The sequence below is a fragment of the Pyrgilauda ruficollis genome, unplaced genomic scaffold (assembly GCF_017590135.1).
Source record: "Pyrgilauda ruficollis isolate IOZ18807 unplaced genomic scaffold, ASM1759013v1 scaffold84, whole genome shotgun sequence".
Taxonomy (NCBI): domain Eukaryota; kingdom Metazoa; phylum Chordata; class Aves; order Passeriformes; family Passeridae; genus Pyrgilauda; species Pyrgilauda ruficollis.
Window position 1 is genome coordinate 2,221,808 of NW_024530377.1, and position 71,226 is coordinate 2,293,033.

General features: G+C 43.2%; 2 protein-coding genes across 2 annotated transcripts; one reads left to right on the forward strand and one right to left on the reverse strand.

Annotated features, from left to right (window-relative positions):
* The first annotated feature begins 4,081 nt into the window (after positions 1-4,081).
* Positions 4,082-24,222, forward strand: LOC121364488 (interferon-induced GTP-binding protein Mx-like). Its single transcript, XM_041487792.1, has 14 exons — positions 4,082-4,107; positions 6,880-7,201; positions 9,455-9,647; positions 10,918-11,055; positions 13,012-13,166; positions 14,327-14,465; positions 14,954-15,152; positions 16,299-16,377; positions 17,318-17,440; positions 18,175-18,316; positions 19,603-19,761; positions 20,270-20,346; positions 21,632-21,871; positions 23,685-24,222. The coding sequence occupies exons 2-14, from the start codon at positions 6,938-6,940 to the stop codon at positions 23,916-23,918; spliced, it is 2,142 nt and encodes a 713-aa protein (XP_041343726.1). The 5' UTR covers positions 4,082-4,107; positions 6,880-6,937; the 3' UTR covers positions 23,919-24,222.
* Positions 24,223-26,546: 2,324 nt separating this feature from the next.
* TMPRSS2 (transmembrane serine protease 2) lies at positions 26,547-38,185 on the reverse strand. The gene is made up of 12 exons (XM_041487776.1): positions 38,171-38,185; positions 37,142-37,343; positions 36,746-36,829; positions 35,451-35,570; positions 34,010-34,139; positions 33,479-33,589; positions 32,635-32,678; positions 31,887-32,061; positions 29,780-29,955; positions 28,727-28,822; positions 27,976-28,118; positions 26,547-26,582 (listed from the first exon to the last, which is right to left on the reverse strand). The coding sequence occupies exons 1-12, from the start codon at positions 38,183-38,185 to the stop codon at positions 26,547-26,549; spliced, it is 1,332 nt and encodes a 443-aa protein (XP_041343710.1).
* Positions 38,186-71,226: the final 33,041 nt, after the last annotated feature.

A 71,226-nucleotide genomic window follows, 5' to 3' on the forward strand; every position in this document is an offset into this window, starting at 1 on the left:
TGTATATCTCCCAAATAGGTCAGTTGTGGTTTAACATGTCTCAGTAATTGCAGCAGCTATAAAAAACAAAGAAAAAAAGACAGAAATTTAAGATAATACATCAACTGAAACCAGGCATTTCTAGTGGATACTGGAGCCGGACATTCAGTAATAACTCACTGCAAGGTCTGCTAAGTTACAATTCTTATTGTTGGGGTAATGGGAAAATGAGCTTCACAGCCATTCTTACAACCCACAGAATGCACAGCCGGAGACACCAAATTAACTCATGAGTTTCTGTATGCCAGGATGTCTTGGGCTGGAAAAGCAGGATGTGGCTGGGGGTGTGTGTTCTATCCCCATCTGTCAGAGCTGGGGCAGTTCTCTGCTGTTCTTTGGGCAGTTTTTTCTTTATCTCGTGTTTTCTATTACTGCTTTTTTTTCTTTTTTTTTTTTTTTTTCTTTCCTAGTAAAGAACTGTTATTCCTATTCCCATACTTTTGCCTGTCAGCCCCTTAATTTCAAAATCACAATAATTTGGAGGGAGGGGGTTTACATTTTCCATTTCAGGGGAGGCTGCTGCCTTCCTTAGCAGACACCTGTCTTCCCAAACCAAGACACAGGATGTGTACTCTGAAAGTTAAATGCTTAAAATCCTTTTTCAGAAACCTCTATGTCTCTCACAAGAAAAGGCATAGAAGGCTTGGATCTGTTTAATAATGAACCTGAGAATGACATCCTGAATGCTGCTTGGAGAGGGTCATTCTGAATCAGACACCAGCAAAGAAGCCTTGTTCTCAGCAGTATAGGCTGGTACAGGATTTAAGAGCAATAAAACAAATGATCATGGACAAATAATGATTTGACTGCTTTGGATTCAAAAGATGCTTTCTTTTGCATTCTGGGGGATAAGCAGAGCCAGACCATCTTAACATTCAGGTGGAGAAATCCAACAACAGGAAGAAAGGTGCTGCTATTCCTGTAGAACATTGATGGTGGGACACTCTTTTCAGGTCATCACAACAGCTCACAGGGATTTTCACTAAGTTACTTCACCCTTTTTTCTTTCTCTTAATGCTAACCCTATTATACTTTGTCTTAATTGCAGCACTGAATATTTTCATTTTAAAAATTGTGAAGCAATTGACTTGCCAGTCATCCCTGTGATTAATTTCGGGAAAATGTGTGATGTTCATAAAAAGTGAGGCTTTTGAGTGCTGTTGTGGCTTCATAGCCTCAGCTGGAGGAAATGATGAACAAGTCCCTAAAAGATAAATTATGTTTAATGCGTCTCAGTAATTGCAGGAACTGTAGAAAAAAAAAAGAATAGAAGAAACTTGAGATAATGTATCAACTGCAGGCAGGCATAAATTACTGCTGAACCAACAAACCAAGGACACTTGGTGAATAAACTAAGACAACACCAGATAGCAAGGAACAAAGAAAGGCCAGCTCATCAAATCAGGAATGGGTAATTTTGGCAAGGGGAGATCACAACCACTGACTCACTGCCCACCAACCCAAAAAACTCACTGACTCAAAAGAAGAGAAAGAAGAGAAAGACTAAGCATGAGGACTAATTAGCAAAAGAAGTGAGAGAATAATTTAATCAATAGAAGATAGAATACTAGTTAATAAGAGAACTCTGTGACTTGTAGCCAGTGAACATTAATGCCTTTGTTGGTGTATAAATAGTGACAAGTTATGATAATCACTGGGCTGGCTTTGTGGATTTGCCACCCAGCACCTCTCTCTGTGCACAACTCTAAATAAACCAAATACCTCAGCTCTGTGTGAGGATCAGCCTCTTTCACACAGGGTGAAAAAAGCCATTTTGGGACAAGAGTATGACTTAGAATCTCCTTCAGATTCATCTCCTGTATGGTTAAGTGCAAGGATGGGGATGGTGAAAGAGGCCAGGAGAGCTTAGAGCTGTAGCATCCTGTTGCAGCCTGTGCCCAGCATCCTGCCACACTCAGCCAGAGCTTGGGAGCAAATCCTCTGAGTCACTGCCAGGTGAGGAGTGAGGAGAAAGGGCTGGGTCCAGAGAAGTGTGAGTGCTGTGCAGTCAGACCCATGGACCTGAGTAAGGCACTTGGAAACCCACCAGAACAGCCAGGAATTGAGAACAGATGATCAGTTGAGGCAATGGGCAAAACCAGAGGGAGGGAGAAGCAAGGGGGGTTCCTGCATCCAGCCTGCAAAGCCCCTGATTGAACAAAGAATAGTGATGTTGCTTAACAGTTTACAGCCTATTAACAACAGAAAAAAAAAACCAAAACAAAACAAAAAAAAAAAAAAAAAAAACCCCCAAAAAAAACCCAAAAACAAAAAAAAAAAAAAAAAAAAACAAAAAAAAAAAACAACCAAAAACTCAACCAAAAACTTGTGATTATCTGTAGTCTTGGTTTTAAAGTGAAATTTTGCCCCAGGGAATTACTGAAAGCACACAGTTGGTCTGGAGATTAGGGTGAAAACCTAATGATTAGTTTCAAAACCAAGTTTTTCAAAAAACAAAACAAAAGAAAAAATAACCCACACAAAACAAACCTAAAACACAAAATAATGAAGGCAGGGGGCAAAGACAGCAGAAGAGGAAGCATCCTGACCTAATGATGTTGAGAAACCACAAGGTCATGAGAAACAACTTGGACTGTCCTGAAGCAGTGCATAACAGAGACAAATCACACTGTGTGTCACTTTGTTGTCTTGTCTCCCACATCCAACACCCTCAGCCTCTAGCAGCCAAGGCACAGCCCCAGGTGCGTGGTGGTGTGGTTTGCCACCCTGGTTAGGATAGGAAGTCTCACTGGGAGGTGGAAAAAAAGACTCTTTCTTCTGCGGAGGGAGCCCTCACCCACTTGCTTTTTGCTTTTTGAGGAGGAAGGAAAGGTCCCCTGGATGGCACAGGACCAGCATCCCCAGCAGGCAACATCTGTGGGAGTGGGGCACAGCAGCTTGAACCAGCAGCTTCTGCCCCAGGTGTGAGTGAACTGACTCACTGAGAGGCCTTTTTGTGGGGGAGGAAAGGCAAGTTGTTGCTCAAACATTCCCAAGTACCTCTGCCATTTGTCTGTGACATTGTATTAAACAGTACAGCCAAGGAAGGAGGAGCTCAGCTGTGTTGTGAGGAGTTTCGTTTCTGCTTTTCACTAAACATGCAGGGAAATGAAAGTTAAAAACCCAACACATCGCATTGTTATTTCCAGGGCTATCACAAAGCTGTCCCCTTAACAGTAGGGATTTCACATTTGCCTGACAGAGCCCCTCCAAGGCCTTTCATGGAGACAGTTTTGTCAAGTCAAGAATTGTATTTTGAGGTCACAGCTGTAACCGATTCAGAATTGCCTTTGATAAATGCATTTGCTGCGTTAGTGCTAAATATCCTAAGGCTACTCAGTGATTAATTAACAATTCACAATTCACTAAAAGTTCAGCAATAATTAAGCTTAGCTTCACCTGGATATCATCTGCTGAATGCTGAACTGCTGTACAGAGGTGTGGCTGATCTTCTGAGAGAAGAAGGCTGAGAGATTTTTACAAGGACAGGTAGCAACAGGAAAAGGAGGAATGGCTTTAAATTGAAAGAAAGTAGCTTTAGATTGGATATTAAGAAGAAATTGTTCCCTGTGAGGGTGGGCAGGCCCTGGCACAGGTTGCCCAAAGAAGCTGCCCCTGGATCCCTGGCAGTGCCCAAGCCAGGTTGGACATTGGGGCTTGGAGCAGCCTGGAACAGTGGAAGGTGTCCCTGCCCATGGCAGAGGGGTAGAACAAGATGATCTTTATGTTCTTCCAACCCAAACCATTCTAGGATTCTCCGGCTCTCTGAACTTCTGGCTGTGAGGTGCCCCCTTTTCTGTGGACACAACTCATGTGTTAGGATGTATTAGGATATCCATTTCCTTAACTGAGCCAGGTGCAAAGTAAGCAAGTGGTGCCCACTTGTGGCAACTCTGTCTTTTGAAACAGCCTGGTCATTTCCACAAAGGCCAAATGTTTCTCCTGTGAGAATTAGTTTCGTTTTCTCTCCTTCTTGTCATAATGGGAAGGTGGAGCCTGTAAAGAAAAAAGCATCTGAAGAAGTTTTAGGAAGTCACTGCTTCTCCTTTCTACAGGAAGCTTGCAAGGGTAAGTTTCTCCCTTCCTTCTTCTAAAAATAATAATGCAATTTTTTACTGCTATCTTCATTCCTTTTAATGTGACAAGGCTGCATAAAGCATCTAAAGTACGTGTGATTAAACAGGGTTGCCAGGAGCAGGATTTTTTCTTTCTGAGATGAAAAAAAAAAAATAAATTAATAAATAAAATTATTAGTATTATTTGATCTTTACAAGGAGACAACTGAGAGATGGCATTTAATTTTTTTTAAAGCCATTACTCAGCAAGATGATCTAGCCAGCATTTTGCATTGCTTTATTTTCTTTATGAGAAGACAGCTGGAGTTAATAACCATACAACATGGAAACTGTGAGGTTTACCCAAATATCCTGATGCATCAGCCAGAAATCCATGTGCTCCTCTGGCTGGACAGAGAGTGAGCAAACCCAGGAGCTGTGTGGGTTCAGCACGGCAGCTCTGCACCTTGGGTTTGAGAGGGGATTTTTAGAAGGGGCTTTTCATCTTCTACAATGCAAAGCCAAAGGGTTGTTACAGAAAAACAAAGGAACTTCTCTTCTGAACCATAGGGCAGATTTTGTGCAGATGTGGGTGTGCAGAGAGTGCTTTGTGTGTGCTGGGAGAGGTTTCCCTCACACAGGCAGGCAAATTCTAAAGGTAAAGCTCAAGGAAATCAGTATTGTCCCAACAAAGGAGGCAGGGGCAGCTCTGGGGAGAGGAAATTTTTGGCAGACTTTCAGTATCATGGCGTCATCCAGTGTCGTGTTTCACATGTGGCTTCTGGCCCATTCTGGAAGGGCTCTTTGCAGTCGCAGCTTTTTTTGTTTTCCTCTCCTCCTCTCTTCCATCCAATGTTGTCACAGCTCAGTACACAGAGAAATCGCCATGCCCGTGTGGCACAGGGAAAGGTTACAGAACCCACCCGTCCTTTCCTGGTCCAGGGGTGCTGGTAGCCTCAGAAATCCACATGAGTGTTTATTCTGGTATCTTTGTGCAGGGGTGTTGAGTGAGTGAGTGAGTGAGTGTGTGTGCACCCTGTGGTCTGCACCCCACCTCGATGTTTGTAAAGGTTAATTAAAGATGTTTGGGTCTCCCCATGCAGCCTCAGCCCTCCCCACATCCCTTTTGTGATGGCCATGGGGTTTGTCCCAGGTAAACTCACCAGGTGGGTATTGCAGGATATCTGGATGTTTGCATAATTATTCATTCCAGAGATCGGGAACTGAGATGTTGGCCCCGGGAGGCTGGGCCAACAGGGCAAACTGGTGTCACAAAGCTGCAGGAAGTTTTTGGGTTGATTTTCCCCCTCCTCATCCCCTTCTCTCGCCACTCCCACCAGGGATGCCCAAAAGGTACCTCCAGCCACCCTTCAACGCTTTTGGACAGGTGTTAAAATACCCAAGGTCCACCTAAATACAGACATAAAATCTGAAAGTAGCTCCAGAGGTGCTTTGTTGCTTTGCAGTGATGAATTCTGCAAGGCCAAGGACTGGAAATCTGTACATTTCCACCTGAAGCTGCTCATATTGTAACCCTTTAGACACGGACTGCTGACCAAATCTGGGACTAAAGTGGAGCAGGTTGCACCTAGACTGCTCTGAAAAGTTTTGGAAGCAAGGGGGTCTCACTTGTGACTCAGCAGCAGGGCCATTACCTGATTGTAATCCATTGTAATAGATGATAGAGTTATTATTTTGATATTGCACTGGCAATATTTATATACTGTACTAGCAATAAATCTAATTATAAATGCCCACACAGTCACTGTGTCCAGTTTCTCATGCCTGGCCCACAACCTTCTCTCAACTGCTCTGCTACAATGTGTGGGTTTTTTCTAAACTTGTTTTACACATTGAAAGTATAACCTACATTGTGTCTGATCATCCTATTTTGGCATCTGTTTAAATTAGAAAACCTGTAAACTTAATTCAACAACAACAACAAAAAAAATTAACAGAACAGGAAGTTATTTCAAGCAAAGATATGGTTCTCCTAATTTGTTTTCTGAAGTGTTTCAGTTAAACAGATCTTGGTTTGGCAGAGGGAAGCTAAAAAATCTAGGTTTGAAAAACAACTCTTGGGGTTTTTTTTTTTCCCTTAAGTCACTTTCTCTGGAAATTGCCTTCCCTGGATGTCATACCAAAAGCCACTAATTTCCTCAGTCACCCATAGAAAACAAAACTTTTCCATAAGGAAACGCTGAACAGGGAAATAAATTTTAAAAAGCCTCCTAGTCCTCCCTTCTCTAACATCATGTGAAGCAAAGTCTGCTTTTGGCAGAGGGTTTTAAGCTATAGAGGAGGGGACCAAGGTACAAAAACAGGTGTCAGACTTGCCCCTGACAAGTATTTCTTCCACAAAAGAAGTGAGATGGGCACTCCTGACCCCAGGAAGTTAGGGATTCACATTCCCTCCAATCCTGCCCTGATAATGACTGAGCTTAGCTTCTCCAAACACCTTTCAGCAAATTTTTTCATCAAGGAGAATTGGCTTTTTGCAAAAACTAGGGTAACTTTTTTTTTTCCAAAAAACCCAAATACTCTTTTTTCCCTTGGCATTTTTTTAAATTAAAAAAAACAAACAAAAAAAAAAAAAAAAAACATAAAAGAAATAGGAAGTTTTTCAAGTCTGTCACCTGGAGACCAATTTTAGTGATTTAAAAAGAGCTGTGGCGCTTGGTACCTACCAAGGGTTTGGATCAGGAAATAAAAGCGGTGTTTGATTTTGTCTGCTCTGATAATTGTTGCCAGGTGGAGTCACTCACTTCCCCATGTTTGGTTTCAGGAGCTGCACTGCTCAGAGTGGTTGGACCAGGCACTGATCAGTGTTTAGTGAAACACTTATGGACAACATACCTTCAAGACCAGTAAATCACCAGGCCATGGATAAAAAGAAAGCAGCATTCAAACAACCTTCTGAAAGAACCAAAAATTCCCCAAAGAAAGAGGTGCTTGCGTATCTTTTTGGAAAAGCACTTCCAGAAGCTGCTACAGTGCCTCTCCCACCAGAACCAGATGATGATCCTGAGCTGTCAGAGAAGCTGTCTGAGAGCGAACCTAACTACGACCAGGACTTGGAGAAAGAGTTTTTCAAAGAAGAGGACGAGGTAAGGCAAGGAGAGGGCACAGATCCTCCCCACTCTTACTCTGCTGTTTCGCTTTGTGCCCCAAAATTAATTCCTTTGTCTCTTTGGGCAAACTGCACTTGTTAGGTCTAAGGAGAACTTTTGGGATGAGGCCTAGCAATTATTCATGTAAGTGGCAAGAGAGGTGCCGCTTCTCTTTCCCCGGCTAGCTGATGTTGAGAGTGAGGGGCAGCAGTTTTCCCCCTGGAGCTCCTTGAATCCCAGTTGTCAGTTGTTTCGGCGCAGTATAAAACACAGGCAGCACACACGGGTCCCAGGGAAACTTTATTTGATGACAAATTTCCCCTTTCTCTTCCTGGACCCCGATTAAAGACTTATGTCTCAGGGGAAAGTCAGGGGCAGACCCAACTTCCAACAAATCAGGAGAGTTGGGAGTAAAAACCTAGGCGGGGAATAACAATAGTGAACCAATAAACTTCCAAGGAAAAAAAAACAGTTTTAGGAAATGGATAAAGTTTGGAGAAATAGAAACTGGAAACTAGCTGATGACATCTCTGGGAAAAGAGTGGAGACAAAAGAAAAAACAGCACCAAGGAAAACTACTAAATCACAAATCAAACCATAGACCTACTGATAAAACAAAAAGCACGATACAATAGAGAGGTACCTGCAATTAATCTGCAGACATTAATAATGCAGGTCTAAGAAAAGAGATGGCTGCAGCCTAGGAGCCAACTTAATGTGTGACATGTGTCTGTTTCAATCCTAGCAACAAATGTTGAACAGAAATCATAAAAGCTGAGGGTTTTTTTTTTCCTTGAGGCTCTTCAACCCTCAACAGAAATGCACAGAAAGGTTAATAATAACCTGCTTGGATATTTAACACTGAACACAGGTTGCTTTTAAGTCTATGACACAGTTACTGAAGTTTTTTGAGAATTTACTAGCTATTAAATATTGTAGTGAGGAGAGTGAGGAGGGGTTTCCAAAAAAAGCCAACTTAATGTGTCTGTTTCAATCCTAGCGACAAATGTTGAACAGAAATCATAAAAGCTGAGGGTTTTTTTTTTCCTTGAGGCTCTTCAACCCTCAACAGAAATGCACAGAAAGGTTAATAATAACCTGCTTGGATATTTAACACTGAACACAGGTTGCTTTTAAGTCTATGACACAGTTACTGAAGTTTTTTGAGAATTTACTAGCTATTAAATATTGTAGTGAGGAGAGTGAGGAGGGGTTTCCAAAAAGGGTTTTAAAAGCCTGCCTCCAGTAATGTGTGCTGCCTTCCTCATCTTGAACCTAAAAATCTGCTTTGTTTGAGTGCATCTCATCCATAGACATACTTCTGGACGTATTTTTCTTGGATAAAAGTGATGGAGAGAAACTTCAGTTTTTCCTTTTGAAAAACCAGGTTTGAATGTGCCTGGCCCAATATGTCTGAAACATATTGGTGTTCCCAAAATTGCATCTCTAACTGCAGCAGTCAGACTGGAACATGGAGAAAGGAACAGGGAGAAGGGACCAAGCTGATCTTTATATACTTTAGCTGAGCATATTTAACAACAGATGGACCGGTTTTGCCAAAGACTGGAAATTGTTTCTTTTGTTTTCACATAAATGAAGAGCCTGTGTTAATATCTGGACCTGTATCAAACCCAGAAAATGACAAAAATCAGTCATTTAAAACAACCCACTCATATTCATGCCTTATGTGAGCCTAAAATGAGGCAAAGAAGGAAGAGCCATGATAATCTAAAAGATTTCAGCCACCTGTTAAGAATGATACAGCATTCTTATGTTACAGAACTCTTTTGGTGCCTGTGCACAAACTAATCTTCAAACTCCAAAACACAGATCTAATAAGCTATTTTTTATGAAATTCAGTGATTTCTGGGATCAGTCCTCATTTGCATACACATGCTTCAGTACATCTGTGGATGAGTGAAAGAAAATGGCAGATATTAAAAAAACTGTTATTAAAAGAAATTAACAAAGCACACTTAGTAATGTGTTCTTTATCTTTTCAGGATGGCTTCCAAAATATGTTATTTTTACTATTTGTTATTTAAGGATGGTCTGTGAGCCACCCTCAACAGTTTATTTCATATTTACAGACACCCATTTATTACATGGAGATGCAAGGATGCACAGTGATATGAAGCAGAGCTTGATGCCAGCAAATAACTTTTACTAAAGAAGGATGAACATAAAATGTGTCTCTTATTTTTTTTTTTTTTAATTATGGAAAATTCATTGTAAGTTTAACTCTAACAGGCTACAGAACACACCTTGTACAACCAATATGAGGAGAAGATCCGACCCTGCATTGATCTTGTTGACAGCCTGAGAGCTCTTGGAATAGAAAAGGACCTGTCCTTGCCAGCAATTGCTGTGGTTGGAGACCAGAGCTCTGGGAAAAGTTCTGTCCTCGAGGCCCTCTCTGGTGTTGCTCTCCCCAGGGGCAATGGTAAGAATTCACATTTTCTCTTTGATGAGGTGGAAGGGATTTTTTTTTTTCTTTTTTTTCCTTTTTTTTTTTTTTTTTGGTCTAGAATTGGATAGCTCCATGACTGAGAAATGGAGGTGCAAGTGAGGCACCACAAGGTAAATCCAAGGCACATGTTCCAGGTGGTCAAGAGACCAGGAGTAAGAACTGTTGTGGTGAGTGTTCTATGTGTGGAGACACAAGGTTTGATTTCATTTTTCTCAGAAGGTTGATTTATTATGTTATATAATATATTAAAATATTATATTAAAATTATACTAAAAGAACAGAGTGAAAAGATAGATTAGAAGGTTATAAAGAACAGGAATAGAATAGAATGTATAAGAAAAATCTTGTGACTGCTCACAGCCTCGGCACAGGTGGCTGTGATTGGTCATGAATTGAAAACAATCTACATGGATCAATTGAAGATGCACCTGTTGCATCCCACAGCAGCAGATATTGTTTACATTTCTTTCCTGAGGTTCTTAGCCCCTCAGGAGGGGAAAAATCCTAAGAAAGGATTTTTAATAAAATATCATAGCTACAAGAAGTGTAGTGTGAATGCCCCAGCTGACTCTGTGCATTTCCCAGAAAGCAGCAGTGCAGCAGAGTATTAATTTCACATGGAAAACCAGGCTTTAAATTTGCTTTTGGGGTTGGTTTGGGTTTTTTGAACTACATTTTCTTACAGATAACTATTATTATTATTATTATTATGTGTAAAAAGTGTACAAAGATCTTTACTTAAAGATTATTATTATTATTATTATTATGTGTGAAAGTGTGCAAAGATCTTTACTTAAAGCATTGCTTAAGTCAAAGATTATGAAAGACTTTACAGCTGAAGAAGATCCACTTTCTAGCTCTGTGTGTGCATTTTTGCACACATAAATTTTGCAAGTTCCATGTGAGTTTACAGTATAATGTAGTCTTTCAGGCTGAAGTTGTGGAAAGGTTTTTCATAGAATTTAGTTGCAGCACTGAAACAGATCATCCAGAGAGGAGCAAAACTCCATCTGTGGAGGTTTGCAGGGCCAGGCATGTCTGGGAAGAGCCATGGTTGACCTCATGTCACTGGTGACAATCCTGCTCTGAGCAGGAAGCTGGACAAGTCCCCTCTGGCAGCGTCTGTTGGAGCATTTCCATGTTTTTGTGTGAAACATTTTTGTGTGAAACAAGCAACCCTGCGTACACCACACACCTCAAGGCCGTGTTTCACGCGCAACCTCTGCCTTTGGAACTGCTGTAGGTATTGTCACTCGGTGTCCCTTGGAGCTTAAACTGAAGAGGTTGCCTGAAGGGCAGGCATGGCAAGGGAAGATCTCCTACAGAAACGTGACCCTGGAGCTCCAGAACGCCTCTGAGGTGGACAGAGCAGTAAGGCAAGGTGAGTGGACTTGGCTGGCTCCATCTCCTCTGCATCCTCCTCTTAGACTGAGCAGCATCCACAGTGATTGTGGAGTTACACCAAGAGCTGGATTCAGAGCAGATGGAACTGGGTCAGCAAAACTCATTTCTCTCAAGGGAGCTCTACCAGTGCTTCAGTGGTGAAGATGATTTATGATGATGATGATCCCAGATTTAGGATGATGATCTCTGAATCTCTGGATTCAGAGCAGATGGAACTGGGTCAGCAAAACTCATTTCTCTCAAGGGAGCTCTACCAGTGCTTCAGTGGTGAAGATGATTTATGATGATGATGATCCCAGAATGGCCTGGATTAGAAGGGACCTTAAAGGTCTCCTAGTTCCAGCACCTCGGGCAGGGATGCCACCCATTAGATCCATGATCCTTTTATCCTGATCCATGATAAAGGCTCAGGCAGTGTCCTTTCCTGGGTGATGGCTTCCTGATTTCCTGGTTTGGGGAGGTTGTCTGTCAAATTGTAAACATGGAACCTAAATGGTTCCTACCATCAGTTCAAATGCCCAGAGAGTGCTTGAAGTGTCTCTGTCTGGAAATCTGTTTATTTTGGAGGAAATTGCAAGAAGGCAGAGTGGAGGACAGAGAGCTTCTGCCAGGTGCTGTGACCACAGGCTCGGTCACTGCCCTTCACATGTCTCAGCTCTACTGTTATGACATTTCATGCTGGGTAAGAAATCAGGTTCTTACCCAAAGGGCAATAAGCACTTGCCCTAAGTGTGAAAGTTGGATTGTCCTTACTTCCTTGACTAGCATGATTTCTAGAAAGGCTACCTGGAATCTGGAAAAAACCTGGAACAGAGGCTGGACAGAGTTAAAGAATAAAGTAGGGATTTATTAGAAGTCCTTCAAAGGATACACCTTGGGCAGTACAAGAGCCTGGTTGAGGCGACACCCAAGATGGTCACAAGTTTTCACACTTTTATAAGTTTTGGTCCATTCCATATTGGGGTTAATTGTCCAATTACAGCTTCAGGTTATGCAGCCCCATCCTCCCAGATTGCTCTCCTCAATTCCCTGTTGTTTGCACTTTTTGGGGCTGAAGCTGCAGCGGTGTCCTTGGTTCTGGGGCTGGAAAAGGATTGTTTTGTGTGACTGAGCTGTGAGGAGAACTTGCTAACACTTTATATGAAGTTCAAAGTCATACACTAAGGCAGTACAGAATCTAAAAAATATGAAAGCTAAAACTTAAGGCATCAAGCACAGCTCTGCAAATTGTTATTATTTCTATTTTTTAATCAGCTTTTCAGTACATTATTTCAATATTCTCAAAACTGGCCAGGCAATTGGTATGAATTAAGGTAATTAAAGAGCTGAAGATCTCTTATGAGAATGACTGGGACTTTCTTGCTTCTCTGTGCTCACAGTTCAAGCATTATTGCCTTGTAGTATCTGGAAAAATAACTCTCAATCTCCCTATCAAAATGTGAAGAATATAGAACACCTATATTCCTTTCACAGCATCCAAGGATTAATTAATGCTTACAAAGTCTCTTGTTGAGGAAGCATTTCTACAACTGACCAGTGTTTCACCTGATCCCTTTCGTTGTGGTTTATTTACACGTATTTTGTCTGCATACATAAGAGTCCATAGATATATGCTCTGTAAAATATTACAGCTCATATTCCAACAGGACTTCACATCAACTTGTTCTGCATGATAATTTCCTTAGGTTTTTGCATAAATATTCTTTCTATTTTTTTTTTTAATTAGCTTTTTAGTACACTATTTGGATATTCTCAAAACTGGCCAGGCAATTGGTATGAATTAAGGTAATTAAAGTGTGTGGCTGGATCTGAAAGAAAACGCCAAGCCTGAAAGAACCTTTGGTGGTAGTTGGTGCATTTCAAAGTCGTTGTGTTCAGCTTTGGTTCGATGAGTCATTTGAAGCTTGTATTCATTGCCTTGCTCTTTTCACAGCCCAGGATGTTGTGGCCGGTCCTAGAGGTGTCATCAGCGACCAGTTAATTTCCCTGGAAGTTCGGTCCCCTGATGTCCCCGATCTGACACTAATTGATCTGCCTGGAATTGCCAGGGTGGCCGTGGGGGACCAGCCAAAAGACATCGGGGAGCAGGTAAAACTCAGCCTCATGTGCCAGTCTGTGCCAGGGTCCCATCCCTTCGGGGCTCCCAGCAGACCTTTAGTGAAGTAAACAGAATAAGTGGAGGGGATCTCTGCTCTTCCTCTGGCTGCTTTTAGAAGAGATGCTGGGAAATGCAAATAAAACTCTGGTAGGATAAGGCCTGCTGGGAGGGTGATGTGCAGGAGCTGGGTTGCTTCTCCAAAAATACCTTTAAATGGGAACTTGCGATAAGAGGAGCCCAAACTAAACTAGATATACCAAATAGAAATGAGACAAGATTGGATTGTCTGGGCTTTACTTTCTGGGAGGAGAGTAATTTAATTCCACAGTTAGATAGCAATCTTTCTGTTGTGTTGAGAAGAAAGCAGAAGATGTGATAAAATCCAAACATTTCCCTTGTTCCCAGCTGTCTGCATGCTCCAGAGAGCTCTGTAGCATTGCAGAGTGTGTAGCATTTGCAGCCTGTCAGAAGCTGGGATGGGTGGGAAGCAGAAAAGAGAGGCATTTTTACCAAAATCCAGGAGAAAAAAATATTTGATTTACTGTGGAATAAGCACCATAGTGCTCTGTGAAGCTTCTACAGAACAACACAAATTATGAGGAACTCGTTTAGTTTGGCATTGAAACATAGAAAAATGCCAACTAGATGTCATGTGCATCTTCAGTCTTGATTTTTAAAATTTTCCTACAAATATTCCACTGAAGAATAAGCCACACACATTTGTGCTCCTTTCAGAGATACATATTTGAGATTTATCAGCACAATGGAGCTTGCTTTCTTTCCACAAGTGTATACCTACACATCAGAACCTGATTTCTTACATGTGTTAGATATCAAATACCTTTAATATTTCTATAATGAAAGATTGTGTATGCACAAGAAGTTAAACTCCACGTAGCTGTCAGGACAGGCTTAACAAAATTAGTCTGGTCTCATTCGTGCCAGATGTTTGGATTAATCCTAACATAAGGAAAGAGGCTGCATTCTTCTGCTGACCCCTTTCCATGCCATCCTCTAGCATGTAACACTATCTTCAGCATATGTGGCATTTAATGTCATCAGGCAGTGGCTCATATTGCTAGAAATTGTCACATCCTACAAGCAAGTGTCTGATTTCACTGAACCTCCTCACTGCTGTATTGAATTGCAGATCAAAAAGCTACTTAAAAGAATTATTGGCTGCAAAGAGACAGTCAATTTGGTAGTGGTGCCATGTAATGTGGATATTGCAACAACAGAAGCATTGAAAATGGCTCAAGAGGTGGACCCCACTGGAGAAAGGACAATAGGTGAGATCATTTTTTAAGCTATGAGCTGAAAAAGAGGCCAAATCTTTTTTTTCCTTCCCATGAAGTCTGATGTTCTGTGAAATTAGCTACTAGAAGAAGAGGAAAAAAAAAAAAAAAAACCCAACAAAACAGAAAACAGCCTAAAGCATATATTTGCACGTATTTCTTGTCACAATTCTTGAGTAGCTCCAAGAATCCCTTGGTTTGGTGTCATGCTGGCACTCCTGTTACGAATAACTGGAAGCTGAAAATCTCAGTCAATAGTAGTTGATCTGAAGTTAATGGTAAAAGAGCTTTGCTTTGAGAAAGAAACCTTTAAAGAAAGATTTGCAAAGCAAAAGGCATGGTGGGAGACCAACTGCAGAGTGAGTTTTACAGCCTGGGAGCTGAGAACTTTCTAGGAGAGAGAATACAAAAAAAAATTGCTTTATAAAACATGGTACAGAGTGTTCCTGCTTGGTGGTTAACTTTCTCTTTTAACTTCACAGGAATCCTCACAAAACCTGACCTGGTGGACAGGGGAACTGAAGAAGCTATCGTTAAAATCCTGCAAAACAGGGTAATCCCCCTCAAAAAGGGCTACATGATTGTCAAGTGCCGTGGGCAGCAGGACATCCACAACAAACTGACCCTGGCTGCTGCAATCCGGCAGGAGAGAAACTTCTTTGAGAATCACAAGCATTTCAGGTACTCCTCACAGAAAAATTCTCATCAAAAACATGTTAAAGTCACCTCAAAGCTCCCTGTTGATTTGCTGAGATTTAACTACTTAGAGGTTACAGACAGGTATTAGTTATACTCCATATTTCTCAGTGCCCATGTAGGGCTGTGTTTCAGCAACCCAGAAGATCTTTACATAATGAATAAACTTTTTAAAATGTTTTTTTGGGTTTTTTTTGGATGCAAAATACATGGGGGAAGTGCTGTGAACTCTTGCATTTGCAGGATTCCCAGACAAATAAAGGAATGATGAATCTGACTTCATGTTCTCAGAAGGCTAATTTATTATTTTATTATCTATATTATATTAAAGAATACTATACTAAAACTGTACTAAAGAATACTTACAGAAGGCTAAAAGATAATAATGAAAACTCATGACTCTCTCCAGAGTCCAACACAGCTTGGCACTGGTTGGCCAAAGAGTCAAAACAATTCACATGAAACCAATGAAACAATCTCCAAACACATTCCAAAGGAGCAAAACACAGGAGAAGCAAGTCAGATAATTATTGTTTTCCTTTTTCTCTGTGGCTTCTCAGCTTCCCAGGAGAGAAATCCTGGCAAAGGAATTTTTCCAGAAAATATGACGGTGGCAATGAACTTCAGAAGTTCCAAATAGTCCCAAAGAATTTGAGTTAAAGCATCTGAGCACTTCAATCAGGCACTGAAGTATTTCTGTTCACTGGAAAACATGGAGGAACAGCATGAGAAAGAAAGGTTGTGCTGAGGACACAGGCTGCCCAGATGACTCAGCAGTAAATAAATTGTAATACAGGGAAATAAATCATAATACAGAGAATGGCAGCTGACAAGGGTTGTGAACTTCACACATGAAGAAGTAATAGAACAGCACATTCATCTGCTGTTAGAATTTGCTTTTTTCAGATTTTTCTCTGTTTCCCTTTGCTGAGTCAGTAGCTGTCAAAAAACTTTTGAATAAACCCAGAGAGTCCTGGGCAGCTGCCACCTCTGCACCAGCATGGCCCAGAGACCCTTTCTTTACTCAAATTGTGTAATAGAATTAGTGGAAACAGAGCAGAGCATCAGTGCTGCCTCCTTGCCCTGCAGAGCCTGGCTAACCAAACCCACCTTTTCCTCTTTTTTTCACAGGGCTTTTATGGAAGAAGGAAAGGCTACTATCCCCCATCTGGCAGAGAAGCTCACAGATGAACTTGTGAAACACATTATTGTAAGTAACAGAAGTCCCACACTGAGCTGTTTGTATCAGTTACTACCTAAAAACCAGTTCAACCCTTCAGCCTTGGACTGCACTTGGATTTCATCTTTATGTCCTTAATTATCCTTCAGCTCAGTGATCAAAGAACAAACTGAACTGAGAGGCAGAGGTAAAAAACCCCATGGTCTATCCTCAGATTTGCCTTTTAACTACAGATCAACAATGAACAAATTAGGGTTCATCTATTTGTGACTCATAATCCCTGCCTTTTCTATGACAGACATGATATTTCTTTTTGTTGATGAGTGTTGATCACCTGGGTGACGAGTTACTGCTGTCAGCTTAGTGAAACAGTGATTTCTATTCCACTGAAAATGTCTTCAAAACATCAAGAAGTTCTATTATATTAATATACTAGTGTAAGGCTCTTGGAGGTTTTTATTTGGTATAAATATAGCTGCATGTAATATATCTGATTCCATTAAGAGAAGATTCTAAAATATAGGGAACATCTAAATTCAGTCTCAAAGGAGAAAAAATTATTTGTGTAAATTTACAGAAAACAAGCAACTAAACAGCCATGCTTCATCAGGTATTTCTCAGGAATTGAGCAGTCACCACTTTCCTGGCACAACCTGTGAGGACATTGTTTTTGGCTCACTGTGGGTGAAATTTTGCCCTAGACTGCAGCTGTTCTGCCCAGCTCTCAGTGAGGTCCAGCCTGATCCCTCAGGGAGATCCTGGCTCCCAAGTTCCCACAATAAAGGCCATATTTGCTTTTTTTGTGTTATCCCACTATCAAGCATGAGACACTGGCCTCAAGCTCTTGAATTTGTAAAAACAGCAAAGATCCCATGCAGCTGTAGATCACTCTTAGAGGGATTTTGTTTTCCTTCCAAAATCAGGCAAGTTCAGCCTATCTCAGTGTCCTTCTTCACTGTCTCCTCCCCAGAAAACTTTGCCAGCGCTGGAGAGCCAAATTCGTGACACCCTCCATAAAACATTGCAGGATCTGCAAAGGTACAATAGAGGCACACCCCAAACAGAGTCTGAGAAGCTGTTTTTCCTCACAGATGTAAGTATCAGTATTGGTCACAGAGAAGAGCAAGGAGGTAACTATGGGAGAAAAAGAAAGCACCTGAAATTATCAAAACATCAGCATGGACCACTGGGAAGTTTGTGGTATCCATCATTTCAGTGAGGGTAACACAGACAATCCACACCTGCAAAAACAATGGACCACAGGAGCTCATGGCCTCTTCTCAAAATTTTTTTCCTGTGATTATGGGACATGAAAACTAAACAACTTGGTTGATTGGGTCAAAATCATGCATCTCAGCAAGGGAAAACAAACTCCTACATGCTCAACACTTTGAAGGGTTCCCATTGTTTACACTCATAAGATCAAATGTATTCCTGATATCAAAATGTGGTTTGCAGGTCCATTCTAAGTGCCTCATCTCACAGATGAGTAAGCCTTCAGTAGGCTTTAGAGGTGTTTATGGAAGCTCGTCAGATTTCATACAAGTCTGGCCTATTAGAATTTAGTAAATGGCTCTAAAAGTCTACAGGGGTAAAAACAAAAGAATATAAAGTTTCTTCTCCTCTAGCTGTTACATTTTGGGGTGGAAAAAAATAACAAACCAAACAAACCCGGAGCTAAGAGCATAAAAGATGTAAGAAAGGGATGTTTTTTATGAACTGTGTCCCTGCTTTAACATCAAACAACTGCAGATTTACTTAACATCCACAAATTAGTCTGAAGAAAGAAAATTTCACTAAATTGCCTGCTTGTTGTTCAATTCACAGTTGATCAAACAGTTCAACCAAGACATCTCTCAGAGCACACGGGGAGAGGAGCAGCTGATTGGGGATGAGGTCAGACTGTTCACCAAGATCCGCAAGGAATTCCGCACGTGGGGCGTGATTCTCCTGGAGTGCTCTGAGAGGGGTAAGCACTGAACAGTCTCAAGCTGCACCAAGGGAAATACAGGTTGGATATTAGGAAAAAGCTTTTTACAGAAAGGGGGATGATAATAATGAAAACTTGTGACTCTCTCCAGAGTCCTGACACAGCTTTGCCCCAACTGGCCAAAGAGTGAAAACAACTCACAGCAGAATCCAATGAAACAATCTCCAAACACATTCCACATGGGCACAACACAGGAGAAGCAAATGAGATAAGAATTGTTTCTCTTTTCCCTGAGGCCTCTCTCGCTGCCTTTCAGCTTCCCAGGAGAAAAACCCTGGGCGAAGGAGTTCAGAGAATGTGAATTCCACAGGATGTGGCACTGGGGGCCAGGGTTTGGTTGAGCTGTTGGGGCTGGGTTGGACTTGATGATCTTGAAGTTCTCTTCCAACCCAGTGATCCTGTGAATTTTCTGAACCCATCCTGGCAGCTGACCTGAGAGCCCATCCCCTTGCTTTTAAACCCAGACACAGCATCTTCAGTAAATGTTTTCCAATAATATTAAGAGCAAGAAGCCAGGAGTATCCATCTGCTTTGGTGTCCTGGGGACACAGACAGTTTTTGTTAAATGCTGTCATTACAGAGAGGTCAGTGCTTGTCTCTCTTCTCCCAGCACAGCAATAAAATCAAGACACTGGCACAGAATTTGCTGGTGATATTCTGAACTGGTCTTCTAAGTAACAGCAACACCAATGAATAATATAAATAATAACAATCTAGATAATAATTTTTATTTTTGCTCTTAATGTTTTTATTTTATTATTGCTATTAATATTTTTAAATCTGGGTGGGTTTTTTTCCACTTTAGCTCTGGGCCAAGGTGATACCTCAAAAAAAAATAGCAAATTTGTGTAGTATCAACAAAGAAATACTGACTGTGATATCTTAAATAAAAATAACTAGTCAGCAGTAATTCCCCAGAAGAAGTCTTTAGTGAGCTTGGAGGTTTGTTTCATTCAGGGTTTTTTTTAAAACTTTGAAGTGACTGACAATGGCCAGCTACTTCTGTGGGGGTAAAAATACCAAAAAAACCCCAAATTTTTGTGGCACATCATAATTTCTGTCAGTCAGATGCTTGATGCAGTGTGTGAGATGGCTCATTCAGAGAGCAGCAACGTGTTAGCTCTGTTCTGTGGCAACAAAAAAATCATCTCAGTGCTTTTTCCTCTCAAGAACAACTCAAAGAGGAGAAATAGACTTCCTTCTTAAACCTGAAACGTATGCATTGAGTGATTTAGTCGCAAAGCAATGTCATTTTGCCATTACAGCTAAAAAAACCGTCCCTGGTAAAGTGTGGAAATACGAAGACCAGTACCGTGGGCGGGAGTTCCCAGGCTTCAGCAACTACAGGACTTTTGAGGACATTGTAAAAGAGCAGATCAGAGAACTGGAGGAGCCAGCAATTGAGATCCTGAACAACGTGATGAGTATGGCCCAGCCCATGGGAGGCTCACGTGTGGGGGACACTGCTGGGCCTGACAAGTTTATTTTCCAGGAGAAGCTGATGCTCTTCAGAGTGTGGAAATAAATCCGATTCAGCTTGTGGATTGCTCCTTCTCTAGAGCTTTCAATCTCTACACATGGTCTCCAGCACTTGTTAATACTTTTCCCAGTGGCTCTTGGAAGGGAATTAGAAAATAAGTATAATAAATAGAGCATAACTATAAAAAAATTAGAAAATAACTATAATAAATAACACAGCAAGGAAACAGTACAGTAGAAGTACCTAGTGTTAAGTGGTCACATTCTTGGACCTGGAAATCTAAATTTCTGCTTGTTTGTATGCGTCATAAAGGCAGGGTGCACCAGTACAGCAGCTCAGCTGTTTCTGAGTGAATTGAGAAAATGAGTAGTCTCCCAAGTCTCATATTAACAGTAGCTTAAAACCCTCACTTGCTTACCTGACTTTATTTTGTCTCTCTGTTCTTCCCTTAGGACTGGTTGAAGAGAAATTTATGGAACTTGCTAATAGGCATTTTGCTAATTTTCACAATCTAAGCAGAGTTGCCAAGGTGAGACGCTACTACAGCCTGAGATTCTCCAGAGGCAGAATGGCATTTGTAAATGCATCCATGCTTGTGGTACCTGTCTCACTGCATTACCCTTATGCAAGTGTGGAATTTATTGCAGGAAAATAAGAAAGAGCCTGAAAACGATAGCATGATTATAATGGCACTAATGAAAGTGCATTTTGCACAACTTTGACAAAATCTAATACATACATTCTTTATTCATTCTGCTCACATTCTTGACATTTGCAATACAGTGCAAAGAAAACCTGGTGTGGCTACCTTGAAGAGTTTATCATTAATTTCAGATTTAAGCCCTCAACTTATTTGAGAGCTGAACTGTGTTTCCCTCTCTGAAAGCAAGCCAGGGTTTGAGCCAGTGCAGGAATTTCAGTGCTGAAAGGGAGCAGGAGCAGACAAACCAAAAATCGCCCAGCTATTAAAAAATTAGAAGATGGCTGTTCACAGTTTGGGCATTAGCATGTTTTGGGGTGGAGTTCAGTGGTGGGGATGTCCTTGAAGGCCTTTCTCATTTTTTTGAGGAAAAGATGAGAAACATTGAGGAAAAGACCAGAAGCAATGCTGGCAGCCAGGAAACAGAGTCCACTCACAGGGTACTGCTGAAAAAGCAAACTCAGAGGCAAATGGGAGTGAAATAGGTGTTTTGCTATTTCACTTGCATGGTCAAACCTTACTGGGCTGCCAGGCCAAGCAGACAGTGAACAAAGAAATTATTTCATCCAAACACAGAGGTGTTCAGGCTGGTGTAACACAGTGAGAGGAATGAAGAGGGGAGAAATTCTGGCAAACACTGGACATGAGAAAAGAGATGGGCTGTTTTCTTAGGGATGCTAGGAAAGCATCTTAAGGGAATTTGAGCATGACTGAGGGAACTTTGCCACCCCCACAGACTTTTAGGTGGAAGTATCAAAAAGGCCAGAAAGAATCAGGTGGCTGCAATAAAAGCACCAGACAGAGAGGGGTTAGACAGGGTTGGTTTGCTGACTACAGGAATTTTCATTTGGGTTTCAAGCACCAGGTTTGGACTGATCCCAAGGATCAGTCCCCAAGGAGGGGACAAAACTGCCACATTTTCCTGCTCTTTCACAAGAGAGAGACAACAATCCAAAGCATTTCTCCATGTTCCCATGTTCTGGGCTTAGACAGTGCTGCACAAGGGCAGTTGAACACTGTGCCCACTTTGCCATCCCCTGGGGACACTGCTAAGCACTGGCACCTTCCCAAAGGAAGCAAATGTCTCAGAACTCCTTGTTCCTTTCTTTTCTAGGTGAAAATTGAAGACATTAGAGAGAAACAAGCAGCAGAGGCTGAAAGACATGTCCATGCACAGTTTAAAATGGAGAAAATCGTGTACTGCCAGGATGACCTTTACATTGATGATTTAAATACTGTTAAGGCAGAAAACGCCCTCAACGTGTCCTCAGGGAAAAACCTGCAGTTTCAGATTGCTCCAAAGGATCCCTCTGTTGTCGTGGAGATGGTTTCTCACACCAGTGCCTATTTCTCTGTGAGTTCACAGGCAGGTTTGCTGCCCCCTGAATGCCACAGCAGATCCCCCTCGGCCAGGTCTTGCTGGAGTCAATGCAGCCACCCTAGCACTGTGCAGGGAACAGCCAGGGGCTGTCTCAGTGCCTCATTCAGGGACATGCTCAGCTTCTCTGCAAACTCCTTGCAGCATCTGACCAGGGATGAGAGCGTCAGGGCAAAGCTGGGCTGTGTCAGCAGGATGCAGGATGTGGTGATTAGAAAAGCCTGAAGGTGCCAAAGTGACAGCTGGCTCCTAAAGCACTTGTCAGCTACCTGCCAGCCTGGCTCAGGTCAGCCTCAAGGCACTCTGCACATTCCTGCAGCCAGCAGAAAGTGGAGTCAGTGGCTTGCAGTCAGATCCTAAACTACTACAGCAGGAGGAGCAATAATAAAACATTACATTAAAATATATCAGGTGTCTGTAGAGATCAGAGTGCATCTGCTGTACTGCAGATAGCACCCTCTAAGTGAAGTGTCTGAAGACAAATGGGGTGTTTTAACAAAGGAGCACGTTAAAGAAAGAGGAGAGAACATGCAGGATCAAGATTGCTTTGTTGTAAAACTCCCTCAGAAAGCAACAAGTTCAATATCAATAATTCAGAAAGGTAGGTAGCAGCTCACTTTGAATTCCAAGAGCAGGCTTTGTGCAAATTCCTGCAATTAAATGGTCAGGCTGCTCAGGCTGATGAACACAAAACCCTTGGTTTTCATAGAACAAGGCCAGAAATGCATAAGCGCGTCCATCTCACCTTGCTACACACTCTACTATATGTTTTATCTGCAGTTAAATATTTTTATAAATGCCCTGAGAGCCATTTTCAACAATCCCCCAAATGCCAGGGCACCACAGCTCCTTGGGACTGACTTATGCAAGGCCAAGTAGAGTTTGAATGAGATGGAAGTTAAGTGCCCATGGCTGCCTACACCTTACAGGACCTACAAATGCCATTTTCCAAGTTGTGCTACAAAAAGAAAGACAGCACCTCTAATTGCAGCCAGGCACTTAGGTCTAAGTGCTCACCCAGCACCAGGAGGGCTGGAGGCAGAGCTGGGAGAGGCTTAGAACCTCGTGTTGTCCTAAATCACCAGGTGGGCCCCCAAACCCTGTGGCTGTCCATGGGGAGAGGGCTCCACAAGCTCTTCTTGTTCCAGTTTGCATCCATAAATGAACCAGGCAGCTGGTCAGGGCAGACAGGAGATTATCTCGTGGGATGTCAACAGATGTAACGTAGGCACAGTCTGCTCTCTCTGCTGCTGAGGACATTTCCCCTTAAGGCTAAAGCTTCCTCCAAAGCCCTCTTAAGCTTAAAAGGACAACAACATCAGAAATACCATCTAAATAATAGTCTAACAGAGGAATTTACCAGCTCTAGGAAAAATCACTCTGTGATTTCCTCCAGATTTCGGTGGAGACAGGTTGGACACCAGAAACTGGGCACAAGTTCTGTTTGCCAGGAATGTCCTCCTATAAATTGTCCCAGTGGCAGCTGACAGAGCTGAGCAGAGGACAGTCTGCCTTGGCTTTAGTTTGTTGAGGGAAGAAAAGCAACAGCTGACACCCCCATTACTCTTAATTTTTGGATTTCAGGCACAAAAGACACTGGTTGCAAACATTTTTCAGTTCATAGCAGCACTCCCTTCTTGAACAGTAACTTAGTCCAATATTTTAAGACCTTGGAACCACTTTTTTTTTTTTTTTTTTTTTTTTTGCCAGATTACCTGTAAACCCTTCATTTTTCAGTTCTTTTTGCCAATTTAGTATTTTGCCATTTTTTTTTTCCTCCATCTCACAGGAAGCAAGCAAACGCCTGGCTAATCAGATACCTCTGATCATCCTGTCTTCTGTCCTTCATGACTTTGGAGAAAACTTGCAGACCTCAATGCTGCAACTTTTACAAGATAAAGAGAAGTTAAACTTTCTCCTTGATGAGGACTCTGAAGCTGCTAAAATCAGGAATTACCTCAGCCAAAGAGTTGATCGTCTCACCAAAGCCTGCCAGTACCTGAGAGAATTCAGCTTGTTGTAATTTCTTTGTTTTTCATAAGGTTTTTTTTCTCCTCATCTTCTAGCATTACTGAAGAGATTTGTATAATCCCATAATAAAGTAGCATCAGCCCAGACCTTTAATACTAATTTCTAGTTTTCAGGTTTTCTTTATTTTCCATAATCACATGCAAACAGCTGCCTTTGCATAAAGAGCTCCGCTGGGGGAGTTGTGATTAAATAAACATTATCCCATTTTTAAACATTTTCTTTGTGAACTCTGTGCAACCACTGGGATAATCATTAAAAAGCTAACACTCTGAGGATTGCATGTTTTGTTGGGGGGTTTTTTCTCTTTTTAGTGATGGAAGCTGTATAATTCACAAACTGTAGAAACCAAATTATCTATCTTTCCTCCATGAAGCTTAGTGCATGACACTCCCACTTCCCTTCATGATTTTGGCTTGCTGGGGTTGTTCTCTTTCCTGCTAACACCTAAAACACACTTCTGCAAAGTGGCACCACTAAATCTCAGCCCAGGAGGGAGAGAGGAGCACACAGCAGGCATGAAACCCTTCCAGCCTAGAAGGAAAATAAAGTTTTTTTTTCCTTTGTGTGACTGGTGCCATTGGCTCTGTTCAGTCTCCTTTCCCAGCTCTCTGATTTGCAGAAGCCCAAGAGGTTCTTCCTCTCAGATGTCTGCAGCATCACCTGAAATTTTGGGATTGATGGGCAGGATTTGGATGTCCAAAAGGAAAGAAACCTCCCAGGATGTTAAACATTACAAGGGTGTCTCAGCATGTGTTTTGCTGCTTTTCTCCTTTCCCTCCCCAAGGCAAGGAGAACCTTTCCAAAAAGTTCATTTATTTCATGGAGGCCAATGCAAAACATATCACACACTGTGTTAATGACATTTTTTGGAAGATTTGGTTTGATAACTAAAAGTAATGTCTGCATACCGCTGGAAAAAAATGTGTTTATACCAGTGTGTGATGTAGTAATTTCCTAGTTTCTTACAAGAGAAGCCTTTTCCTCAGGCTAGGTATGGCAGAAAGGGTTTGTCCCTGTGGCATGGAACTGCCAGCCTAGAAGGAAATTGAAGTTTTTTTTTCTTTATGTGGCACGGAACTGCAGCTGGTGCCTGACTTTTGGTCAAAAAATGACCAAAAAGTAACTTTTGGTACAGCATTCAACCCAACATCCAGGAAACTGCAGCCAGTTCACCCTTTCTCCCAGTACATTATTTTGCTATTAGTGACCTGCAGTGCTGCAAGAAGCCACAGCAAAAGTGTCTCATACCTGTAACAACTTATTTTTTTTAATTTCTGTTTTGACAGTACTTTAAACTCGTTGGTTATTTCACGGTATCCCCCCATCCCCAGGGGTACACTTGGTGCACAAGGGCTATTGCAAACGCACATCTCACACCTGGAGAGGACTGGCAAGGACACATTGCTCCAGGCACCAGGAGGGGGAATGACAGAACAGGGTGTGACTCCCTCAAGCCACTGCCTGCAGGCTAAACTTTCTTATTTAATTCAATTAAGTCAGAGTGATTTCATCAGACCCAGCCACCAAAAACCCTCAGCATTCCTGGACATCCTGCTCTATTTCTCTGGGTTTGTTCAAGAACCTGAAATATTGGAATTAAAATAATCTCTTGGCTCACCCTTTTGAGTTGGTTTTTTTGGGGTTTTTTTTGTTGGTTTTTTTTTTGTTTGTTTGTTTGTTTTGTTGTTGGTTTTGGTTTTTTTTAATCAGACTCTCAAAGCATTTCATACACTGAATCCAGCAACTGCTTTCAAAAACAAAATCCAAGTAAACAGATATAAAGCACAACTAAGGAAAACTATTTGTAAAAAAAAAAAAAAAAAAAAAAAAAAAAAAAAAACCCCCCAAGCAGCTGGTGCCTGACTTTTGGTCAAAAAATGACCAAAAAGTAACTTTTGGTACAGCATTCAACCCAACATCCAGGAAACTGCAGCCAGTTCACCCTTTCTCCCAGTACATTATTTTGCTATTAGTGACCTGCAGTGCTGCAAGAAGCCACAGCAAAAGTGTCTCATACCTGTAACAACTTATTTTTTTTAATTTCTGTTTTGACAGTACTTTAAACTCGTTGGTTATTTCACGGTATCCCCCCATCCCCAGGGGTACACTTGGTGCACAAGGGCTATTGCAAACGCACATCTCACACCTGGAGAGGACTGGCAAGGACACATTGCTCCAGGCACCAGGAGGGGGAATGACAGAACAGGGTGTGACTCCCTCAAGCCACTGCCTGCAGGCTAAACTTTCTTATTTAATTCAATTAAGTCAGAGTGATTTCATCAGACCCAGCCACCAAAAACCCTCAGCATTCCTGGACATCCTGCTCTATTTCTCTGGGTTTGTTCAAGAACCTGAAATATTGGAATTAAAATAATCTCTTGGCTCACCCTTTTGAGTTGGTTTTTTTGGGGTTTTTTTTGTTGGTAAAAAAAAAAAAAGAAAAAAAACCCCCAATTTATTTGGTGCAGTATTTACATGTAAGATAATTGCATTTCAGTACCAAAAGAGAAAACAAGACTAGTAGAGTCATTTAATTCAATAAAGATTTATCCTTCTTAACAAAGTGACTTGTTATGGCTTTTTGATCCTCTACCACGATTATAAATTATTTTCAAAATCCTCAGTCGGGTGGCACTCGGATACAAATTACATTTTGCTGAAAACATACAGGTGGATACATAAAGGAGAGCTCTAAGGAATCAGAAGCCAAATTTAACAAATGAGGTAGTTCATCTCGTCCTGCAGAAAGGCAGCTTTGTGTTTCCTTGCACAAAACACCCAGTCCCTGTGTGTGTGTGTGTGTGTGTGCAGCTCGAGGGGCAGCACAGCCTGCCTGGGCACCTTTGCCCTTCCACAGCAGGGAGAGGTCCAGAATCACTTTTAATGTGCTCAGCCAGGGATCTCAGCACTGAGACTGCTCCTGCTGCAGCTCTGGGGCATCCCTGCCCTGGGCATCCCTGCCTGGAGCATCCCTGCCCAGGGCATCCCTGCCCGGGGCATCCCTCCCTGGAGCATCCCTGCCTGGAGCATCCCTGCCCGGGGCATCCCTGCCTAGAGCATCCCTGCCCGGAGCATCCCTGCCCAGGGCATCCCTCTCCAAATCCCACATCGTCTGTTTTGGGTTCAGAGCAGCTTAAGGCACATTTTGGTAAGGTCTGAGGCAGCCAGACTGCACCAGTCTGACTTTGACTGACGGCTGTGTTGAGATCCTGAGGATTTTTAACTACCTGAATAGACAGTGTGGTTTTTTTTTAATATATTTTCTGTGCCTGTACTGTAGTGCATGAAAAATTCCCTTCATATATATATATATATATATATATATATATATCCCTCACCCTCTATTCTCCTGAGGCCCCACCTGGAATACTGCATCCAGCTCTGGGATCCCCAGCATGGAGCTGCTGGAGCGAGTCCAGAGGAGGCTCTCTGAGGAGGAGGAACAAAGGTGTTCCAGGGGCTGGAGCACCTCTGCTGTGGAGACAGGCTGAGAGAGCTGGGGCTGTTCAGCCTCTAGAAGGCTCTGGGGGGACCTCACCACCTTTTCCAGACCCTAATGAGCCTACAAGAGAGCTGGAGAGGGACTTTGGACAAAGACATGGAGCGAGAACACAAGGGCTAATGACATCAGACTGAAAGAGGGCACACTTACATTAGATTTTAGGAATAAATTCTTCCCTGTGAGGGTGGTGAGGCACTGGAACAGGTTGCCTGGGGAAGCTGAGGATGGTCCAGCCCTGGAAGTGTTTAATGCCAGTTTGGAGGGGGCTCTGAGCAACCTGGGATAGTGGAAGGTGTCCCTGCCCTTGGCTCAGGGTTGGAAGTGCTCGATCCTTAAGGTCCCTTCCAACCCAAACCATTTTGTAATTCTATACTAAAAAAAAAAAACCAAAAATTTTTAATTTTTGGGGGATTTATTTGTAATAGAGAAATAGAAATATAGAAAGAAAGAAAGAAAGAAAGAAAAAAAACCTACTAGCACAGCCACAAAAATAATGAGATAATTTCATCTTTTATACAATTATTAGCTATTAATGAGGAATAATTACCTGACAGGAATCAATTCCCCCTGCTAGGTCTCCAGCACAGATCATTGTAGGCAGAATCATGCCATTGTAGATATAAACAGCATTACACCTCGAACGTTCTATTAGGGGCACCGCAACGTAATTCAAGTTATTTGATGTTTTACCTAGAATTGGGACGTGCACAAACATGCCAGGACAAAACCAGAATCAGCATCACATTACTTTGCTGTTACAAAAAAATCCCAACAGCTAAGATGAAATAAACTTCCTAGAAGCAGCAGGATGGAAATTTAAGATGTAAGAAGTCTACAAGAGGTCCTCCCCCAGCACCTTGCTTATACCAAAAAAACTCCTTCCCTTCCTTTCCTCTTTCCAGTCTTGCAAATTTACTTGGATCATTCTCTTTCAGCCTGAGGTGGTGGAAAGGATCAGCTCCTGCCCTTTCCCACATCCACAGGACACGCTTGGCACACAGCAACCCTTGCTGCAGGAGAGGTGGCCCTGCCAGCAGGGACACAGAATTGTCTCCTGGGTGGGCATTTCTGGCCCCCAGAACTGATTTGAGGGTCCCTTTGCAATGTGCTGAATGCCAAACCTCACACCTTGCTTTGAGACAGAATGCCCTGGGTAAATATTGGGGTAAAATGGGTGAAAAAATAGTGTATGAACAGATCTAATTCAAACTGCCTCATCAGCCCATGCAACAATATTCTTAGGATGAAGAAGACTAGTTTATGTGAAAAGTCCAAAATATTCCAGGAGCACTTTTTACCTCCTTGGTGCTCTGCTCCCCACCCTGATATCCAGCACTGCTGGTTAGGCTGGAACATCATTCCTGGATTGGGCAGACAAACCGGCCTCACAGATTCTGTAAAACACACAGAAAATAGATTTTCAGACAGAACTCAAAATAAATTTAAATGGCCACCACTTACACACCATGCATTCCCTCTGTACTTTACATTCCTTGCAGGCAGACAATGCAGGAAGCAGCAGAAAGTTTACCAGCTGCCCTTTCCCTGAGGGGTACCTGATCTTCACCTCAAATCTCCCTCATCTTCCCCTCAAAGTGAGGGACAAGCAGTTAATGGTTCTACCTTGATTCATCAGGTTAAATAGAACAATTAACACCAGCTCTTCTGAGCAGTAGAAGATAAAGAAAAAATCCTGAAAGCTACAGCTCTGCATTTTCTTTGCAAAAATCTGCTGAAAATAATCACAAGACAAGCAGGATTCAGTACTGATAGACACAAGAAGTGTGCAACACAAAAACCTGGAAAACAGACAATTTCCCTGCTCTCAGCAGCAGAAAATCCCTTTCAGATTATTCCTGGTAGCTTCAAAGTGATGCACTGAAACACAAAGGGCCTGTACACAAAAAGCACTCCAAGTTTAAATAATGGCTTGTCCTCTATTTTGTACTGGTTGTTTACAAACAACCTACATCTGCTTTTATGAAAGGAACTTCTTGTAATCTTGAGTTCTGAGGGGATTTTTGACCATCATTTGACCTGACTTGAGTTGGGATTTAATCAGCTGCTCCAGCACTGCACTTGTAGCTGTCTGCACATACAGCAGTGGTGTAATAATATATTTTTACCTCAGAATGCTCTGTGATGCTAAACTGAAGCATATCTATTACATATCCATGTAATAGATTTAAATAAATCCTGCTTAGGAAATCAGAGGCTGTGCCTTCTGCCTCTAGGGTCAGTTTGTGCTCTTCCAATAAGTGTCTACAAGGATTGCTTGATGAAATTCAGAAGTTTTAAAAGGTGTGCTCACTGCCACTGGATTTTTCCCTTAGGAGGAGCAGAACACCTACCAGTAAAACTCAGTGGTGTCTCCAGCTTCATAAGGGCAACATCATTGTCTTTAGAGTCCGTGTCATAATCTGGGTGGGAAATTATCAGCTGCACTTTGTGTCCACTCCTGAAGAGCATCTCATCCTGATTCAGAATCCCAGCATAAACCCTCCAGCTGTGTGGGTCAGACAGTCGCCTGCAGAACAAAGAAAAGGTCTGAAGGTTTTCTTCTGTGGTGACAAGACAGGGATTAGGACCTTCAAAAAACCGTCTTCAGGAGCTGTAGTCAAATGTTTGTGTGACCAAAAATGCACTCACATTTAACTACCACTTCTGAAGAATAAGACAAACAAATTGCCAGACATGCAACTTGAGAAAAGCTTGGCTCTAGTTTCAAAAATATATTAAAAGAAAATCTTTGCAGTAGGTTAAGTATCACTGTCCTTCCCCTTAATCACTCAGCACAAGAAATTAAGTCTGGGACTGCAACACTGAAGCCTTTTGATTTCCATGACTGAGGGATCAGGCAGGTATTTCTGAAGTCTCACATGTCAGTAGTATCAGCAGAAGCCAGAATTAGTAAAAACATGATCTAGTGAAAGAATTTCACTATCTTGAAAACACCAGGGTTTTTTTTTTAGGCTGGTTTTGGGTTTTGGTGGGGCTTTTTTAATGTTAAGCATGCTTACTAGATGTTATTTGAGCAGCCTCTTGTGCTCCAGCACAGTTTACAAAAGCTTAACAGAAAACTTGCCACAAGTGTTAAAACTCCCTCCATGAGAAGTGCCAAGGCAGTTGTGCCTGCAGGTCACCCCAGCTCCAAAAAAACCCAGATCAGGCAGAAAACCAGGTTTGTGCCAGCTGCAGCTTGGTCGCCATTCCCAAAGCTTTTTGCACACTACAGAGCTCAAATCCAGACAACAAAGGAGGGATAAGATCTGCAGGTAGAAATCAACACTTGCATTCTTTTCTCAAGGTTAAGGACAAATATTCTTCCTTGCCTCAGCCTCAAACTGTGATCCAGCCAACCAACCATTAAAAGTGTTTTTGCTCTGTGGGTTTTCCCTCCTACAGAAGCCTTTTAAACAAATTCTTGCCCCTTCTGAGGGTAACAGAACCCTCAACTCTCTTTTATAGGTTAAAAATGTACAAGCACCAGCTATTTTTCTTCTTGATGGCTACATAAAGTGCTCCTTGGATAGATATAAATCTGTATTTAATACTGACTTGGACTTTACTACCCTGTGGCAAAAAGATATGAAGAAATAAATGGCACAGGCATCTTTAAATTAATCATATCTACAGCAGTGTGATATTTGAGAATTTGGAGGGGGGGAGTTTCCTTTGGGTTTTCTCACAGTGTAATTCAACAGGTTCATGGAAACATTGTGCTGGCTGGCTTTAAATTTGGTGCCTTGAGTTTACATCTTAAATTGGTTGGGTATCTGTGCTCAACATCATCCATGTCATTTTGTAAATAAGACAAAATATAAAATAAGGCTTCCTGTAGAAAGCAGAGAGATGAACTGCAGCCAGCCTCCTCCAGAACCAATCTTCCCTTAATACTTCAAATTTACAATACAGACAAAACACTGCACCGAGCACCTGCATGCCAGGTGGGGAAGAAATTCAGTTTTAAGGGAGAAAGTGGGGAGAATTGAATAAATTCTTGCATTCCAGCTTGAAGGCAAACAGGATGAGGTTTAATAAATCCAAGTGCCGAGTCCTGCATTTTGGCCACAACAACCCCCTGCCGTGCTCTGGGCTGGGGACGCTGTGGCTGGAGAGAGCCCAGCAGAAAGGGACCTGGGGGTGCTGGACAGCTGAATGACCATGAGACAGCAGAGTGTCCTGGTGGCCAAGGAGGTCAATGGCTCCTGGCCTGGCTCAGGAATGGAGTGGCAGCAGGAGCAGGGAAGTCACTCTGCCCCTGCCCTGGCACTGCTGGGGTCACAGCTGGAGTGCTGTGCCCAGCGCTGTCCCCTCAGTCTGGGAAGGACCTTGGGACACTGAGCACATCCAGAGGGGACAGCCAGGCTGGAGAGGGGCTGGAACACAAACCCTGAGAGGAAGCCCTGAGGGAGCTGGGGGTGCTCCCCTGGAGCAGCCACGGAGAGAGGGACTCACCCTTCCACACAGTGTGCTGCTGTCACCAGCCAGTGCGGGGTGATGATGGAGCCCCCGCAGACGTGGGTGCCCTGCACGTGCAGGCTGACCTGCCACGGCCACTGCCCCAGCACGGCCCCGCTGCCCCCCACGATCCTGTTCATGATGCTCGCGCTCTTGCTGGACAGGCCACACGCTGAAAGGTCAGTCACACACAGAGGGTCATCAAAGAGTGAGCTGGGAGGTGGATTGATCCCCTGGCATGGGGTGCACACACCGTGTTGGGCACAGCTCACACCCCTGCCCTGACACCAAACCCCAAGTCTGCCATTGCCCAGACCCCATTAAATGGCAAACCCCACCTGGCAGCTGCTGCCCTTGGTTCACCATAAACTCTTGCTCTGTGCTGTGCAACAAAGCAGCCAACAGCCAGGAGACTCCCCGGGACAGGAATCACCACCAAGAAGGCACTGCCCACCCAATTGCTGAATCTTGGAGAGTAAATGTGCCAGAAACATCCCAACATAGCTGCTGGGGGACAGATATGGAGCTTCACCACAAGTCATTTAAAGGAACCAGTGGCAGCAAAGACAAAAGCAACTGGGAATCCACTGTGTACTTTATCTCCTCTCCCACCCTGCTCCTAAAACTGCATTATTTGGGAACCAGAGTTAAATCATTTGCCCACAAAAACAGCAATTAATGCATCAGGCAGTCAGAGCATTTCAAAGCATGAAGAAGCAGAAGTTTGCAAAAGCCAGTGAGTTACCTATGCAGCGCAGAGAAACCACATTTCCTGAGGCACAGGAACCACTGCAGGAGAAATAAAAACACCAAACAGGATCTTAGGCACTCAGTGAAGGAAATGGTGAGCAAAGTCCACCCTCCAGTTGCTTTCTACCCTTTCCCTGCATGCCCTGCCTCCAGCCTCATCTTCCTGCAGAGGGTTCCCTCCTTTCTTCACCATCTGCCTCCACCATGCCTTACATTCACCAAAACTGTCCTGTGGGAGACTGCAGGCATGAGCACAAAAGGTTTGAAAGCCTATTGAGAAGCAAGATGAAGAGAGAAAGCGGAGACGATTTAGGAAGTCATTGCAGAAGAACTGAACAAGGGAGCTGCAGGAAGTTTGCAGGCACAGCAGTCTACAGGTTTTGACACTGGACACTTTGGAGCTGTTTAATGATAATAAAAATGATGCATTCCACAGTGAAGACCCATTTTTTTGCATGCTGTGAGTTCATGTGACTGAAAAAAAGGCTGTGCCAGCTGCTGTGAATGTGTTGCAGCTTGTAGCTCTTGTGACCACACACAAACTCCTGCTGATGGTCAGAGAGCCTTAGGAAAACACCTTTGACAACCTTCTAGACAGCACAGAGGAGGGGATGTTTTTCCTTTTAGAAGAGGACAGGGAGGATGGAAAAATGACAGCTGTGCTTTTAAAAAGAGGGAAGAAGAGTTGCTGCAATCAGACTAAAAGCAAAGTCTCTTTCCCTCCAACAATCCCCACTGAAAGATGTGCTTGCACTGTGCTGCAGGCAGAAGCTGAACCTCTTCCAGCATCTGGAGAGAGCCTGGATGAAAGGAGAGAGGCTTTTATTAAACAAAGATACCTGCTGTACAGCTTTTTGTACAAGTCTATATTCCCAGCACTTGTGTTCAGCTTCATGTAGCTCTTAAAGCTGACTTCAGGTTCCACCCCACGACTGTAGAAATATGTATCCCTGCAAAACAGAAAGTCCACCATAAAACCATAAAACCCAACAGTGGTTTCAGTTTTCAAGCAAGTGATAACAATGTGCCAAGCCAGAGCTTCTGACATGACAGCACTAGAAGTCTTTATTTTTGTTTATTGTATTTATTTTTATTGTTGTGAACCTGGAACCCTGGTGGTGCAGCCCAGCCAGAGTCTGAGATTCTTCAAACATCTGTCAAGTTCCACTTCAGTCAGTGGGTCAAAATAATATTTTTATCTGATGTGCATGCCTCTCGTGTAACAGGGCAAAATGAAGAGATGCCTTTGCCAGTACATTTTCACAGCCAAGTCATTAAAAATGACACAATTAAATGACACATTAAAAACGGCAAGAGGGAAATTTCAACCTTTCTTTTTCTGAGCAGAGGCTGACAGAGGTTGCACTTACACACTGTAGCCCATGTCTTTGCATGCAATCTTCCCATAATCATCACTCCAGTCATCTTGGCAAACAGGATACCAGGATTTGCTGACAGGTGAGTAAACTTCCAGAATAAAATTTGGTCCAAAAAGTCTAACTGCCAGAAAAGGAAGAAAGGGAAAAAGGAAAAAAAAAGGAAACTAAGAACACCACATGCTATTATTACTGCTCTCTCTGCTTGGAAGTAGTTACAAATAATATCCATTTCATGTAGGAACTGATGTTAATTTAATGCTCCCTTCTCCAATTCTGAGTAAATAGCCAGTAGACAGAAATATGGCAATGACATAACTTCTTTACATGTAAGGCAATTTATAAGAACTACCAGTTTTAAAATGAAAATGCACAAGATAGGGTTCATCCTTTCATTTCAGCTTTTATGCTAAAATTTCTGTTATATTCTATCACTGAGAAAGATTGCAATAATGAAAATTTCCTGATCCTTTCTTTATGCAACCATATTTTTCTTAATATATTATATATTGTGTATAAATAAAATGATCTATTGAAAAAGAAATCATATTATCTTACTAATATCTCTTATTATTAAGAGATTATCTCTTAATATACCAAATTTCTTCAGAGAAGTGCTTTGCAAAGCAAGAATGTAACAAGGAGCAATTAGCTCTGAGATTCCACGTCCCATTATGTATTTGCTTGCACAAGAATTTAATAAAAAATAGTTCAAGCAAAAGAACAGATTGAAACAGGCTTCTCCAAGAAGCCATTATTCAACCAAATGGAGTGGAACAGCTGCCAGCAAATGCTAACCCTGCATGAGAATGTGCTGAATAAAAGTTTGTAGAGGGAATCTAAAGCACAGCTGGAGTTTCCAGTGTGGCCCTGGCACGACACAAGATGCCAAACCTCTGGAATGGACAAATCAGTGTTTTCACCTTCTACCTTCAGCTCTAAAGCTTCCCTTGGCATCTTTTCAGTTCAAAGCAATAATTAGGCCAGGCTTTCTTGCACAAATGAGTGATGGGGTAGTTGAAGAACTAAGGGGAGAACAAGGAATACAAAATACGTGGATAAACACAAGCCTGACTGAACGCCGCCAGGTTTGTTATCACCTGAAGCTTGCTGAGAAGTCACCACTGACTGTTCCATCCAGAGACAATTCTAGATCCAGTTCTGCACAAACACCACTCAAATTAAAAGGTGAGATTTAAAAAACCGACTCAAAGTCAAGGCAGCTCAACCCCCTGTGCATTTTATTTCAGCTTCTCAATCGGGCTGGAAACAAACCGAATATGTGTACATAACACACATCCTAAACCACTTTAAAGACAGACCACAGGCTAAAACAGCCTTGCTGCAGCTTAGGCAAGCTCTGTACAGGGCAGTCTGCTCCCAGGCTCCTGCAGTTGATGCAGTTTGCCCCCAGCCCTTGGCTGCTGTCACTCACCACAGCGGGTCTCGTCCTCCCCGTTGGGGCAGTCGCTCACTCCGTCACACCACTGCGAGGGGGACATGCACACCCCTGAGGATCCACACTCAATCAGGGAGCTGAGACAGTGATTCTCTACTGCAGGGAGACAGAAGCACAGCCACGAGGCTGCACATCAGCCCAGCTCTCAGAGAGTTTCCCACTTTGATGGAGCAAAACGCTGGAAGCGGCTCTTAATCCCGGAGGAGGGAGGGACCCAGCCTGCCACAGCAGAGATGGATTGCTCTGTCCTTTGCACAGATCAAGTCTCTGATGCTGCTGATTGGGTTTTGGCCACTGGCTTCCCCTGAATAATCAGGCACCATTAAGTTGCCAGAAAGGAGTCAGCTTTGCACTGGCAAAGCATTAGCACGTGGAAAAGGAGGAAAAGAGCGAGTGCCTCAGTTATGTACTTTTGCTCTCATTTAAATCAAGATTACACTCAACCTGCTGAAATCAAAATGAGTCAAAAAAAATGCCCCTAAGGACACAAAGTGCCATCCTAATAGTTCTAAATGAATGCCCTTAAAATGACAGAATAGTTTGGAAGGGGTCTTTCAACGTCATTTTAGTCCAACCCAATGCAATGAGCAGGGACACCTTCCACTAGCTCTCTCCTTGTCTTCTCCTGAGCAGAATGGAAAGGAGAGGCTCCTAAAACCACCAGATTTTTAGATTCCTGCTTTTTTAGCAAAGCAGCTTTCATTGAAAGGGAAAATAAGACTGCACAAGGCAAACTTCACTTGAGCTGAACAGAATTGGTCCAGCCCTGCTTCAGAGCTCAGTCACCCCAGCTGGGGATGATTTCTAAAGCAAACATCCATGGTACAACTTAGAGTGCTGAGACAGGCTGGGCTCAAGCAATGTTTATACAGAAGCCCCACAGAAACAAATAAATGGATGAAGATGACTTCTGCTCCAAGTGAGATCCCATTTTAGCAAAACAAAACACAACTTGACCATTTACACTCCTGCAGTTAAGGTTTGCACACTTAATGCAATCCCTTCCCTTCACCTGAAATTAAGTGAAGCTCAAATTTGGAAAGTAACAGCAGCATTAAAAAGAAAGAAGAAAAAAAAAAAGCTCAACCCACAAACAAAACTGAACCATTAAGAAGCAACATTAGTTCATCTCTTAGGAGAAAGGGAACAAAGACTTTTCTGTCCTTAATTCAGGATTATGTATAAATGAGAATGGATATATCTAACTTGAAAAGTTTAATACATCTTTTCTTAAAAAAAATAAAAAAGGAAAAGAAAAAAAAAAAACTTACCAAAATACCAGATGAAGAAAGCAGCAATTGCACAACAAATGACTATTAACATAGATAATATTATTATTATCGTTTTCCTTAGACCTGAAGTGAAAGCAAGGAGGAGAAGAGCAATTAGGTTCAGAAGTAAAGTTATTTCCACCCACCAGCACTATTTATTTGACACGAAAATCAGTCGTTTTTAGCCAGACTTTTCCCCATTCCACCACCCTTCCTCCCAAAGCCCCCATCTTCACCAGCACCCCAGCCAGCCGTCACTTCTTCATGACAGGAAGAAAGGCATGAAGGAAGTGGCTCCTTCAAGGCACAACTTGGAAGTGAAGGTCCCTTTCCTTCATCATCTCACTCTGACAGATCTCAGCTCCAAAACCAGGAGAAAACCCCCCCAAAACTTACTGGCTGCACAGGTTCTCCTGGGCGGGGGCGCTGCTGGCCTGGTGGACTGGTGGGTGGCAACCCTTGGGATGTAGCTTGGCACGGAGGGAGGGTTGGTGGAGAAGAGCTGGTGTGGGTAAGGGGGAGCACCTGCTGCCTGCCCGGCAGCGTAGGGGGGCTCCGGCTGGAAGCCCCGGTTCTCGTAGTACGGCGGCGGCGGACCCTGCGGCGCGGCGCGGCGAGGGAGGGGGACAGCAGAGAGTGAGAAACAAGGCTGGCAGCAGGACAAAATCTCACGGTCCTACTCCAAGATACGCCCCCCCCCGGCACGCAGAACACTTACTGGGGACTCCAGTGAACACAGAGAGAGAGGTTGACAGAACGTGCCCAAAACCTCACTGTTTTCATAATAGAAGTGACACAGAGTGAGGCTGGCAATCCTCTGACAAGATCAGCCTCCTGATCTTGCTTTCCATAGCAGCCCAGCCTAAGAGGATCCTTGAGCCCAGCCCTTCCAAGCTGTTTGCACAAATGCTTGCCCTGGGACGTCTGACAGGGTGGAAATAAACAGCAAGGACAGCACCAGTACAGAAAGAAATGCTGACAAGGAACAGCCTTTGTCCAGGCCCAGGATAAATGCTTACTGCCCCATTTCGTGCTGTGACAACACCAGGTACACCTAAGCTATTTCTGACACACACTGGCCTGCAACAGGAATATTTATCCTGGAAGAGCTTTAAGAACTAGTTAGAAGCCATCCTAACCTATCCCACCAAAACAAGCTTAAATAGATCAGAAGTATGTGCTCAAAAGCATAAATCTCCCCTAAAAGTATCTGAGCACTTGAAATGTTGGTTAATTCGAGGCTCTCACAGCTGCCTCACAGCACCTTTTCCCCTTTTTGCCAAAAAGGAAACACAACAAATAATCCATGTTTCAAAAGGCTTGTTAGTCAGGACATCACTCAATGGATTGTTACGTGTAAAGAAATAAAACCAAATTAAAAGAAAAAAATCAGAGAGGAATACTGTGAATATTTTGTTTACTTACTAGAGTAGAGGTCATTTTTCCTTTGTCAACAGTACAGAAACAATTCAAGTGTTGGGGAGTAAAGTGTGAACCTATACAAACAAACAAAAAAAGAAAACAATCACAAATGGAGGCTTTGTCCAGCTTTCTTGTCAGTTTTCCCTTTGGAAAAGGGCCAGATTTGCAGAGAGGGGGGAAATAAAACAAATTTAAAAAAAAAAAAAAAACACCAAAAAAAACAAAAATCAACCAACAACCAACAAGTGGAAGTATTTGAGGAGAGGGTACAAATTAAGGTGCAGCATGAAATCAGATCTCAGCAGCCTCTCAATCCAAGCCTGAGGATTATACAGTGGCAACTATTCATTAGCACGAGGGCAGCACAAACTGAGAAGGTCAAGTCAGTGCTCACTGTCGCTGGCAGGAGCAGAGTCAGAGAATATCCTGGCAGAGACCCACACGGTGTCAGTGCCATGCTCAGGCCCTCTCTCAACACTTACTCAAGTGTCTCTCTGAGGTTTATGACACAGAAACCAGCAAAGCATCAGGAAATACAAATTCAACCAATTCATGACACTTGCAGCCCCCACAGGCCACGTTTTTTTCGCTCTTACGTGTTCTAAAGAGTTGTTTTCTTGGCTGTGTGTGGTAGTCACTGAACCAAAACCAGGGAGAGAAGCACTGCAGGGGAACTGTGCCACAGCAATACTGAAAGTTTTGCAAACAGGGTAAAAGAGAGGTTCTGCACTGAATGTTTCCAGCATCCAGCAGTTTATTTAAAGTTAAACGTTAACGCTGAGCAAAACCACTGATTGCCACAGACACTAGAAATACAAAAATGTTTGCTGGTGCAGATCTGAAACAGGCAGGTCTACAGCTCCACAAGCAATCATTCCAATAAATGCTGCTGTCTACTGAGTCCTCTCATGTTGCTCTACAAGTAAAAAAAGCCTAGAAAGTGCCTCATTCCTGCCCTGAGAAATACCTTTCTCTACCTTGCAGAGCAAAACCCTGCACATTGCAGCTGTGTAAAGACACGACATAAATTCATCCCAAAGTAGTATGTTATTTTTTAGAACCTCTGTCAAGGCATCATCCCACCCAAAACTGAACTGCAGATGTCACTGAAGCAGATTTCAACAGCTGCTCAGCCCCTCAAGCGTGCCAATCCTTTGTGACACTTCAGGAAGGCTGATGCTGGTATTTGCTTATCAGTGCTAACATGTAAATAATGCACCACTGCACTTATTTGTGTGGCAGGCAGGTGAGAAATGAGCCTTACTCATACTTACAGAAAGTCCATCAGACTGGTGACTAAGGCTCCAGGACTTCTGCTTTGCTTTATGTCCCATCCATCCTTGCCCAGCTCTTCACAGCAGTGGGGAAGTGCAGCTCTGCCCAGACTTAGGGGCAAATAAATCACAGGAGGGTATTTCTGCTCCTTGTTCTCTGAAAAGGAGAAGGAAGAAAAAGGTTAGGGAGTTTAGTGATACCAGAGAGAAGTGGTGATTCTGAGGGAAGCCAACAGGTACTATGACCAAAAAAAACCCGCAAATTTTGTCATATTACCATCTGAAAGGCTTTGCAAATTAACAGAGAAGAGTGTTCTTCACTCTTTTTTGGGAGTTTCTGGGAGTGGTTTTGGGTTTGTGGTTTTTAGGTGTTTTTTTAATGAGCTGAGGAAAAAATATCTCTCGTGCTTAGCTGGTTTTCCACCATTACTCCCAATTTAGTGCTTGTTAATCTATTTCCTATCCAGATTCTGATTAATAACACTTTCCCTGTTATAAAATAGAGGAACTCAAACTCTGTAAATACAGACTTCCATGGTATTACATTACATTTGCCAGTGATTTAAAACTACAGGAAACCAAAATCACTGAACTCCTGCCACCTTTGCAAATGTTCCACGCAAAAATCAATCTGTAGCATCCAATAATGACATAATCTGGTTTTCCTAAGCTCACATCACTCCCACACTTCAAAACGTTTTACAAACACATCAAGGGGACTGTGACAACTTCTCAGATAAGGAAGCTGGGTCATGGAGAAGCAAAGTGACCAGTCAAACACTCCCCAACAACTAGAGAGCTAGAAGGGACTGGTCTGCCTTATCTCAGTCCAATTCTTTGGCCTCTAACTCACCTCACACATAAGACAAATTTAAAGAGAGCATTTTAAAGTGTCATAAACCCACTCTGATGGTGCAGATGAGCTCAGTGGGAATGTACAACTGTCCCTCCCTCTCACTGCCCTCATTCCTCCTGAGGTCTGCCGAGCTGTGGTAACACTTTACTGGGTGCAACTGGAAAAACAAACTTCAGGAGTCCTTTAAAGGGAGCTGGAGGTCCCAAGCAAGGGAACTGGGATGGAGTTCCCCACCAGAGCAGGCTTCAAGGGATCACAGGGTACACCAGAGGCTTGAGGGTTGGCTCCACACCTTCCAGCTCTGGAAAAAGTGCACCCAAATAACGAAAGGGACCCATCACTCCTGCCCCTAAATGTCAAAAACTCCATTATGAATGGAGCAGAACCAGCATTCAGACCTCCAGCAACACGGAAGGTCCAAAACTGAGTGTTTTTCTTTCATAACTCCAAGTACAAGAAAAAAACCACTGTTTCTAATGACTGAAGAGACAAAGAGTAAAAAGCCACCACTGACAACACAGTTCACTGATGAATAAAGCAAAATGTGCTGCCTCACAGCTGGCAGCTGCTATTTGAAGCATCCAAGTTTCTTACATATACCTTAGGAGTGTTAATGTTATGTTATCTTAATCATGGGTCATTAAGATTAAAGAAATGCTTCACTATTTCCAGTAAATTTGTCAAAAATGAAACCAAAAAAGGAACACAGCCAAACAACAATACAAAAAAATAAAAATATTAAGATAGATTGATTCAAAACAAATTCAATCCAATAGATTTTTGGATTTTTTTTTTATGTTTTTCTACAGATTTCTGCAAATCATGTCTTTAAGTAAAAGCTGAAGCACAGTTGGTCTGTATTTCATTTGAAACATCCTATTTAATCAAAAAATGGACTGTTCAGACTCTCAGCCCTCCAGAGGCTGGGCCTCCTCCCTACCACAGTGACAGTCCCTCTGTGCCCTGGAGAGTTGTGCTGCTCAGCTGCACATGGCCCTCACGTGCTCCTAAACCCCTCACTGAATTTTGGTGAATTTTGGGCAAAAATGAGACCCTGATTTTGCCTCATTACAGCAGCATTAGCTCACAGCCACCTCACACCTCCTGTGTCCTTTGCCCGCCAGGAGCCAACATCCCAAAAAGGCAACAGACAGAATGAAAGGCAAAGAAACCCTAAAGCTCTAAGCAGGATTTTGTAATGACACCAGACCTGCTGCCTTTTGCCTGGCCCTCCGAGCAAGAAATAACAGGACTTCCTCAGCCACACCAAGTCATGATTGTTTATTGGTTTCCAAAGCTTTTACACAGAGATCCCTATAGGCTGTTTCCATGCCCAAGTCAATAGGATGGAATAATTACCTCCAGATATCCTAATTCAACACTGTGAATTCAACTGGCCAAAGAAGGCAGAGTTACACTGGCAACAGCTTGCTTCCTGCATTTACATATTGCTCCAATAGGTGTTTCGTGCTATTTCCTGAAACAGAAACAACATCAGCTGTTTGCTGAGCCCTGTGATGGTTATCAACAATTGAAAAAGAAACCCCAGAACATTAAAAAAAAAACCAACAAACTAGTTCTTCACAGTCAGACCGGCATAAAAGCAAGCACATGTAAACAGAGACGTAAGAGGACAGAAGAGTCAAAACCCAAATGAACAAAGTCGAGTTCATCTTCTAAAAGGAGGAAGCATAAAAGCATCCAAACATTCTACAAGAACCTAACACACTGCAACCCATCCAAAAAATTCCCTGTACCAAGCAAACCAACAGAACTCATTGAGACAGCAAAGGAATAATTTCAGTGCAAAGCTCAACCTTAAAGAAGGGCAAGCCAACATATTATGGTGTTGATAACACTGGAAAGGAAATATTATTTCATTTTTTTTTTCATTTCTGGCTGTTTTATGACCACCTAAAAGTTTCAGCAACATAACAGTGAACACAATAACACCGCGATATGATGGTGTGGAGGAAAGGCTAGTGGGGAAATAAAATTTTTTAAAAAGAGGGAAAACAAGCAAAGAGGTGATTCCAGATTCATTTTCATGATCTCTTCACAGAGCAATTTCACAGGACAGTTCCTGCTTTGTCTCCTGGACAAGAGGAAAGAAACATGGTGAAGATTGCTATTTAAGAATCAGTACTAAAAATTATGATGACTTGGAAATTAAGTATAGAAAGGTTAAAAAAACATCCAGTTATGAATGAAGAAGATTTTTCATCCCATTTTATTAATAAGATTTCCTTGACACTTCTTCAGGAAGTGGCACTGAGTATTTTTATTGAGATTATTTTTAAAAAGTGATTTTAATTTACTCAATTTATCTTCTGGCAGGGATCAAAGATGAATTGACTGAATGTCTCGAAGTCATCAAAATCAGGGTTCTGGCCTTTCAACAAACCTTCTCAACAGAGGTGAGCTCTACTCAGCGTGCCTGTGCAGTAACATCACCAGTATTTCAGAGAACTCCATGAGACTATGCAAATATTTACCTGAAAGGCTGCCACAAATAAAACCTCGTCCTTCTCACAGCTCCTAAGAAATAGTTTCGAAGCTATTCTGGATTAGCTCCTAAAAAGCCATTATAATGTACAACTACTTATCAAGAGGTGTTAAAAAACAGTGCCTCCTGATAAGCACAATCAGCAGCGGCTCACTGAAGTCCACAGCAATATTCCCCAGGCCAGGAAACCAAGATTAACTCTACTTCCATGTGCAAAAAAAAAAAAAAAAAAGGAGGCATTGAAAATCTCTGAGCGTAGCAGTCATATTTTAAAAAGTTACAGGATGCCATACTCACACTACAAATAATTGTCTTACTATTATCATCTGTCTGAAAACAGATATTGACTTCAAACTCGGCCTTGGTCACAGGTACATCATGTGCTTTGTTAGGAACAGTGGGGCGAGGAAGGAGGCTGAAATGCTCTTTTCTTTTTTGTCATTTCACTGAGTGGGTGGTGAGTGGCACAAGACCCTGCGAAACCAGCCATTTCTGAATGAGAAAGGACCGAGAGCCCAGGAAAACCAGAGGCTCTGGATGGTAGGAGATGGACCCGCTGCAAACCACAGCACCCACAACCAGATCACAGGAGATGCTGCAGGATGCAGCAACAGCCAGCCTGGCCTTTGCATCCTTATTTCCCCTGCACTACATCCCAGGTTCTGCCCTTGCCCTTCTTCCAAGGTGTAAGTAAATAACTTTCCAGCAGAAGCATGTTTGCTAATCTTTTTCGTATTTGATTATTACCCTCTGGCTAAATTCAAGTGTCTGTCTACGTCACTGGAAGTCACTGGCAAGGAAATAAACCTCTCAGGCACGCTTGTTCACCATATTTGAGCTGCAAATAATGTGATGTGAATCAGGTAGCACTAGGTACCCACACTGCAGGAAAATAAAACCCAGCAATGTTAACAGACCAGATTTATTCAGATACCTGTCCAGGTCAGAGATTTTTAACCTGTGACCTACAGGTCCTGAGGAGCTGCAAACCACTTCCAAGAGGTCTGTGGCAGATAAGAGTGAAAAGCAAATCTTGCTGGCAGGAGGTTTGAATTCACTCCACGGGAGGCTCCTGGAGTTTCCAGAAATGGGTTTCAGGATGCACACATCAAAGTCTGGGGGAAGCACTGCTGCAGGGCACAGGCACCCCTGAGCCACTGGAGCTACTCAGTGTGGACCAGCCCTGGACTGGCACAGGAGGAAAAGCCCGTATCTTCAGGACTGGCAACTCCAAGACAAATATTTTGACCAGCATCCCACAATAATATGTTGCTCTGTTTTCCCATCAACATCCAGGAACGTAGTTCCAACTTATTTCCAAATTCAGGCTAGGCTACCGTGATAGATTTGCTCTAGGTTGACTGTCCTATGAGCCAGAATAAATTTTAACAGTTTAAGAATGAAAGGAAGAAAGACAAAAAGACACATGAAGTCCTACTTCGACATCAACATTTATCTTAGCCCACCTGTCTTTTGGCTTTACATTACACCTATAGGTAAAAGCCACAACTTGCCATTTTCCCAGGTCACTGATCTATGCCACACACAACATCCACCTCTTTCCCCACCTAATATTTACCTAGATGATGCAAATAATCCAAGCTGCTTCCTTGGGCTCTTTCAAAAGCACTGGAGACATTAGTGTCACTTAACTCAGGACAAACAGGGCCACTCAGGACAAAGGCTCAGCGTGACAATGCTCCCTTAAATTCACAGACACCCAGGAAGTTGAGGCTGAGTTTCGAGGTCCAGGTAAGCAATGAACACAAAGCCACCTGCAAGGAGGTGTGGACTGGATTCACCTCAGCGTGCAAAGCTTTGGCACAGAAGTTTCAACAGCACAGCTCTTCTAAAAGTTACTTTTCCAAAATCACTTGAGGAGCTGTGCCAGCTTTGACCCGAAATCAGCGCTTTTCCTAAAACCCAGAGCATCAACACGCACTGAAGAGGCCCCAGAGCTAAACATTGTTCTGCTTTACTCTCTCTGTGACCTTGAAGAAGTTGCCCAATCTTTTACCCTTCCTCACCAGGGCAAGAGATGGACAAGCTCCACCTGGAGCGGTGCGGGGTGGGCCGGCTCTGGCCGAACCTTCCCCGCTGCGCCTCCTCGGACCGAACCCACAGCGCCCATCCAGATTATCCCGGCTCTCCCGTCCACATCCTCCGTGTGCCTTTGGCTCCCGGTTATCCCCATCCACCTCCTCCCTCCTCCTCTGGCTCCCGGCTATCCCAGCTTCCCCATCCACCTCCTCTGGCTCCCGGTTATCCCAGCTCTCCCGTCCACCTCCTCCCTGCGCCTTTGGCTCCCGGTTATCCCGGCTATCCCCATCCACCTCCTCCCTGCGCCTTTGGCTCCCGGTTATCCCGGCTATCCCAGCTTCCCCATCCACCTCCTCCCTGCGCCTTTGGCTCCCGGCTCTCCCATCCACCTCCTCCGTGCACCTTTGCTCCCGGCTTCCCTTACACCCGGCCCGCGGGACAGAGCGACTCCATCGCTCTGCATCTCCCGCTGGAGAGCCCGGCCGCGGCCCGGGGACACCGGGGGAAGCAGGGGGGAGCGGGGAGAGCCGCCTCTCGCTTTTCCCTCATCCGGCGCCTCCTACCCCGCGGGACGGCAGTTCCCAGCCTCCGCCGCGGTCTCTCCTCATCCCCCCCAAGCGCACAGCCAAAGTTTCTTCGTTAAAACCCAAAAATCCAGCAAGGCGCGGCTCGCAACCACCGGGACGGCGATTCCCCGCCAGGCGCTTCCCGAGGCGAAGGAGCCGCGGGCGGAGCGGGGGGGAAGCAGCGCTTACCTGGGGCAGCGGGAGCGGCGGGGCTCGGGAGGGGATGGAAGGCGGCGGAGGGAGCCGGGAGCGGGCGGTGCGGCCGGGGAGGAGCCACGGTGCGGGGCAGGGGCAGGTGCCCGCAGGTGGATGCGCCGCCCGGGCCCTTCCTCCCGCGGCGGGCGGGACCCGGCGCTGCTCGGGCCACCGCAGCCCAGCGGGCCCGCAGGGACACGGGCTGCCCTTCCCTTCCCTTTTTCCTTTTCCCTTTTCCCTCTCCTGTCCCCATGCCCCAGCCCTCCTCATCCTCCTCCTCCTCCCGCGGGTGTTTGCGGAGCCGCACGGGAGCGAAGGGGAAGGGGAGGCGGAGGCTGCGCCCCCTCCCCCGTGTAAGACCCCCGGGTTTGACTCCAGCCCAACGTGCTGGGGCTGTGCCCCGTTTTTTGAACTCGCCCATGTGTCCCTGCTGGCCTCCGTTTCAGGGTGTTGCAGGCAAATAAGAGCTCGCACCACTTCCCTGAACAGGGCAGGTCAGAACCTGATAAAGGTTGCTCGTAAAACACCGACCGGGGCAAATGACTTCCGTTTTCTTTGGATTTTTTTAGGGTCATTTAATAACGGGGCGCTCCGGGAAATTACTGCCGTCTCAATGGTCGCGTTACTCACAACGCTCGGGTGACTTGTGGTGCCACCTGTAAGGCAGACCTGCAGCGAGGGAGGGTTTTTCTCTGCCAAAGCTGAGCTACACAGCAAAAAGAAAATGGGGAAAAAAAAAAAATTCCACTCACATCGCAAAACTTCAGAGTAGTACTGGAAAAGTAAGTTCTCAAAGTGAAGAAATTCCACTCGCTGTTAATAACAGCTCTGATTTAGCTGCAATATTGCTGCATGCTATGCTTAATATCTCTGTAAGGGGACTGCAGATAAGGCAAAGTACACAAGTTTGGCATGCAAGTGTCTGGGGATTGTTTATATTTCCAAATGCATATCAAGGAATTCTATCAAGCGCACCAAGATCGTACCTTCAGTATTTTTCCAGAGATAACTATGAATCTGCAGACCCTAGGTACAAAAACATGGGGAGTATTGTCTATAACATCTTTCAACTTTAGCTTTGGTTTTTGAGTTGCACCATTTTGGGGGCTAATTCTGCTCCTGAGCTCCCAAAAGGAATCAGTGAGATTCAGTCATTTTCCAGTATGGATTCAGTTGCAGCAATTTGATCTCAAATTTCACCTGAAGCAAAAGGTAAAATCATCCCAGACAAACCAAAACACTGCAGTGTCACCTTCTGTGGTTCTCTAACATTCCCACCTGTGTGGCATGTCCTTGTCTTTAATTTACAGCAAGGTCTTCAAACCTTAGAGATGTTTTAGGTTTGAAGCAGGGTGCCTGGTCATAAGATTTCCCTGTTAAGTTTCCTTACCAAAATGGAGGGAAATAGTCCCACAGATTGTTACTTGGCATCATGGGGGGGAAAAAAAATCCCTCAAGATTTGTTCAGTTCTACTAGAGAAGCTGCACGCTTATTTTCTTTGGAAATTCATGTATTTTTTTCTGTGTGAGTCGTTTGTACTGATGGTGTCTCGTTTCTCTCTCAAGACATCACGTAATAAGTTACAATTCAAAACTGTCTTTATTTTGAGTTTAGAATATCCTGGAGCTCGGTTTGGATTTGTCCAAATGTCTTGCACGATGGCTACGGATAAGGAGAGAGATTTGAAAAATATGCCCTGGTTCCTGTCCGCATGAAGCCACTTTGTAGGTATGACATCAATTCAGGCGTCACAAGAAGAACTGGGCAGAAGGACAGGGCAGGAGGTAAAAAATACTCTGCGCTGCTCTGCCAGGGGAGTTTAAACCCTTTAGGAGGCTAGGAAACAACAGCAGAGCAGCTCGGTTCGAATGAATGGAGCTCTGCCTAGTTACAGCCTTGAAGGTCTGGGCGCTCGCCAGCAGCTCGTTGATTATCCCTGTTAACACCTTTTCTTCTCGGAGAGAGCTGATCTGGTCAGCGCACAGGCATTCCCACCCTCTTTCCCCCAGTTATTCCCTCCCTCCTGGTTGGTAGCTGGCTCACTAAAGGGCTCTAGAGTAGTAAAAGCTTTTTTTTTTTTTTTTTTTTTTTTTTTTTTCCCAGCCTGGGTTAATATTCCCCGAGGTTAACTCAGCTCGCTGACAAAGGTCAGGGGAACAGGAGATCCTGGCAGCAATGGGGAGGGGGTCACAGCCTCCCCTTGGCACCAGAAGCTGCCTGCTCTGTCCTGCTTGTCCTCCCCGGTGGAGGGCTGAGCTCCTGTCCCTGTCACCTCAGCCGAAATTGCTCCCTGCTCGTGTAATTGTGTTTTAAACCGTGCGGAGCAGTCGTTTATTAATGGATTATAAACAAGCTCTAAAGGACAGAGCAGGGTTTGGTTTTTCCGAGTGGCTGCGTGGTTTGGGAGGAGCAGGCAGTGTCTGCTGGAGAGGGATGAGCTCTTGCTGGGCAGCCCAGAGGTTACTGCTGAGAATTCAGGGTGTGGAGACCTTCAGCATGACCCAGCAATTGCTCCAAACACCTTTATCGCACTTAAACATGAATAAATTCAATGGTATTGATCATAAAAGTTATTAATAAGTTAAATGTTTAGCAAACCACTTCCTCCTCTGTATTTCTGCAGCAGAACGACGTTTGGATGTGTTATTTTGGTTCTTCACAGGAATGCAAGCTAACCTTTCCACAGACTGGTGCTAAGCATCTGAATAAATAAATAAACTGATAAATAAACTGATGGATAAACTGCTCTTTTTGGTGTCTGGCATCACTTATATTGTACATCCCGGTTACTTTTGGCTTCCTATGGCACCTCCTCAAGGTTCCATAAGGTAGCTCTGCCCACCCATTTATAGAATCATGGAATATTCTGGGTCGGAAGAGACCCATCAGGATCACCCAGTCCAGCTCCTGTCCTTGACCAGACCCCCCAAAATCCCAGCCTGGGCATCCCTGGCAGCGCTGGCCAAAGGCTCCTGGAGCTCTGGCAGCCTCGGGGCCGTGCCCATTCCCTGGGCAGCCTGGGCAGTGCCAGCAGCCTCTGGGGAAGAGCCTTTCCCTAAAATCCACCCCAAAGCCCAGACTCAGCCCCATGATGTTTCACTGGTCACGAGAGTGGAGATTGGGTACCTGCCCCTGTGTTTGCCAAGACCACAATGAGGTAATTTGTCACAACTCCCTTTGTTTCTGCGGGCGCCTTGTCAAAGTTCATTTCCCACTCAGTTAATGCCCAACTTGCCAAATGCTCCCTTGTATTCTGATTTCTGCCTGTGTTTCAGGTGTCTAATCACAACCCCAGGGCAGTGGGAGATAAAGTCTCCCTAAATCCAAACATCCAGTACTTACTCCAAGCACTCAGGGTGAGCTTGCCCTTGACACTTTGGGATTACAGCACAAAACTTCCTTTTACCATTCCAATAGAACTACAATTAGAGCCATCTCCAGGGAAGTGCTAAAACCCACAACTGGGGAAAAAACCCCATCAATATTCAAATGGTGGTGTCCTCTCTGATTTTTTTTTTCTTCCCTTGGTACCATGAAAGATCTCTGTGGCTGACAGAAACTACAGGTACCCACTCACCCATAAAACTACACCAAACCTGGGAACATAATTAGTCATTTAATAACTAAGCTTAAACTGAATGTATATTGACTTTGGAAGTACATTTGCATCTGGCTGGTATTACCATGAATACACATAAATTTACCTGCTGCAGGTATCGTTGAAAATCAAGATAAATGGGCCAATATATTTTTAAAAAATTTTATTATTATTATTATTATTATTATTATTATTATTATTATTATTATTATTCCAGCTGCTGAATGAAGCAGAAGGTGGTCCTTTGTTAGGGTATTAACTAAACATGCTGATAAAACACAACTCCTTAAACCAATTTCCCTGTTATCTGGGAAGCAGGAGAGGGTCTCATGGACCTGCAGATTAGAAAGGTGTGTTCTCACTTCTAATTCTCACTCCTCGCCCTGCCTTTCAGAAAATGTTGTAAGACTTTTAAGCCCCACACAGATGGAGACCCATAAAATTGCTCAGAATTTTTTTAGTCCTCAATTTTTTTTTTTTCTTTTCTTTTTCCTCCCAATTCCGTTTTCTGGTATAGAGGCAAAGTTTTGGAGTTACAAAATGAAATTCTTTGCTGTCTCTCAGAGGGAAGGCAGGAGTAATAAGTGACCTTCGCTTTAGTTCAGGTGCATGTCGTTTCAATGGGTTTCTCCTCTGTTACTGTATAACAAGAGAGAATGAAAATTCAAATCCTTGCTCTTTGTTGGATTTTTCTGGGTGTATCATGTAAATACAGCTGCATTTTCCCATATCAGAAGAGAATCTGACCTACAAATTTGACCTCCTATCCACATTAAAATAATCCTACTCTCGTGGCACAGAAATTGAATGCCAATTTTCATTTATTGTGTGATTTTTTTTCCTGAAACTTTTTTTTTTTTTTTCCCCCACTGATCTGGTAGTTTAGTTTTGTCTTGCACTTGTAGCACAAAGCAGCAATAAATCCAAACTGCTCGGCCAATTAAGCCAGGTTTTAGTTACTCATATGCCAGCCTGGTCTGAAGCAGCTACAATGCATCAGTAAATTTGAGTTTCGATGCAGAATGATCTCACTGTTCTCATAAAAATAAATGTCAAAAGTGCACTTTAACTTAACATTTTAATTTTTTTTTAATTTGCAAAATAAAACCTACTCAGTTCTTATGTGACTGGCTTCAGAAAACTAGAGAAAGAACTGGTTTTCAGTACAAATTAGAATCAGATACATTTAGTCTTCCTGATGCATACAGGAAAAATACAAATTAGTAAAATAAAAATAAACAAAGCACAATAAATCTTAAATTAAGATTTTTTTTCTTAATTATCAACTAAAAATTATATTTTGGATGTAATCTTGGACAAAATTAACATTGATTTAATGAAGCCAGATTTTCTCAATTGATCATTTAATCATAAGAAGTTTTTAAAATGTTGACTGTTAACCATGCCATCTCATAATAAAAATAACCCCTTATTTTCTATAGCTCCCAAAAGATCAGTGGTTTTTCATTTATTTGGTAATAATTCTATGCTAGATAGATTTTTAAAAAATGAACAAGATCTTTTGAACAGCTGAATTTTCTGAATACCTGCAGGAGATAACCAGAGATAAATCTCATCTGAAAAGAACTGCCTTTTGTTTCTCTGAATAAAGACAGGGGATTTTTTTTTCTACTTTCCATACTAGTTCAGCTCTAGATTTGCTGGATAACCAGTGAATTTTTTTCTGTCTGTTCTGCCTGCCTGCATTTCCTGCTCTGCAAAAGGGAATTAATGGTATTCAATGTCAGGAGGAGAGCAGCTATATTCACATTTAACCAAATATTTGTAAAATGCTTGGAGACTTGTTGATTGACCTGTTATAAAAGGGTAACAATAAAGTGTCCTCTTTATATTTACCTGCAGCTAGACAAAGTTTTATGGCCTGTTCCTGCATCAGGTATAAAAGTACTTGATTATTATCAACAATTGGACATTGTTTTAATTCTGTGATAAATGGAGCAGATGAAGTCAGAAAACTGTAAATTACTGATTGGTCACCAGCAAAGCACTGATCCACTTCATTGGATCAGGCAGGTTACAAAGGAGGAAAAAAGCAGCTCAGTTTTACCTGTTTATATTCTTCAGCAAGCCAGTAATTCACTTAGGGCCAAATATATTAAATTGTGATTATGAGAAAGTGCTGTTTGCTCATGCAGTTTTCAGGGAGCTGTGCTTTCCATGGAAGCAGCCAAATGTGTTGTCCATAACTTTTGACAAGACAGCTTCGTTTGTGACTAAGGCAGGATTTTTCACCTTGATTCCAATATTTTCAATTATTTTACTTTACCTTTCTTTTTCATTTCAACTGAAGTGGCTTAATGAAACACTATTTGCATTATGAATATAATTTCAAGTGGAGGAAAAATGATGATTTCAGGAATTATTCCTGAATCACAGCTGTCACTCTTCCATGTCTTGGTATAAAAATGATTAACTTGCAGTAGGATGTCACACACTTGTCACTCTTGCTGCATTTTCCTCGTTAATTACTAAAATACGTCTTACTTCATCAGTCTTAATTTAGGTCTGACTCTCTCTTTATTCTGCTTCAGTGGCTCCTTGAATTGCTTCGAAAGAATTTGTTTGCTTGCCTGCTGCCTGTGGAAAGAAGCCTTGTATTTGAAGGCACAAATAAAGCCAAAATACTTCTTATCTTTAGAGCAGGTGACACAAGGGAAGAGATCCTTTCTGGTCAACAACAAGAGCTGTGGCATTAGAGTTTTCCTCTAAGAGGTGAAAGACTGATGCTTTAGTTCAACCTTTACCTCATTTCCAATACTTTGTCACTAAGCAAGTAAATTTTCCAAGAGGAAATTCCCATGCTAGGTTAACCAAATTGATTTCTAGATTTTTAGTTCATACATCTCTTTTGTTATCAAAACTCAACCACACTGAAAAATATCAAAGCTCTGTGTGAAGCTAGAAGCAGTTAGCTGGAAGTGTTTGTTTTCTCTGGGGTTGGTTGGACATTGGTCATCAGACTCCTGTACAAGCAGCAGGTGAGTAATTTTCAGAAGGTAATTTGAACCCATCCTGGGAAAGAAGCTGTCTGAGACGAGTTTTTGCTGGTGATGGACCTGTCTTCTTAAATATTGCTCTGTGCACAACAGCAACAGTCTCATAAATACCAGGCAGGGCTGGCATCTGCACTGCTGCTGCGCATGAAACTGCCCAAAATGCAGGTGCAATAAAAACCACTCGACAACGTTGCATGGGCACTGGGGAAAACGGCCCTAAGGAATGAGTATTTTCACAAATACCCAAAGCTGACAAAGCCTCTGCTTTAGATCTTAGCATTTTACCCCTATCACTAATTGGTCAGGTCAGTCATTGCAAAATACTGATTATCTTGCTGTCTGTGTGGGCAGGTTTTGAAGGAAAAAATAAAGAATGGATGGCATAAATGGAAGTCAGGTAAGTGAAGCTGACCAACTGATAGTTCATTTTATGAACATATGTTAATAGTCAGGGATTTTATTTTATTTTGCCACTTTATTTTGCTGTTACGTGCTGCCTAATACACAACGAGCTGTGTTTGTTGTGGGGCAGTTGTATTTCCATTCCCTGCATTACTTTTTAAAGTCTACTTCAAGATCATCCTCCCCTATCTGATTTTGAGGAAGGCACATTACGATTTGTTTTCAAAATTTTCCTTTCTTTTGTCCCTTTATTTATGGCTCTGGTTTTGTAATTTCTGCTCATGCCTATGTACATGTGACAGCTGTTAATATTAACTACACAGTAATGAAATCTTTACCGTGTTTTATCTTTCTCTGCCCTTCTTGTATCTTCAAAACAAAACAATCCTCTGCCCCTGCTCCCTGTGAATTTAGTTCTACCGAACTACTCCAGCCGGATAAAGAGGATTTCCACACCTTTGAGCACAGCTGCAAGGTGCCTGTGGTACAAAAACAAGGAGTTCACCTCTTCTGGAACCGGCTGAAGTGGCAGAGAGAGTTTGTAACTCCAGATTCCTGCCCAGGAGTGATGCAAGAGCTCGGTGCTTGTGTCCCCTGCCCCTTCCCCGGGGAGCCTGGCTTATCAGGAGTGCCAGTGGCAAAACTGGGACGGTCAGCTGGTAAACACAAGAAGTGTAATTAATAATTCCCAAGATGTGGGCTGGATAATTCCTCAAAGAGCAGCAGGACAGCCAAGGTGGACACCTCTGCATGTCGTAGATGTTGGCAGCATTTGGGTGGGTTTTAATGTATTTTTTCCTACAGCATTTTAAACACAAAATAACCTTCTTATTTAAAGTTATCCTATAAGTGTTATCCTATAAGTTAAGTTATCCTAAATTCGTGTATCTTGATACCAGTCCGGTTTGTTGGAAAAGCCTAGTCCATACACAGTCTTAACAGCGGACTACACTTTAAATAAGAACTGTGGGATTCCACAAGAAAAATACAATTTTCAGGGTACCCTTGAAGAGATCAGAGCTGCGACTCAGAGAGGAAGTTACCCTTTAAGTGCTGGGAACTGTCAAAAGACCTTAAGGCAAAGAATTCACAAAACAGCCAGATTTTAGCATCTCATTACACGCCCCAGCAAGGCAGACTCAGAGCTAACAATTCAGGAGTGTGTCTGTACTTCAGCACTTGTTTGATCCCTGTCCGAGAAGACTTGGAATTTCTTAGATATGCTAAAGATGACAAATCAGCCCAGATGCCCACGAGTCATTTCATCAGCACAAAGCGCTTGACCTTCAGGCACTCAGAGTTAGTCACTTATGAAAGGATTTAAAGGAGGCCACTGGGTCTCCTGCATCCTGTGCACCCGGAGAAGGTAAATTTTATATAATCTGAAATTGTAGCACGTGTGGTGGGGCTGCAAAAGCTGCAGCCTTGACTCTTACCTAGCTGGGAGGTTCAGGCTGTTTGTCAGGCTCGGCATGGGGCCAGAACAGCAGGTTTTGACTGTGGTGGGATTTCACCTATTTGCATGTGTACAGGGAATCCTAATGCCGGTGTTCCTGCATGGATTCATCCTCAAAGGGCTCCCGGGAGCAGCAGCAATAATCCCTTAACAGCTGCTTCAGGTGCTCCCTTCTGCAGGAGGAAAGCAGGCGAGCAGAAATTATTTCAGCTGAGCTTAGCCAGCTTGTCCTGTGAGAGAGGGACAATCCTCTTGCCCTGGGGACATCCCGTGGCCCAGGGCAGAAGGTGAGCAGTCCTGTGAGGCACCCCTGAAGTTGTGTGTCCGTTCTTGTGGATGCTGCTGCGCACAAAATGCACCCAAAGCTAAAACTGAAAAGGGAAAGCAGTGGGGTTACACCCACAACACTGCTGTCTTGCTCAGAGAGATGTCCCAATTGCTCTCCCATCGCCTGAGCAAAAGGAAAGTGAACATAATAAAAGGCTAAAAAGGAAACCTGCATCCCTCTCAGAGCTGCCTAAAAGATTGAGTCTTCCTTAACAGCAGGAGCTTGGACACTTACCTGGGCACAGATTGGTTTAAAAGCTGCAAGAAGGCAATTTTTTTGGTGTGGCTTTCAGAAAAAGGGTTGCTGTGATACATAAAGAAGGGGCTGGCTGGGCTTCAGAGAAAAGTGGTTACAGAGCATGAAATCGCAGAGCAGAGGAGCAGCTTGGGTCTTTAGGGACAAAAAAAAAAAAAAAAAAAATACACGTTTCACTCTGATGCTTTTAAGGTTCTCTCTGTTTTTCTCTCTGGTCAAGTGCCCACAAGAACATTGATGCTTTTTTTAGGCTGTCTGGAGCTACCTCCTAGACGTGGGCATCCCTTGAAGTCCCTGGAAGGAACAATATTCCAGCCAGGGTGGGAAATGCACTTTTTATGCATAACACTCCAGTCCTCACAGCACATACTGTTCCCAGGCCACTATTTCTGTCCCCTGGGAGTTGCAAATCACCTTCCATTGAGACTATTGTCTAGTGGGGTTATGGATCAGAAGCTTGATTTTCCCTCCTGGGCTCTGCTTGGAACACACAAAAGCCTCCTGGCTGAGCCACCCGGGGTGATTGGCTGCTACCCACAAGTTCTGGGTCAGCAGGGTGTTTTGATTGAACCATAAAATATATGCTGAGAGGAGTTTGAGGGGCACAGTGCACAGCTGTGGCATTACTGCTGCAAATGATGCTAGGAAATGGCACAGGCTTCCATGGGATTCCACCCCAGGAGGGTTTGTCATTTACAAAAACAGACCTGTGGTAGAAGTTTGCACCAAAGGGGAGTCAGGGATGCTCAGAAGCTGGTGGGAGGCCTGGTAGATCTGCAAAATCCTGGTTTAGTCAGTGGAAGTGCTATGGAAGAGCTCAGAGTCAGGTGGATGTTAAACCTGAAATCCAAAGCTGTCCCCTAGCCTGGCAGGGTGCAGGCTTCTGTCAGCTCAGGGGGGTGTGAGTGTGTCAGCACAGGCAGGCAGCCAGGACAACCACAAACAGCCACGAATTTATGACTAAAACACAAATAATAAACTGGTCTCCATTGCCTCTGTCACCAGGGGATCCCCAAAGGGGCGGCACACAAGAGGAGACACTGACATTGTTTAACTCATGCCCATGCCAGGGGATCTCTGGCCCTGCTCTTTGCACAGGCTTATCAAGGGTTATTCCAGCTGCAAGGTCACCTGGGCTGATTTACAACCCTCCTCCAGTCTTCTGCTTTTTAACCCATTCCTCCCAAGACTGAGCATGAAAGAACTCCGCCAAATATCTGATGTGTCCTATTGAAACCTTGCCTGGAAAAAGAAAACAGACGAGCTATTCAGGAGTAAAAATCCACGGCAAATCAAGAAGGAGCTGGTTCTCCTTCCTGGTGCACACAGAGCACTCTCTGTGCTCGTGTGAAACCTTTGCCAATGCTTTTATGGCTGCAGCCAGGAAAGCACAGAGTGTAAAGCCCCTGGAGCTTTTTAAGAAGTTTGTCCAGAAATTAAGAGCTGTGTTCAGTCTGAGAACAATTGTGGAGCTGGCATGCTCCTCCATCCTTGGCCTTGCTTTTCCATGCTCTTCAGGAATGTCAGTACCTCGTGCCAGCCTGACATTTACTCAGGCCTGACTTCAGAAGTTACTGAAATGCCTGGGAAAGCTCAGGTACATCATGATCCTTGTTTTAATTAAGAGATTGTCTGATCTTCTTCTCTTCACAGCTGCTGTTCAGTGTGTAGAGACCCACAGCTGAATCTGAGATCTCCTGAAGGGAACACTCAAGCACAGCCTGTGTTTTTTCAAGGACTTGTCTGGTTTAAAGCCCAGTTCCCCAGGATAAAGAGGAGCTAAATTCCTCTTTTTCCCCATGGACATTCATGGATGGTCCATCTCATGTCGTGCTGCCTTTCACAGCTGCAGTGACAGGCTCCATGGAGGGTACCACTGCAAAAAAAAAACCACAGCTTTCAGGATCTTGGAAGGAAAAATTAATTTATTTTTTTTTTCAGGAAGGAGCCCTGCTGACTGACACTTCCTGCACCAAATGTGCTCTCTGTTTAGTTTTGTCCCAGAGCATCTGACCTCAAAGCAACATACAAGAGTGAAATTAGGACCTCAAAGCAATACACAAGGGTGAAATTAGGGAATGGGCTCCTGCAGGATGGTTTGAGACATGGAAGACATAAAGAGTTGACTACAAAAAATCTTCCACATTTTCCAGAGACTGACTGATGGACAGATACACTCCTGGGGAGGCAGCCTGGCTCTATCAGCATCAAAGGGGCAGGCAGTTGCAACAGGTTTTTCATACTGGCAGTGCAGCAACTAAGGAAAAAACAAGATGAAAAACATTTAATGGGGTATTGCATAAAACAGGCTGCCTCAAGACGACTTGAAAAACTTGTTTCAGTAAAGCTACGTGAGAAACTAAGAGAAAAGCAGTTATTTTGTGTCCTGGGATAGATTTTTTTTCTTGGTTTTGGCTGGGGCTTTTTGTTTGGTTTTTGTTTTTTGGGTTTTTTATCTGGGTTAGTGAGGCTAAAGCTAGTGTGAGATTTTTGTGCATTTCTTGCCTATTCTGCTAAACATAAGGTTGCAGGACACCCTCTTGCATAGGTTTTCCTCAGACAGTTTTGTCCAGGGTGTGAGATACCAGGACAGCATGGTACCACTGCCTGCATCACTTTGGTTCTTTGGGGTTTTTAGTGTCATTCATCCCTTAGAAAGGAGGTTTTTTGGTCATGCTAACAGAGGTTGAGAGGTGCTGGCAGGATGTGGACATGAGCTGCTTGCTGACCTGAACACCTCCCTCATGTCTGTGTGACCCACATCCACCTTTTGCTTTTCCAACAAAACCAGCACAGAACTGTCCAGTTTCCTCCTCTTTTGACCCACCTCTTTCTCTTCCTGACATGTTTTCCTGATCTTAAATTTATGAGACCATTGCTCCATTCTGGCCCCCCTAAAAATGTAATTCCATTAAAAAAAAAAAAAACAAAAAAACCAAAAATAACAACAAACACCTATCAACACAAGAGAAAGGGGAAACCTTCTCTCTGAGTGCGATGTCCATAGGAGAGGGGGTTTCAGAACCCTCTTCACTTGCAATTTGTTGTGAACTTCTGCCAAGTCCATTTTGCTTATTACATAACAACATTTTAATATTAAATCTTAGAGATTATTCATATGATCAGCTGTATAACTGCAGTGGGCACTCAGCTCCTCACAGACTGTGCTGAAATGGCAGCAATAAATGCTCTGAAAAATAAATGGCAGCAGCCAGTTCCTTCGAAATCCAGTTTATTTCTTCATAAGGCACCCCATTTTTAAAGGAATACAGTGTATCTTCATCCTTATCAGCAAAGGCTGACCTTACATAGCTCAGTGAGGACAAGCATGCATAGTTTATACCTGACCCTTTCCTCCTGCAGTTAATCTGGTGGAACATCTTGCCTAAAAGCACAAGTTTAGGATTGCAAAGGCGCATTTTTGCCCTTGATTGCAACACAGGTGAGGTACAGTTAATACCTGCAGTGTTGGCTCTGAGAACTGAAATTCTCAGGGCAAACCCTGGCCCCTGGCTGGGGCTCCACTGGGAATGGTGAGGAATGCAGGGGGCAGACAAGTGAGCCTGCAGAGACCTCTGCTTTCCAGCCTGGGGAATTTTTTCATGGCACAGATAAGGAGCCAGACATTCCTCTGACGGGAACTGGGAGGTGGGATCTTGCTGGCACAGCTCGTGTGGAGCTTGGGATGAGGGCTGTGCTGGGGCATTGCCTTTCAGATGTGGAAAATACCCAAAAACTCCAAGGTGCTCCAAGCAAAATCCCTGTGAAGGACACAGTGAATCACTGCTGGAATGTTCAGGGGGATGTGGCACGCTGGGACATGTTTTGGCTGTGATTATGGGGTTGATGGTGGGACTGGGTGGTCTTGGAAAGTGCCTTCCAACCTCGAGGATCCTGAGATTCCATGATTCCCAAGTGCCCAGGCCAGGTGCAGCATTGGCCTTGTTGAACCCCATGAGGTTCTTGTGGTCCCTCTTCCTTCCCAAACTTATCCAGACCTCCCTGGGCTGGCAGTGGGACTGGAAAATCTCACTGCTGTCTCCCAGCCTTGATGATTCTGAGACTCTGTGACTAATGAGCTGGGGCAGACACAGGTTAATTAAAGCCATAATAAAAAAAAAAAAATTAAAAAAAAAAAAAATCAGGCTACTTGTGAGACTTAAGTACTCTCAGAAAAGTGCCTTAAGTGTTAGAAGGTAGAACATAATTTACAAAGTTAAGAACTTCAGTTTCAGGTATCTTTTCCCTTCTCCCTTTCATTTTCTGGTCAAAATCCTTGAGATTGATTCAGCTCTCAGAAAAGGGACTTCAGAAAGTCAAATTTAATTCAAAACCCAATTAAGATAATTGGAAAATGTAATTTTTTAATACCATTCAGTTAATTCCTAAATATTGAAATAAACTCTGTGGGATTTTCTCCATTTTTTCTCACTAAAATTTATTTCTTGTTTGTTTGACTTACCAGTACTAAGATTTACTTAAGGTACAAAAGGTTTTAAAAACTGAATCTGGAAAGCTATTTAGAAAAAAGTTAAGTCAGTTGTTTTACTGAATATGAAGAAGGGCTGTAGAGAGGACAAAATACTTGCATGTCTGAATTCTAGATAGATACTGCAGTAGACACATAGATCCAGATTTCTGAAGGGAAAACAAAGTGTGTGGGTTCAGTGTAAAAGTTTTTGCTATTCTAATTGCTCAGTACTATTTAGTGAAAGAGCTTTTCTGCATAAATATACATGAATATATTTAACACCAGAAAGAAAATTGAAAGGATGAAAGTATGTGGGTTTGCCTCCACCTAACTCCTGATAGCAAATAAAAATTAATTATCAAAATGACAGCAAGAGGTGTGAACTTTCTCATTCATCATTCAGTTTTTCTTTTGTTGCTACATACACTATTTATGGTTCTTTGAAAATGAACCTGTGTGCACAAAGTACGGTGCCTATTACCACTCCTATTATTGTAGGTCCTTTCTTTGACCATAAGTCCTTAAATTATCAAGCAATAGTTTTTATAAGATTAATACATTTCCATCTCAAATGCTTGTGCATGCTGTTGCATGAGTAAACTGAATGAATCACAGGCGTCAGAATAATAACTGCAGGCCATAGTGGAAGGAGAGACTTTGATTTATTTTATGGGTGTGTGTGAGAGAACAGTGAAGTGAGATTTTGGGAAGAGGAGGTTGGACTTTATTTTCCTGCCGCCTCCAAAACCTGCATCCAGCAGCACATTCAGAAACTCTAAAATTATAAGGCCAAAATGCAAAGATTACACAAGTAACTACGCTGAAGAATAATAATTATATAGTAAGAAAACAGCTGGTAGAGACTTATCAGACTGGATAGCACCACAAGCTTTTAAAAAATTATGTTTATTAATAAAAAATTGTGTTTATTAATATTAATTATGTATGCAGTTAAACGTAGTAAATTCATATTGTTGAAAACCAGAAGAAACGAACCCCAGGGGTAGCCAATTAAAGGCAATGCAATTATACAAGGATTTATTTGCAGCAAAACATTGGGGGGAAAGGTGATATTAGCAGGCTTAGAGAAAATGAAGACCTGAACTAAAAATAATAGAATTAAATTAAGATGGGAGGTAATCAGAAACGGAATGGGGAAAAAAATCAGGAAATTTTATTTCTGCTGGAAACCTGGGATGAAAAGGTTCTATCGACGGTGTGATTTTGCAGTGGGGTGCTGGTGTAAAATATTTTAAAGTTCGAATTTTTAGTATGGTGATCTTAATTCAAAGAGATGCCAAAAAAAAAGGGAGTACATAGAAAGAGAAAGGGACAGGCCACCTGGTTGGTGCGGCAAGGCATTGCAGAGCATGCAGGGATATGTTTGGGAAAACCAAAGCTCAGCTGGAGTTGGATCTAGCAAGGGATGAGAGGGACAAGAGCTCTTCCTTTAAGTAGATTTTGCAGTGAAATGAAGGCTAGGGAAGATGTTGGCCTGGGGCCCCGTGAGGGCTGAGGTGCTCAGTGCCATTTTTTGCCTGGTTCATCACTGCTCAGGTTGGTTCTCTGGCCCTTCAGGAGTCTGAGCCTCTTATCAGAGCCTGTAGGAGCAAAACCACAGGCAAGGAACACAGAATTAGTCAGGGCTTGGGCTAATCAGCCCAAGACAAGTCCATGGGAGGCATCTGTGGAGCTGGGGAAGTGGCCTCTGTCACTGCAAGGCCACTCTGTCACTCACAGTGAGGCTCCTGATGACTGGAAAAAGCCAAATAAAACACCCAGCCTGAGGAAGGACAAGGAGCAGCTGGGGGGTTAGAGGATGGTCAGCCCCAGAGCAGTCCCTGGGGATGTCACACAACAAATCCTCTTAAGAAACCACTTCCAGACACAGGAAGGACAAGAAGTTGATGGATGTACCCAGGGGTGACTGTGCCCTTCCAGCCCAAACACTTTCAGAGATGGCATGACAAGCTCTGTGTATGAAAGGAGAGAACCGGACACCATATCCTAAACTCCAGCAAGGCCTTTCACAGTGTTTCCTTCCATATCTTTATTGCCAAACTAGTGAGATGTGGACTGGATAAATGGATGATAAGGTGGGTGGGAAGCCGGCCAGGCTGCTGGGCTCAGAGCATTGTTTGTAATCCGTCAGCGATCCAAAGTTCAACGGTGACCAGTTACCAGCAACGTGCCTGAGGGATCAACACTCAGACCAGGAATGGTTTAAGCTTTATTAATGACCAGGACAGCAGGACAGGGAGCAATAAAAGTTCCCACTGTGGAAGCAGTCGATGCCCTGGCCTGCACTGGGCCCATGCCAAATGGCTCAGCACTAGTGAGGCCATGGGTCCAGTCTGGGGCTCCCAGGTCAAGATATGGATTTTTAGGAGAAAGTCCAACACAGGGCCACCAAAACAGGATGTACAAGAAGAGTCGGGGTGAGCTGTGACTGCTCAAACTGCAGAAGAGAATTTAAATTCTCAGCACAAGGGGATTTTTCACTGCCTCGGCCTAGCCCACAGGGGGTTGCAGAGGATGGAGCCAGGCTCTCCTCAGAAGGGCAGGGTGACAGGACAAGAGGCAATGGGCACAGGTTGAAACATTGGAATCTCTGAGTAGGTACCAGAAAAAGGAAATACCAGCATGAGTCTGGTCAGATTGGGACCCAGAGAGGTTGTGGGGTGGAGATTCTGAAAACTCAGTTGCACAAGCCCTGAGCAGCCAGGGCTGCCTGACCCTCCCATGAGCCATGGGCAATACTCAGTGACCTGCCTTTCACAGAATCACAGAATATTCTGAGCTGGAAGGGACCCACAAGGTTCATCGAGTCCAACTCCTGGCCCTGCACAGAACAATCCAAGAATTAATGGATTCAAGTGAGCATAAATTTGAAGACAAGAGAGTACCAAAGGCACGGACAGGAGCTCCTTGCAGAGCTTGGTGCAAGGGCATGTCTGTGGAATATAATAGGAGGAAAACCTAATCTGAGTTTCAGGGAAAATAGCAAATCCCTTTCTCCATGTTTCCTTTATCTATTATATTTTTATGACCTAAGCAGATCTTTCTTGTTTTAGCCTACAATCTCTCCAGAGCTTTTCTTTGTGATCAGTTTTCTCTCTGAATTCATTTGATTAAGAAGGCAAAGCACCTAACAGCCCAGTTTAGGCACAAAGTTAAGCAAAAACCTCATTATAATAAAATAATTTTGAATATTATCTTACACATTCAATACAGTAATTTTGTTTGTGGGCTGCTGTTAGAGAACAAAAATTCACCATCAGCCATAAGGAAGGCAACATGTTTTTCATATCTGTCTGGTTGCCTAAGGAATTACCATTACATGATAAAGGACGTTAACAGTTAAACATAAAACTGAGTTGAAGGTGCCCTTTCATGCCTCGTTATATGAATAAATCAAAAGTTTGAACAGTGACATTTCCGTTGGGCTGTTGTGCTACGGAAGGGCTTTTATTTTATAATCTTATAATTAGTACTTGCACAACAACTGTGTTCCTCTCAGGCATGTTGCCAGCCAACTGTGCCCATCACGTGCTGGGTTTTGGAGCTGTTCAAGTTACAGGGAACAAATTTAATGCACATTTCAAACAAAGTGAAGTCCTTACTAGGATATGTCCTAAATATGTCCAGCCTATGACCTCATGTGTGCAAGTGGGCTGTACAAATTTCAGTGGAAAACATGGGATTGTGTGTTTGGAGACATCTCTAGGAGTGGGTGTGAGTGCCAAGGTGCTCCCATGCAGGGGGGTAAGGTATGGCCCTAAGCTTCCTCTTCTCCTCTCTGCTTGTCTTTATTTTCCCAGGAAAGCAGGATGGAAGGGGGCTGGAATCTTCTATATTTTGCAAGAATCTAAAGGAAAGAAACATGGCACATGAGGATAAAGATGTCCCAGGGAAGGTCACTGATAAGAGAATGTGCAACTCTTTATACCTGTGGAGTAACCACAGGGAAAATCCACACTCAAGGCCACAAATCACACAGCAGATGGGCTGAAGTCTTTGCCCCTGTCCACGTCCCAGCCAGCATTTCCCACCTCACTGATGTTATATTTGCCCAGTTATCCCATCATAAAAGAAAACCTAACGAAATTAAATGCAGCAGCAATTTTAATTAAGTAGCTTAAAATATATAAAATTGAATACACTCAAAATATTGACAATATAATTTGGTAGGGATAATTTTGGTTCTGATAACAGCACATAAGCAAAAATAACCACAGGGCAGGGCTTGACCCCCGTCCCCTCACGTGCAAGCTTACCAAGCCAAAATTCCCTCTTTTATACAGTACATCATCACCATCTCCTCCCATTTTTGATTCGTCACTCTTGTATCTCCACCCTCATCATCACCTTCATCATGCGTGCTCCACCATTTTTAGGTGGTCGCACCACTCTTTGGGGGTCGTCCCTGATGAAGGCCTCTCCCCTTCCTCGGTCCTTTGATTCACCTTTTGGATTACACATGTGCACCAAGCTGGTATAATGTAAGCCAAAGCTAATATCATACAAGCCAATATTATGTTCTAGCATCAAAGCAATAAATCTCATATAATTAGCATTTTCCTGGATGTCCAAGCAAATTTTCCTCTCTTCCAACTAAATTTAGTAATAGTTATCTCTTGCTTCTTCCTGTTCTGAACATCTGCAGGAGAAGGGCGGAGGGAGCCGCACTTCTCCCTTTCTTTCTTGGCATTACAGTTTTAACTGTTTTATTATTTCCAAATATTAATTACTGTATCGATATTGATTACTGTTTCAATTTTATCAGCAGGAATCACACCTATTTATTACACTGACCTTCTGGATCAGATGATCTGCAAAAACTCAGTCTGGCCCAGGAAGAAGGTTCTGGGATGCATGGAACTGGCAGGGGACCTCTGCCCTTCTTCATGACCAAAGGCTCCAGGTGACACAGCAAAGAGCTACACAGGCAGGGATGGCAGCTGATGGGGGCTTGGTGGGGGGCTTCAGTGGTGCTAAAAATTTGGATTTGGGTTTGGTTCCACAAGGCTTGACCTCATTCTTATTTGGTTTCCTCCTCTCAGCTATTAAATGGGGAGCAGACAGTAGTTACCCGCCTGGCTGTGTGAGGATAAGCACAATAAACAGGATCCAGACACAAAGGTGTGAAAGGTAGATTATCTTTTATACAAATAAGGAACTGCTAGGCCTTCTAATAAAAAAAAAAAAAAGGGGGAAAGATAAGGACTGAAGAAACCTGGCCACACTTGGCCTGAAACATGTGTTATACACAGCAGTTCTGTGGTTTTTCATCTCTCCAATGTGCACCAAGGAGCAGTTATTGATCAGCAGGAGTTATATCAGCACCTCCCATCCAGAAATGCTGCACAGGCAGTGCTCTCTCTCCAGAAGCTGGGAAATCCATCAAGTGTTGCTTGCTTTCCCTTGTATTTTAATCTAAATTGATGCGTGGGAGAATGGGTAAGAAAAAAGCTTGGAGATATCTTGCTGTGTTTTATCACATGCATTTGGACTGTTGGCACTGGGGTTTTGGAGCTGCTCCATTTTTCTTCCTCTCCTTCAGTGTTGCTCAACGTTCTGGTCACAACTGGGAGAACAAATAGCATAGTTTATAATCTCTGAAGCATGAGTAAAACATGTTATCTTAAACTGCAGGCTAGCTATAAAAATAGCTGCAAATATTAACTGTAAATATAGAATAACATAGAAATATTAGGGGAAGAAAAAAGCTACAAAATTTTCAAAATGCCATTCATTTCCTCAGCTCTGCCCAGCCCTGTGTGGAGCCATATCTATGCCCTTTGGAGGATAACTGTGTTGTGGCCTATGTTTTCTCTCTTTTTGTGACTCTGGAGAGCCCCATAGCCTGGATTCTCCCCTGAGTTAATGGTTAATGGAATTTTAGCTGAGGTGATAAATCCTGCTTCCTGCTTCAACCTACACAGACCCTTCCCTCCCCCTCCCAAAAGAGGGTTAAGGGGGGATTTACATTTCTCCACCTCCTCCCCTGCCTCCACACTGGTGCCCTTTGCATCTCCATTGGGGATTGCTCCAGATGTGAACAAAGGCAAGGGTCTCCAGCCAGAAGAATGGGGGTGCTGTGTGTCTAAATAAAAACATATCAGCTCCTGGTGTTTCTGTTGCTGGTTTTGTGATTTCCTTCTGGCTCAGTACTGGTTTAGTTTGTCTGGCATTTTTAGGGAATGGGATTGGGTTTTAGGAAAGAGAATTCCACCTGTCAACCCAGCAATTGTGAGATCTGCATGGCGACTCTCATGACAGGCTTTTTTGGAGAGGACATTGACAGACAGACAGAATGGCAGGGCTTGGACATGGTTCCAGACACAGATGCCTAAATTTAGTTTCCTGAAATGTAGGTGACTTCATGTGAGCTAAGCTGAATTGCCCTCCCAATACTGCACATTGTACAGTGGAGTCTTAGCCAATAAAAATAAAAATTATTTTCCAATTAGGAAAATAATTCCCCTTTTTAGTATTCTATCCTAACCTGAGTCAGGCTTTTGAAACATTTTTTGGATGCTACACTTTTCATATTTTCTTCTTTTAAGATTAATATCCTGCTTTAGGGCACAGGCAGAGAAACAACACTGCTTTATCGTGGCAATTCCATATTTGCATTATTGTTAACCATTTATTTGATTACATTTCCAAAGGGAATCCATTCAAATATTTTAATCTTGCTAAATTACTGCTGCTGAGTGGAAGTAAAAACTTGCTTGGACAGCCATGCCATGAGCAGTTTGCAGTGGTTCACTGTCAAAACAGTGGCAAATTGGGTAGAAAAGACTTCTAGGTCTACAGGAGGTCAAAAGTGGAGCATCAGTCAGCAATGCCGTGGTTTTACGAAAATAAAATAAACATAAAATAAGTAAGTCTGGGAGTATAAACGAGAGCAGTGCCTGCAAATGGGGGAAGGAATCTTTCCTCCCTGCTCCATCACTGGAGTTTTGTATTCAGGAACTGACTGAGTGCAATTCAAGAAAGCCCCAAGGAGAGTGGTGGGAAAGATCAGGAGCAAAACCTCCCTCCCAGGACTTCCTGGGAAATACTGTAGCCTTGTTTAGCTTAAAGCTGTGGAAGCCAAAGAGGAGTGTAAACTGTGGTAATTCTTCTCCTGCATGGAAGCTGGAAGGTGTAATCATTTCTGCATCACTTCAGGATTTAGCATCCAAACCATGTTCATTTTTACTCCTTTGATGTACCTACCCTGGACACAATCTGCAGACCAAACAGAATTCAATCAATAATTCTGCTTTTGAAAGCACATCAACTGCATAAATGTTTATAAACCCCAAATCATGTCACTGTGCACACAAGCAGTGGGCTCAGGGCTGCCCTCCCTGAGCTATGGAGTTGTTCCTTAGCAACTGCCAAGGTGGCCTTTGGGGATCACCTGGCAAATGATGGAGAAATAACCTCAAATCAATATTTCATGGAGGAGATACTGTTAATAGATTGCCTCTGCGTAATTTACAGATACAACTTTCTGCCTGTGAGTAAACTGTTAGGTAAAAATTCCCCTGACTAACAGCCACATTGTTATTTCATTTCTTATTTGTGTTAGTATTAATCCTGTCCATTTTATATGTTGAGTATTTGAATTCCAGCATTTGATAGCTGCTTTCGTGGAAGAAAAATCATGCTGAGATGAAGTTTGACATTAAAATGACGTGATCAAGCAACTGCCAAAAACTCAAGCACTGTTTCCTTCCCTGGCTTGGAACTGAATTTGGAAGCATGCCTCTGGGTGTAGAGGAAAGAGGGAGAAAGAGGAAGAAAGTGATTTTGCTCAATTACTGAATTAAATTCATGTCTGTGGAAACTGTGATCAGGGGTTTCTGGTAAAGTCCAGCCTATAACCTCAGCCTAAACACCAGATCATCCGTGTCATCCTCATGGATGGACCCTGCTAATCCAATTTGTAGTCCATTGCAGGAGTGCTAGATGAGTTTTACCTTTCTCCTTAGTTTGTGTTCCAGTTACCCACTGCTTCTGAGGCCACTTCTTAGTATTTTTCCATTCCTTCTCTGTAGAATAAGCCACTTGAGGACTAGACTGGCAGAATTAAATATCCTCAGCCTGAATTAACCTGGGAAATAAGAATGTTCCCTGTGAAATTAGCTGCAGTTTTTATATTACCACCAATGGCAATTCTCAGAGTACTGCACTGAAAATGAACTATTAGTCATAAATGAGCTTTCCCAAAAGTTAAATATCCTGAATATGCACAACTTCCCTTCTATGTTGGCAAAGATTGCTCTGTTAGATTTGACCAAATCCCTCTCTTCTCCAAGGAAGTTCACCAAATATGTTACATTTATCATGTGCTAGAGATTGGCTTCCACCACAACATTGAGGCAGGAATTGTCATCTTTGTCACTTGCATATTCAAAGAAAGAAATTACTGCTCCAAGGACTTGTGGTAACCACTTTTGAAGGACTTAGAGGAAGGGGGTAGAGATTTAAATGAAAGAGTGATGTACACACAAAGAAATTCTAATTTGCAGTAGGTGCCAGATCAATCCAATTTCAAATTTCAGGCCTAAAAGCAAAAACACAAATTTTGGGCTGCAGGAGCATGTTGGATGTGGCAGAGAAGTTCTGCCTCAGAAATTCTCCTCGTCCTTGGCTGGTCTCTCCCTGGCCACAGCATCCCTGCAGATGTGCCAGTGTGGCCTTGATGTAAACTCTGCTATGTGTTGGCATAGATCGCCTCCTCCTTCCCCTTTCCCTTTTTATTTTTTAGCTTATTTACTTCCAGCCCAGGTAATTTCAGACCCAACAGCTGCACAGGGAGGAGGAGCAGGGAAGGGAACCGACCTGTTTTGTAACACTGCCCTCGTCTGACTGAAGACGCCTTGAGCTGTGGAGTGCCCTTCGTATCGCAATTATATCAATGAAATATCAAATATTTCAGCTCCACGGGCACTGCAGAGTGACTGGGGGAGGATGAGAGCTGGATGCTGAGGGGGTTGAAGCAGCAGAGGTGATAGAGGCAAACGGAGGAGCAAGTAACAAAATTTTGCCTTGAAAGACGTGAGAGTTTCCAGGGGAGCAAGGTTGTGTGGAAGGTGGCTGTGTGGAGGAGCAGCAGGGGAGTAGAAAGGAAGATGCTCTAAAGGAGACAGAATTTGGGAAAGGATGTGGAAGCATAAAGGGTGGCTGTGAAGCAAAGCAGAGAAGGAAGAATAGAAAAAGAGAGTGAAACAGCTCCCTCTGGAGCAGACCTGGAACAGAGAATTTAAACCACTGCTGGAGCCACAGCAGGGCTTTAACTTCTCACACAAGGGAGTGATTTCCCCTGCCAGTACTGAAAAGTTACAGAACCAAATACTTCATCAAGCACAACCAACTCTGCTCTTCAGCAGGGCAAAATACCCCAAACTTCTGTAAGTGACGTTGGATGGACCATTATGATAGAAACAAGGACACATGGGATGGTTTGGGTTGGGAGGGACCTTAAAGATCATCCAGCTGCAGTTCCAGCCCCTGCCTGCCATGGGCAGGGACACCTTCCACTATCCCAGGCTGCTCAGAGCTCCATCCAACCTGGCCTTGGACACTTCCAGGGATGGGGCATCCCCTTCTCAATTTGCCTGGAAGCAGGAGGGAGGCTGCAGTGCCACCTCAAATCAGTCACTTGCCACAGAAAATTCCCAGCTGCTCCTTTGTCTTTATTAATTGTAATCTAATTAATTGTCTCATTAATTGTATCAAGAGAGATAGATCACTGGAGCAGTGGGTGTGGAGAGGACACACGCTGTATTGCCACGTGCTAATTTGGACAAATCCTGAAAGATGTTTGAACTTGTTCCTCTACTGCAAAAAGCCCATCCTGTTCACCACAGAAAAAATAAAATTGCCATGCAGCAACAACCCCTGTTCAAGTTTGTGACTTGCCTTAAAGCACAGCTGAAACTTTTGTTTTTCTGCAGAGTCAGACCTTTATAGATCAATCATGCGAGGAGGTTTCCTGTAGCTGTGATTTTTAAAAACTTGCCAGGTGCTTTTTGTTTCCCTTTCAGTGCTCTCAGAATCTATATAAACTGGGGAGGTAATAGGAAGCTTCTCTTTTGCTGTTTTTGATTGTGTGTGTTGCTGTTTTCTTAAGAGGCAATGTACATTTTGGGCTAAGAGATGCAATTATTGTAACTTCCCTGTGCCAGGAGAGGCCTCACCTGGGAAGATTATTCCATGAGACAGCAGGTGAGAATGAAAGCAGCTCAGTGTTATTCTCCTTTTTATTTGCTTGGTTTTGCTTTCTGTCTTTTCTCTGTGAACCTGCCTGTGGGCACCTTTCAAAACAAGGTAGGGGATGAAAAGGTTGACTTTTGCTTTAGCAAAAGGAAATTGTTGGATTTTGGAGGGATCAAAGTGTGGCTGGTGATTTTGCCTGGCTGTTGGGAGCTGCAGGAAGGGGGGATGCAGCCAGGGGAAGGCAGGTGGGTATGGGACACTCTGACATTGGTTAACAGGATTTGAGAGCCACAGGTGCCCTCAGCTCACCCCAGTGGGGTCCAGACTCATCAACTCAAGCTTTTGCCTTTCACTTTTTCACTCTACACAGATTGGAAGAGATTAAAGACAAAATTGCAACAGATATCTTGGGAATGGTGGATTTCACATGCTTCCAGTGTTCCTTTGTCATTAAAAGTCTGTCATTCACACATTAGTGCATAACTGCTTAACAGGCAAATGGAATATTGTAAACACTTCGTCCTCAGTAAATACCACACTGAGGCTGTAATTGTGCCTCATTCAGGCATCTCCTGGATGAGAATTCCTTTGACTTGAGTCTCACTTTGAGAGCCTGATTCTGTGCCCTGAGCAGTTTTGTGTGCTCTCCTCTGGATGTTGTGCACTGAAATAGTGAATGGCAGAGCTGAAGGGGTTCAGGACTTGTGGTGGTTTGTAAATGCACCTCTTCAGTGGACCTCAGTAGTTAAATACATTAATAAATGAAATTTCAAACTCCTTAGTGGCTGCTGTGTGTGAACTTGCTCTCTCCACCTAGTCCTGTTTGTCATTCCTCACTTTGGGCTATCACTGCCTGAATTTGAGGCTGTGAGCGTTGTGTCCTCTCTGCAAGGTCCTGTCTTTGTGCTGCTGCTTTAGGTGGTAAAAGGTACAATGGTGTGCCCTCACCTGAAGGTTCACGGTGCCTTTGTGGGGCTGCAGTGAATCAACTCTTTGAAGGAGTCCCTGGGGCGAGGTGATGTGAGTGATGTGTTTGTGTGAGACACACACGCGAGGAACTGATGGCATTTGAGCATTTTGCTGGTGAAGACACCAGCTGTCCTGGAGGAACAGGAAAGCTATTGTGGGCCTGGACCTGCCTGCCTTCCTCTGGTGCCAGTGCTGCACAAAGCAACTTTTTGTACTTCTAATGCTATTCAGCTTAGCAAAAGGTGCAGCCTGGGACCAGTCAGAGACCATAACTAAAGAATTCTTGGCTTCCACCCCTCATATAAAGGTCATGTGTTCGTATTTCAGTTGTTTAAGTCAGCCTCCAGCATTTGTCAAGTGTCTGGTGCTCTCCTGGTGCTGTGCAAACAATAGCAAAAACAAGGCAGAATTAATGTTCAGTTAAACTGTGGCCTTTGTAACAGGGATTAGAGCAATAAACAAGTTTTAGAACCATCCCTTCTCCTTATATGAGAGGATTTGACTTTGTTAGACTGATCATATTTTATTTGTAAAATTAACTGTAAAATTCAGTATTAGTAATCCCAGACAGTCAACACTGACTCAAGCTTCATCCTCTTTTATTCCCTCTGGGTGGGGGAAAACAATTTTGTTTGGGAAACAAAAAAAAAGTTTGGGATATGAACAATCTCATTCTCTTTTTAAAATGTTTGGTTTTCTGTGTCTTATGTTACACTGTTAATCCTCAGAATATTTTTTAGTATTTCTGACATCTGGAAATATTTACATATTATTGTTGCTGTTAAATGAAACCTGAGATTCCTGCATAACAGCTTGCCTTTGGGAGTTTATATTTGAGTTTAAAAAAAAAACCAAGATGGGACTACTGTGATAAAAGCAAAAGAACTGGCACATCTTTTAAGTTTTG

Excerpts from the sequence above, each read along its gene's own strand:
- LOC121364488 (XM_041487792.1), top strand. The coding sequence starts at position 6,938 with ATGGACAACATACCTTCAAGACCAGTAAATCACCAGGCCATGGATAAA. Across the intron at positions 11,056-13,011 it reads GGACAGAGCAGTAAGGCAAG|CCCAGGATGTTGTGGCCGGT; the intron begins GTGAGTGGACTT and ends CTCTTTTCACAG. Across the intron at positions 17,441-18,174 it reads AGCTGTTTTTCCTCACAGAT|TTGATCAAACAGTTCAACCA; the intron begins GTAAGTATCAGT and ends TTCAATTCACAG.
- TMPRSS2 (XM_041487776.1), bottom strand. Across the intron at positions 33,590-34,009 it reads AAAGACATGGGCTACAGTGT|GGATACATATTTCTACAGTC; the intron begins GTAAGTGCAACC and ends TCTGTTTTGCAG. Across the intron at positions 26,583-27,975 it reads GGGGAATTGATTCCTGTCAG|CAAAATGTAATTTGTATCCG; the intron begins GTAATTATTCCT and ends GTATGTTTTCAG.